The sequence below is a fragment of the Lygodium microphyllum genome, chromosome 5 (assembly GCF_053477565.2).
Source record: "Lygodium microphyllum isolate KBCC chromosome 5, Lygodium_microphyllum_v1.1.10, whole genome shotgun sequence".
Classification (NCBI taxonomy): Eukaryota; Viridiplantae; Streptophyta; class Polypodiopsida; order Schizaeales; family Lygodiaceae; genus Lygodium; species Lygodium microphyllum.
This window is the reverse complement of record NC_141139.1, coordinates 34262320-34334408: the sequence shown is the minus strand read 5'-3', so window position 1 is coordinate 34334408 and position 72089 is coordinate 34262320. Positions and strand designations below refer to the sequence as shown.

General features: G+C 40.2%; 1 protein-coding gene across 1 annotated transcript; it reads right to left on the bottom strand.

The window, feature by feature from the left end:
• Positions 1–17909: 17909 nt before the first annotated feature.
• LOC148035675 (F-box family protein) lies at positions 17910–55967 on the bottom strand. Its single transcript, XM_087677682.1, has 4 exons — positions 55680–55967; positions 55153–55326; positions 18360–18522; positions 17910–18201 (listed from the first exon to the last, which is right to left on the bottom strand). The coding sequence occupies exons 1-4, from the start codon at positions 55904–55906 to the stop codon at positions 18037–18039; spliced, it is 729 nt and encodes a 242-aa protein (XP_087533808.1). The 5' UTR covers positions 55907–55967; the 3' UTR covers positions 17910–18036.
• Between the last annotated feature and the right edge of the window lie 16122 nt (positions 55968–72089).

The window sequence follows — 72089 nt, the reverse complement described above, 5'->3', positions numbered from 1 at the left end:
CCTACATCAACCATATTTGGACAGTGTGAATAGTCTTGAATTGCATTTGATTGTGACAAGGGAAGATCAAGCACTCCTGCAACTGTTATAAATGCTCAGTGGTCATACTGAGCCATCATGAAATGCTTGGCAATGTATATGGCTTCAACCTCATGCTTTTGGGCATGATTAAGCAAAAGTGAATACCCATATCTGAGAGGTAATAGCAACTTGAAATCTATCCTTAAACTTGGACTAATTGTATTTGGAACTATGGAGCACGTTGAAGCTTGATTGATACTTGCAAATGCTTGGACTTGTGCCACATGAGTTGGGGATGCTTTCTAGATGCATCGAGCATTCACAGGTCATAGATGGTTATGACTAAGTGTTGGTTGGTTATAGCCTGTATGAAACTTGTCTAGTACTACTACTAGTTGTATGGACAACTATTGGTGCTCATATGCCATTGCATTGAACCCCAAGGATTATGGTACATGTCAAAGATGTTTTGAGGCTAGTTTGAGCTAAAGATACTCTTGCTTTAGTAGAGAATATATTACTAGTCATTCACAAACTATTGGTTTCATATTACTTGTCTATGTCTATAGTTAAACACCTTGTTTACACAAGGGCCATGCAAGAGATGGAGTCTACATGAACATGCTATTACTATTAGATTTTTTGCCACATGTTTGGAGAAGTTTCGGACAAGACTCGAGTTGAAATTTAGTGGTTATTGCAAATTTTTACTATCATAAAGTTAGTGGACTGAAATTGTCCTACTTTATTAGTGAGCTATCTATGCATCTAGAATGAAAGTTTTATAACTCCCATGTCTGCAATATGCTCAGATGGTTGAACTAAAAAGATTGCAAAGTACAAATAGATGTACTTGTGTTTCTTGGATGCTATACAAATATCTTGATTATTGAAAGGTTGACTTGGTTTGTAGGGAGTCAAGCAATGACTGTTAAGACTACAATGAATACATAGAGTTGTCATTATGGCAAATGCTGAAAGGTGTGACAATATTAATTAGATAGTGGGTGAGAAGCTGGTTAAAACAACTATGCTATTTGGAAATTTTGCATGGAAAAATTTCTCATCGAGAAAGGCTATATTGGGAATTAGTGATAGGTGCTAACAAGCTTCTTGAAAAGACTCAATCAACTGTTGAATAGCTAAGGGCACATCATGCTTGGATGGAAAGAGCCCACAGAGTTTTACACTGGCTGTCACTTTGTATTTTAGATACCATGATAATGTAGATCATGAACCACAAGACACTAGAAGATGCATGGAATATCTTGATGAGATATTATGGTACTACTAGAAGTGCAAGAAAGATACAATTGAAACAGAAATTCAATACCATGGACATGACAAGACGCTCTATTCAAGAGTATGTAATAGAGATCAAAACCATTGCAAATTAGTTGGAAACTATTGGAATTGAAGTAGAAGATGAGGATTTGGTTGCTGTGACCTTGAATGATTTAGGACCTGAATATAAGTCATTTGACACGTCCATTTTAGTGAGCTCTAAAATGCTTGATTTTAATGAGTTAGTCTTATTGCTTATTCATGAGGAAGTGAAACTAGATTTGTCTACTAGCTCAAGTAGCTCGAAAGGCAGATATGTAGTGTTCTAATCTAATCCAAGAGGCTATGGTAGTCATGGCAAGGGTTCCTTTTATGGTAGAGGGACTTAGCAAAATGCATCTTAGCATATGCAAAATTACTAAGGTCATAATGCTGAGCAAAACTTACAAGTACGCTTTAACATTTTATAGAGGAATATGGTAGAGGTTACAAGCTAATTGTAGAGGGCAAAAGATAGGGCTAAATGTTTACATTGGATGCAAACATTCCTAAACTAAAAGCTACACTTTTTGCTCATCCTTATGTAAGTGCCAAAGACATAGATATTTGGCATAAACGCATTGGACACATCAATGTTTGGAGCTAAAAAATATGCAACATAAGGAGATTGTTTTAGGATTGCCAAAATTCAAATATGTTGATTTGGGATAGGTATGTTCAGCATGTCAAGTTGGGAAACAAGCCTGGTTTCCCTTTGTTAGACACACATGGAACAATAGTAGACCCTTGCAACTTGTTCACTTGGATGTATGGGCTGCACATAATGTATCTCTTGGAGGGTCTCAGTATTATGTGACCTTTGTGGACGATTTCAACATGTATACTTGGGTATACATTTTGAAGCATAAAGATGAAAATTTGGACATCTTTATGGACTTCAAATGTCATGTAGAGAAAGAGTTCAACTATTATGGATCATGCTTACAGTTTGATGGTGGTGGTGAATATGTGTCAAAGGAGTTTGATAGTCTAAGCATGGGATTAGGAGATAGTTGACATGCAACTAGCTATACTCCACAGCAAAATGAAGTGGTTGAACAAAAAAATAGGGTCATTATAGAAGAAACTAGGGAAATGCTGAATGAGAAAGATATACCTCATTCTTACTGGATTGAAGCATAGTACTAACTATTGTTTATGTCATGAATCGGATACCTACAACTGGCATACGAGAGAAGACACCATATGAGCATGTTTATGGATATAAGCTTGATATTAGACACTTGAAAGTATTTGGAAGCATTACATACATGTATATGCCTGATGAAAAATAGAAGAAGCTTGATCCAAAAGTAGTGAAGGTTGTCTTTATTGGTTAATCAAAGGAACAGATGGCTTATAAGTGCTATGATCCATCTACTCACATAAGACTTTGATCAGCCATGATGTGATATTTGATGAGCTAGCATCCTGGTATAGTGCTAAGCAAGTAACAATTCATGATGACTCTTCACAAAGTACAAAGGCTGAAAATGGAATGCAAGATACTACTATTGCTAGTGGATCTATGCATGATGTGTCTCCTAGTGTGAATCCTTCGATAGCTAGACTACGTGGTCATGGATCTCAGTCTACTGACAATGGAGGGAGATTGGAAATGGATAAAGGAAAAGATAAGATATCATTGGATGATGTAACAAGTCCATTGACATCGGGATATGATTTCTCTGACAGCTTGGATAGTGAGCTTGGCATACCTACAGTTGTTACACCTAGTGTTAAGTAGAGGTATGTACCACCTCATGAGATAGTAGAATCGCATAGTGCACCATAGCTATGAATAACATAGAGAGAAAGAAAACATGTTGACAGATTTACTTACAGTGGATACTCAGTTAAACACTATGCATACATGACAGAACTAATGAAGTACAAAGAACCCATGTCATTTGCAGAAGTAGTTAAGGATGAGAATTGGTGCAAAGAAATGGACGAAGAGTATGATGCTTTGCTAAAAAATGAAACTTGGGATTTGGTCAAGTTTCCTGAAGGCAAGACAAGATGTCTATTGGATCTAAGTGGGTTTACAAAATCAAATGCAAATCAAATGGCTCACTTGAAAGATACAAAGCTAGGTTGGTTGTGAAAGGTTATGCTCAACAGTAAGGTTTGGACTATGAAGAGACTTTTAGTCATGTTGCAAAGATGGCAATTGTACAGATTGTTATTGCATTAGTGGCATCCAAAGGCAGGAACCTATATCAGATGGACATAAAGAATGCTTTTCTGAATGGTGACTTGATGGAAGAAGTCTATATGGATCAGCCTGAAGGATATGTAAATCCTAAATATCCATCTTATGTTTGCAAATTGAATAAATCATTGTATGATTTAAAACAGGCACCATGGGCATGGAATGCAAAAATCAAATCGTACTTACAGAGACTTGGTTTTCAAATGGGCAAAGCTGATCATAGCTTGTTTACTAAGAAGATAGAGAAAGGCTATGTGCTTTTGGTGATTTATGTAGATGATTTGATGATTATAGGTGATGATACACAAGGGATTGATGAGATCAAATCTATGTTGTAGAAAGAGCTTTAGATAAAGATTTGGGAGAGTTGAAAATTTTCCTTCGTATATTGAGGTCATATGGACACCTCAAGGAATCTAGATAATACAAAAGCATTATGCACATAATATGTTGGAAAGGTATGGTATGTTGGAGTGCAAGTCCATGGATACTCCATTAGAGCAGAATGTCAAGTTGACAATTGATATGGGACATGAGATTGAGAATGTGACTATGTACAGACAGATGGTCGATAGTTTGATCTATCTTACTATCACTAGACCTTATCTTAGTTACTCAGTTGGGTTGATTAGTCAGATCATGCAAAAGCCAAGGAAACCTCATTTAGATGATGTGAGAAGGATTATGAGGTATGTAAAGGCTACACTACACTATAGGCTGTTTTATGAGCATAGTAAGCCACTTGAGCTTACAGGATGCACATTGGACTGAATGTGCATATGACAAAAGATCAACAAGTGGGTATGCATTTGGTCTCGACAGTAGCTTGATTAGCTGGAGCAGTAAAAAGTAACCCACTATGGCTCTCTCGAATACTGAAGCCAAATATAGAGGTGTAGCCTTAGCTGCGTGTGAAGTTGTTTGGCTAGTTAAGATATTAGATGATTTGGGAGTACAAGTGGATAAACCCATCAAGTTGTATTGTGGCAACATGAGCATTGTGCTTCTGGCAAGTAATCGTGTTTATCATGCTAGATCAATTCACATAGAAGTGCATTACCATTTCATCACGGAAGTGGTACTTGGAGAGGCAGGATTGACCTTATCCATGTGAAGATAGAAGACCAAGTAGCAAACATATTTACCAAATCGCTTGGTAGAGATAAGTTTAATCATTTCATATTGTTGCTTGGGATATAGAAGATGACTTGAGCTTGAGGGGGAATGTGAAGAATCAAGCTCACCAACTCTCGACACAGCTAAAGGTTAGTTGTCAGTTGTGTGTGCTTCAATAAGTGAGTCGGGACCTAATGCATTGTGGTTAGGAGTTAGAACCAATGTGACCTATCCTTTGTTATGGCACTAGTGTAAGGTGTCTAAGTTAGATGAATGAATAATGAAGAAGAAACAAGAGGGTACTCTGCTCTCTATCACTCTATGTCTATGTCTATGTCCCTTTCTCCCTCTTTGAATTTGTAGCAATCAGAGGATTATCAATGCCATTTTGTAAGTCTTGATCAATTGCTACAATATTTCCATCCACATAATGCCATCTTATGTAATAGAATGTCAAATTAAAATTTTGTGATGCAATCATACATTTATAGATAATGGATTTTTGTAGGACTTTGGACATAATCCCACACACTTCTTTTGTGTCCTAACTTTGACTTGAGAAGTCCATGCATTTCTCTGATCTACAAATGAACATTGGCTATGTTTTTGAACTTCGTCATCATAAAAGAAGTCCACAAAAACATGTTATAGTATGAAGATTGTGATATTCACCTATCGATTCACTACATTAGGTCACAAATATCTTTAAACATCTACATGAATCTTTAATATAAAAGATTCACATGTTTATGTTTTCGAAGTTAGCCACTCTGCACTATCTAGAGTTGGGAGTGGAAGAGACTTGAGAGATCTCTATCCTATCATGAATGGTGCATTGTAAAATTTATCATAAAAGAAAACTCCATCCTGAACCAATGTCATGTTTGAGGTAGCTCTCCCCCTATTGATTGAGAGAATTTCTCTCTCTAAAACTAAAAGGCTCAAACTTGAGTCCAAATCTTCCCTAATGTGGCATCAAGATACAAATCAATGTCTTGCTCAATATCTCCTACATTGGAGGAAAGGTAAGTATAGAATATACTCACTGTCTTGTGATGAGGCTCACATGTCTACTTCCACTATCCTATGAAGTTTATTAGCTTTATATCCCTGAGTGAGATAGATTTATCTTGAATCCTTTTTTTCCTTTCCTAATTGCTTGGGAGAGATGTTATGTAACCTAATGCAACATAATCTTGTGTGGGTGATTTGTTGTTTGCTCTTGCTAAATCCAAATATTTTCCTTTCAATTCATTGTAAAATCATCCAATCATCCATGGTAATATATATTAGATTAATTGTGCAAGCATATTTAGGACTAAAATTAATGCATCTAAGGTACTCACTTCCACTGACCATTTTCCATCTTAACTTTCAACACATGATGCAATTCCTAGGGTGGAATATGATGGCATCCATTGACCTCTCATTAATTATATTCTTCTCCTAAAACTAGTTTAACTTAAGTCTATCTTGAGCTAGTCATAACTTAAGTCTATCTTGAGCTAGTCATGTAATCCACCAACACTTGACAAAAAATCCTAGAAAGTGTGGGTTGAAAATCTTATCATCAATGTAGAAAAAAGGCTACCACTTGGATCATAGGGATAACCATTACTCATCCATTCTTCTCCTACAATTAGTTTTCACTTAAGTCTATCTTGAGCTAGCCATGTAATCCACCAACACTTGACAAAAAATCCTAGAAAGTGTGGGTTGAAAAACTTATCGTCAATGTAGAAAAAAGGCGACCGCTTGGATCATAGGGATAACCATTACTCATCCATTTAGAAGACTACTTCAATTTGCAACCACCTACATCACATCTCCATCCTTAACCTACTTTTGTCTCCTTGTCCTCTGTAAATAATCATGTAATGGTGTTATGCTTTTGCAAATGCATCGTATGTGGAAACCACTAGGCATTTTCAAGAAAAGCACAAACCTTTCAATTGTGGCTCTTAAATCTTGGGCTACTAGTTGCCAACCCTCATGTGGTCATGTGGTCCTACTCAAGTGGCCCTAAATGAAGAAGTGTGATGTCTACTAAAATGTTCCCTTTTTGTTTTCCCTTAAAATAAAACACAAAAAATAATGGGTGAAGAAAGGAAAGGCATTTTAACATGCTTTCACTTACTTTGTACTGTAATATTATTTAATTTATCATTGAAGTAGGACTACATATTCTTCCTCACTATTTCCTTTTCATGTCAATTGATGCCATTGATCATGACCTAGATCATGAAAGTGGAAACAAAAGCTACCCAAAAGGCATTTTATGTGTATATCCAACCACCCTTCTAACATGTTACCACTATTTATGAGCATATCCATCCAATTGAAGATAGGTGATAAACTCTTCCTTTGAAGTCTCACAATTTTTCTAACTTAGGGAATTAATGAAACTAGCCTCTTGTTTAGAAAAGGTGGTGGAACCCTAAAATACTCTAATTTACAACAAAGTATAGCAAGCAACAAATTCATGAGACTATGAAAATTGAACACTTCACAATATTAGGCTGAAATGCATTAAAGAACCCAATTGGCCCCAAAATGTCGGTGCCCCTTGCAGCATTTCTTTTCACATTAATTCCAATCCATGTTGCACAATTGAGACTTAACTCAAATCCCAAAGAAGCCCTACCTTGAATTCACCACCAAGGAGACACAGATTGAACCAATTCCTATTGCATGCAAATGTACCCGTGTGTAGACCCAAAATCTCACCAATTTTGTTATCCACTAATAACCAAATTTGTGTCAAAAACCTTCATCATTCATCAAGGCATGCATGCATGCATCCCAATGTTGCCATGCCTATCCTTGCTAGAAACACATTAAGAATAGCACATCAACAATCCACAACAAATCAAGTTCAAATCTAAGGCTCAAGTCTCCAATTTCTAATGCTAGGTTCCACATGCATTTGGAATAGATGAGAAAGAAAAAGTGCCCCAACATATCCAAATCCAAGTGTTATTTAACAAAGCCTAAATCGAATCTATTCTCAGCAACCATCTCCCATAGTTTGAACTCTACACATATGATATAATTTTCAGGTCTATCATTACATCTCTTAAACAATGACTCTAATGGAAATTCTAAGGGCATTAACAACTTTGAAAGGGAGGATAAAGCCCAATGCAATTGGTAAGCCCTCCTCTTTGCCCATCCCCTGAAACTAAGGCAAATACAGAAATTGTTGCACATATCATGTCAGATGCATGATTGCCAACTTATCTAAGGGATCTAAATGTTGTCACCTCCTATTTTGGTGATCATTGAGTTGCTATCATTTGCTCCAGATTGACCCTCTATTGTTATTGTTGCATGTTCCAACCTTGTTAACTCAAAAAATCAAGTCAGTACACAACCATGGCTCTAAAATCGCCCTTAGAACATGTCACCCTATTATCATGGTGCTATGATATCTCTCTCTCAACCCAAAACTAAGATCTCTACCCTCAAATCCAACCCAAACAACCTCACATAGCCTTGCATGCCTCCCAAACTTGGCCAATTGTGAAGTGTCAAATCTACCCATGCAAAGTCAATCTCTAAACTTAATTCCCAATGAAGAATAATTAATATAAAATGGAAAATACACATCCACATCCAAAAATTTTCCATGCCCAATCTAAATTTTGAATTCCCAACCTCTTTGAACTTGAAAACATTGAAAATTTTCACAAAACTAGTCTATGACATTAAATCAATTGAATCTCTAACTCCCATGACACCAAAAGTCATTTCCAACAGGCTACTTGATATCCTTGACTAGAATCTAACACTAGCTACTAACAAGCACCTCTCCACAAAGACTTCTGCTCTGCTAATATCCCCCACTCCCCAATCTAAAATTATGTATGATCATGACACATTCAACTTGTCTCACATGTGCACCTCAATGTGCACAACTTAAGTATCCCCAACTCAAGTATCCAAAGATCATTAAGTTTAAAATTCACATCCTCATGACACCATCCTTGTATCTTATTTAACCACTCTTGAGAAGCTATGTTGTGCCATCACCGACCATCCATTTGTTAACATAATTAGCATGTTTCCCATTTCATGTTCAACAGTATTATGCTTCATGGACAAAGAACCTTTTATTAGATGTAAATCTTTCTTAGTGTTGCGCCACCAATAGGATGATAAGATGGGGTCAACTCATTTCCCACATTTGTTACCCAAGAGGAGGTATTTCACCATCATATGGCTGCCCATGCATTCCCTAAATTCAACCCTAATGTTTGCTCTTTTTGTATGTGTTTTTGAAGGGCCTGTCTAGATTTAGCCCCAATAATTGGCCTTTTGTATACATTTGGCAAGGGTGTTTCAAGTGTAAGCAACCACGTGCATGTCCTTATGCTTCACATCCATGACATAATATTATTGTCTTTTTCTTGGAAAAAAGAGGAATGGCCACCTTCTTCTAATCCCAAGATGCAATGTATTGATTATAGTATAAAAATCCAAAAAACTTACAGCATGCACTCAAAAGAATTATGGTATCCTATAGTATCTGGGGCTTTATTATTCTCAAATGAATCACCAACCATTTCTTAAATGGATCTTCATCAACTAGTATAGATTCATCATCTTCTTCCACAATGACTTCAAAAGTTGCCCCATCCATGTATGCCTACCCTTATAGATAGTGGAGGGTTCATTTGGTGGATGTTAAAACTCCTCCACAAGTCACTTTCCTTAACAATGGTTGTAAGAAACCTTCTACATTCCTTGGTTCTTGAGTGAACTAATGACATAATCAAGCTTAGATACTAGCGATATCAAGCTTAGATTCTAGAGGGGTTGATGGTCAAAACCATGATGAAATATCTCCTTGGACCCTTTGAAAACACATCAAATATGCTTTCAAGATGTATTATCTCTATTAGGGAAGGAGGTGCTCCTTGAGATAAAATCAGTCTCGATTATTATGATCCCTCACAAAATTACAACACTTAATTATAGGCTATAGTAAATGGAAAACACAACCAAATTATTGTTGCTTGTAGAGCACAATGAGTAGAGCCTACCTAATTTGGAATAATCTCTTGTATGCACAAGTGAGTCCTCAAATGGTGAGAAATATTTACATAAAAGGTCATCCAATAACAGGAGACAATAAGTACACCAACACTGTGAGAACTAGACCCATTTATCAATTACGTGTAAGAATCTTAGTCCCAATTAAGACAAATATGGCATCCTTCCTAGAGATCATTATGACAAGCAAAATTTGCCACTAGCAAGATTATGGCCAAATTTTTCCTCATGAAATTTTTGAAAAAATTTGTGAAATCTTAAGGGCTATTTATAACAATTTGTTGTGGGAAACTATTAAGTCTCTAAACAATCAACTTTGAGCCCAACCAATAAGATCTCCTATAGAGTCTATGTTTCTAGAAAGATTAAGGGTAAGATAAAAATACATATGTACATAAAATCTCACAGTGTAAATATTACATAAAAGGTGATTGTAAGATAAATGGTGAGAAATATTTACATAAAAGGTCATCCAATAACAGGAGACAATAAGTACGCCAATAAGATCTCCTATAGCTACAATTGAACATATTAACTAGATAAGTGCCTAATACATATGTTCCTTTGTGAAGATAAAGAAGAATGCCATAATTACACAATCACCTCTCAAATGGTAACTTTGATGGAGAATTTGATGGTGCCAATGGCTTCAACAGGGGGCGTAAAATCGCATTGTGCTTAGCAAGCCCTCCTCTTCTGCCACCAACTCTCACTAAGGTGGAGAAGTTAATTGATGCCCCTGTCCTATTGTGTGCACGATCACCAAATGATTTGAGGACTCCAGAAGCTACCACCCCTTGTTGAGGATCACCGAGCTATTCTCGATGCTCTAGATTGATCCTCTATTATTTCCATTGCTTGTTGTTCCAATCCTTGTTAATGTGAAAAATCAAGTCGCCCAAGAACCCCATGAACCAAAATCACTCTCAGGGTAGGTCTTTATACTGTCATGGTGCTACAGCAACTCTCCCCCAACCAAGAACTGAGGTCTCCACCCTCAAATCTGCCCCAAATAGCCTTGCATGGATCCCAAACTTAGCCCACTACCAAGTGTCACATCTGCTCGTGCAAACTTAACTTATAGACCTAGTTTTTATCCAAGAATATTTAATTTAAAATGGAAACCACATGTCCAAGCCCAAATATTAGCCATGCACAACCTCAATTTTAAATTTCTAACCTCTTTGAGCTTGATACTATGGAAAGTTTCCACAAACTTAGTCTAGGTCATTAAATCAATCAAATCTAATAGTGTGGAAAACTTAATCTAGCACATTAAATCAATTAAATCTCAAACCCACATGATAGGAAAATTCGTTTCTAAAAGGGGCTATTTAATATTGCTAACCAAAATCTAACACCACACATCCACTAGCATTTTCCCATAACTTCTGCCCATTGTCCCCCACTCTCCAAGTTAAAACATACCTATGCCATCATGACACACATTCAACTTAATCTCACTCATGTACCTTGCATGTTCCCAACTTAAGTATCAAAATTGCATGAAGTTAAAAATTTATGCTCTTGTGGTGGCAGGTTCCTAGTAGCTTATTTAATCACTCTTTAGAAGCTATATTTTGCAACCATTGACAATCCATTTGTTAACATAATTCGCATGTTTTCCATTTCATGCTCTAGTTGTATTATATTTCATGGGGAAAGAGCATCATTTCAACTAAATGTGCATCTTTCCTAGTGTTGTGACATCAATAGGATGATAAGGAGAGGTTAAATATGTACCCATTTGTTACCTAAGAACAAGTATTTTACTACATTTGGCTGCCCATACTTTCTCTAAGGGTTTGCCTAAATTCTACCCCAATGTTTGTCTCTTTTTGTATGTACTTCCCAAGGGCCTATCTAAATTTAGTCGCCCCAATGCTTGACCTTTTGTACATTTTTACCAACGGCATATAGAAAACTTGCCCCAATCTTTGCTCTTTTTGCATGAACTACCCCAAACATCCAAGTGTAAGCAACCTCATGCATCACTCCAAATCATTATAGTGTGTTGGAGTACCCAAGGCTTTATTATTTCTCAAAAGAATCATTGATATATTCCATAAATGGATCTACATCACCTAGTATAGTTTCACCATCTTCTTCAAGAATGACCTCAAACATTGCCCCATCCCTACATGCTTTGGAGACACCCTTATAAATAGTGAAAGGTTCATTTGTGGATGTTCAAACTCCTCCACAAGTCACTTGCCTCCACTTAGATCATAAGGAACCTCTTTATTTCTTGTTTCTCAAGTGAACTCGTGACGTGGGAAATTGGATACTAATGATATCAAGTATAAATTCTAGTGAGGCTACATGTGAGGGGTTATTGGTGAGAACCACGGTGAGGGATCTTGCTAAACTCTTTAAAAACACCTCAATTATGTTTTCAAGAGGTACAACCCGTTATGGAAGGAGGTTCTCCTTGAGACAAAGTTCAACCTGATGATAATAATCCCTCACATACTTATAAGGCTTAAAGGCTATTAACAAAAATCAAAGCCAAACTCTTCCTTAGTAGCAAAGAGTGAGTAGAGCCTACTTGTTTTGGAATAATCCCTTGTGTTCACAAGTCCTTAAATGATGGATGAGATTGACTTAGATAAAAGGCCATCCAATTGTTAAGATAAAAATGCATTACAAACTAATAATCTCTTTTAAACAGCCCCAAAGCTCAAATGTTACCAAACTTTCATAAAAAAGAAATACTTGTTTAGAGAGTTTATGAGTCCCATAAGCAAAACCCTGATTTGGGAGGATCCTTTTATATGTATAAATAGAGAGGCTACTCAACATTAAACCCATCCCATTTCTATCCTTGTTTTGTAGATCACATCAATCCACACTCTCTCCACTATTGTTCGCACCCATTTTTCAACCTTCAACCTACCTACATCAACTATCCAACCTCTTGATATATTGGATATATTGAAAATATTCACTATATAGGATATATTAGATATATTCATTAATCAAGCATGTATTTCCATCATAATCATCAGCATCAGTCCAACTTTTGTTTTCAGCCTAATCAAGCCACCCTACATCAGCCACACCTCCGATAGTTGTTGTTCCCCAACCTCCCACTACTACCAGTGATCAGTTGTTGCCATCACCTTCAGGTAGTTACATTGCTACATTTCTAGTACCAACCTTAGACATTGTTGCATTTTGATTTCCAATCTGATGCCCTTCCATTCTCAACATCCTTTCAACTCTGACTAGTGATTTACAAAACTTGGGATCCATCTCCGGTGGGCATCACACTTCGGCTACTCCCTGAGCATCTTTACATTCTTTTCATCATTTACAACATTGATCATTCACATTAGAGAATTCTCTTTCTTCTATGTTTGTTTTTTAGTTATATTTTGGATTTATTGCATTATTATTTGAGTTATAGTGTTTTGGTCATGTTTGCATATTTTGTGTTTTCTCAACACAAACCCTAGCATATCTTCACATGGTATCAAAGTCGGTGCTCTTTTAAAGAACTATATGAGGCTATTGTAGAGGCTTGGTTTGTGTGAGATACACGAATTACATGTAACCGATTCACAATGGCTCAAATGACTCCATCTTTGGATCTGCTAATGCTTTCTCAAGCTACTTCTTCAATGGAGGCTCTATTGAGGCATTATCGTCTCGATTTGGAGGATAGCGCTCCATCTAGTAAGCTTTCTTTTAGGGATAATTCACAATGGCCTAGCTCTTCTTTGTCTCATACTCCTTCACAAGGTACATCTCAATTGGAGCACTTTACTGATGATGATGAGAGTGATTGCCTCTCAGTTGAGGAGAGACTATCCACTCAAGAAACAACTGAAAGGTCAAATTCTTCAGAATCAAGGTCAGTGGCATGTTCTTACAATCCCTTTTTGTGTGTGTCATAGATTGGTACCAATATGGATTTGAAGAAAAATCTATGTTCAAAGATGTTCCACAAGGTAATCCTTCACCCTCTCTTTCATTTCAGTATGAGTTTGGTGCTTCCTATTCACCTTCACATTCCCTGCTCTTCCCTTCCACTCACTTTAGATTTAGATTCCTCTTCTTTTACTCTAGACCCTTACTTTAGACCTCCAATAGGCTATCTAGTCTTAACTCACATTTTCTTTGATGCACATTTAGGCTTTAGGCCATCACTATACCCTCAAAGGTATACCACTCTACACCTTGGTACATCATAAGCATGAAAGCCACCCTTTAACATTGTGCCTTGCATATCCCACAAGTGCATGACTTTTTGTCCTCTATCCCAATTGTGTGGGGAATTCCCCTCCTACACATTGTACCACCCTCCTTGGTCGCTCAAATGTACGAATCCCCATCTTCTACTAATGAGTCACCTCCTTCTTTGAAGGAAACACGGAGTGGAAAGGAATCACCTCCACATTTAGACCCAATCCCACCTTCCCCAATTTACCATTAGTAGCGGACCATGTTCCGCTACTAATGGTCAGTCTCCTTTAAAGGAAAATGAGAGAGAGATGCACACCCTCACAAAGATCCTCCTAAAGCTTATTGCCTAAAAAGAATAGGTTTTGTACATTTTTCTAGAAACCCAAACATGTAGATGACAATTGTCAATCAAAGGCAAAGAGACTTAAACCCACACCCGAAATCACCTCCTCCACAACTAAGGGTCTTCTACTTACACCAAAGCCGAATCCAAGCCCCATTCCCAAACCAACCTTAGCCTATTCTAGCAAGGTTAGTGCCACTCCAAGGAGGTTGAGAGGGGATCTTCCCTAAGGAGGTAGTGTAGTTTCTCCATCCCAAAAATCACCTTCTCCACAGTTAAGGGCCTTCTATCCACACCAAAGCTGAATCCAATCCTCATTCCTAAACCAACCTTAGCCTCTTCTAGCAGTGGTAGTGCCACTCCAAGGAGGTTTTTTCATAGGGGGTCTTCCCTAGGGAGGCAGCACAGTTTCTCCATCCCCTATTATTTGTGATCATCAATTTGACTAGCCACCAGTGTGGTGGGTCTTGGATCTCCCCCTCAATCAATGCCTCATAGCATCTCTTATCGATTCGGTCATTATCAATTTGATCATTACCTCCCACTAGGGTAGTCTCTTACATGTCCTGGGTCATCCTTAGGCACCTTAGGCTAGGTAGACTATATCTCATTTGAGCCTAGTCATATTTTTTCAAGTCTTCTGTTGCATTCTACACTCACTTAGCATTCTTTTTCATTTAGCGTAGCATCTAAAGCATCTCAATATGAAACATTTGGTATGCTAATTTCTTTATTGATATTTTCATGTCGGGCTTTGTATTTTAGTTTAGGATTCACATTGCAAGTCCTTCATGGGCTAAAGATTTGGTATTGTAGTCCTTGGTGGATCTTGGGCATCCCTTTTCTCTTCAGCGTGGACCACTACTTTAGGATTAACATTGCCTCCATCAACATGGAGACAGAGATAGCATCTTCTCTCCTAAGATCGGATCTTGGGCATTCCATTCCTCTTCACATCCATCTTCTTTCCTTTCGGTTGAGGTGTTTTTAATCATTTGATCATCATTTCCTACACACTTTTACTTTTCATGACAAGTGGACCACTACTTTGGTGATTGTGCCTTCGCATTCTTAGTTGGCATCAAAGCAATCTCCCAAGGTCGAGTTTTAGGCTTGCTTATGCTGCCTAGTCAACATTGGAGCCCTCTCCCGAGATTGAATAAGCACATCTCAACTATGATATCTAGTATGGGCATGTTCCACATACATGTCTTCGGCCTCCCTTATTATACCTCCCATTTACATTGCATCATCATCATCGTCTTTGTAAAAGGACATTTGGGCAAGTGAGCAATTTTCCCACGAGGGGCACTATCCAAGTGACATGTTACATGCACATTCTCATCATGTAGCATTGCTCTATGCATCTCATTGTGCATAGAATGAGGGATGCTTGAGTAAGTCAGTTGTTTCTTCCAACGGCTCTTTTACCACCTTGCCCTTACAATCTCCATAACTCTTCATCCTTATACTTCATCACTAACACCCACAAGTAGTCATGCTAACTCATCTGTTTTGTGATGTGTTAAATGTAACTATCCCTTTTCATTCTCCCCCAAGGCACAATTACTTAATAGAATGAAAACTTTAATTTAAACCCTACAGAAAAAAGTTCAATGTGGTTTTGTTTGCCTTTACAGGTTTCCACTGGCAAGCACCCTTTGTGCGATGCCTTGGTCTCTCTAGGGTGATCACTTGGGCTCCCTCGATAATATAATTATTGACTATGTAGTCCTGATAGGCCACTAGGCAACTGGCATGCACCCTTGGTCTGATGCCCTAGCTACTTTGGGATCAAACACCTTGGGATAGAAATGGGTGTTTTCTTACAATCCAATTTTGGTTCTAATTTTGAGCATAAGAAGCAACGTTCAAGTATTAATTCATTACAAACCAATTAGCTCTTTTAGACAATTCCAAAACTCAAATGTTACCAGACTTTCATAAAAAGAAATACATGCCTAGAGAGTTTTTATGTCCATAAATCAATACCTTGATTTAGGAGGATCCTTTTGTATCTATAAATAAACATGCTACCCACCATCCAACCCATCCCATTCCTATCCTTGTTTTGCAATAAGATCAATCTATACTCTCTCCACTATTGTTGGCACTTGGTTTTCAACCTTTAGCTTGCTTACATTAGTTGTCTAGCCTCCATCAACTACAACCCTCGCCCTTATAGAACTATAACCTCACATACATACTCTGCTCGCAAATTGAATATATGGGATATAATGTATACATCCAATATAATATATTGGATATATTAGCTAATCATACCTACTACCATCCTCATCACCATTGTCAATCCAACTTTCGCTATAGCCTAATCAAGTTGCCCTACGTCAACCACACTTATAATTGTGTTACCCAACCTCCCATTGCTATTGGTGATCAACTACCATCATCTTCATGTAGTTACAATGCTACATTTAGCAATTCCAACCCCAAAGACTTGCATTTTGGTTTTCAGTTTGCTACCCTTCCATTCTCATAATCCTTTCAGCTCTGACTTGTAGTTACAAACCTTAGGATTATACATTTATGGTGGACATCACACTCCGACTACTCCCTTAACCCAACCACATGTTGGACTACTCTACCTATCTTGTACATTCTTTCCTTTATTTGCTACATTAATTCATTCACTTTAGAGTACTCTTTCTTTGTTTGGGTTTGAGTTCTCATGTTTTGCATTTATTATGCTATTATGTGAGCTTGTGTTTTAGTCAAGTTTGTAAATTCAGTGTTTTCTCTATGCAAACCCTAATAGATCTTCACACCAATAACAAGAAACAATAAGTACACCACTAAGAGCCAAGACCTACTTTATTTATCAATAATGTGAAAGAATCTTAATCACTCAACACAAATATTGCATCCTTATTAGAGATCATTGCAACAAGCCAAATATGCCATTAACAACATTAGTATAGATTTCTCCTTATGCAAACATATTTTAAAAGTTGTGGAGTATGAAGGCTATTTATGACACTTTGTCATGGGAAACTTTTAAGTCTCTAAACAACCAACTTTTGAGCCCAACCAATAAGGTCTTTAGGACAATCCGAATACCTTTCTACATTGGTTTCACAATTGACTTCAATCCCTTTATTTGCAACTACTTTGATTGAAAAGCATGTATTTCTAGAAAGGAGTAAAAGCAATAATATCATCTTGAAAGGACAAGTGCCTGGTAGACCATGTCTTCCTATGTGAAGATGAAGGCAAAGGAAATTTCCCCAACCCTTCACGTTCCATTTCAAAAGGCAACCACATCCTTTCATTGATTCCCTCACTTGGCACAAAGGGCAAGAGATATATCCTATCCCCTATCATATAGCCTTTGCATGCCTTACCTTGAATGACCATCACAACAACAACAAACCCCTAAAAAAGAGCAATTTCAAACGTGACCATGTAGATAGACAAAGCAGCTTCAAATGTGACCACGTAGATAGACAAAGCAATCAGCTCTTTCAACATCAAATTCCACACCACACGAATATGGGTAGAAACTGCATATTCCAATAAAGACCTCTACAACAAGAAATGCTCCACTTGGCCATTAAAGCAACATACTAAGGACAAATGCCAATCACCAAAGATGAAATCAAGAAAGCAACACCAATTAAACTAGAACATAACTTATATCAAAGGCCCATGTGTCCATCATGCTAAACCATCATGAAATATATTTATCTATTTTACAGAGTTAGAAAATCCCAATTCTTGAGGGATGAAAACCTCATGATAGGATTACAAACTGTCATTAACTATGACAAGTATCAAGAGAATACTTAAAACAAGCCTTGTGTTTCTCCAACTTGGACAATTTGCGAGGTGGCAGCTTCTCTTCCTCAAGAACCCGCACTGGATTGTAAGTCAATGACTCCAGCTCTTGGTTTAATCTTGCAATTTCAGACCTTTTTTGTACCTTCATATTCCACAATTAATGGACAGTAAGCACAATGGAACAGCCAATACAAAAAACGTTGTCCTCAATTTAGAAGAAGACTCGGATATGCAGCTCCAAGCTCTTTCTAGAGTTCCACAGTTCAACCTCACTCTTGTAAAAGCAAAATCAAAACTTACAATGCTTGTGCTGTATTTTTTTACTTCCTCAATGCAGAGTTTGGCCTCCATTTCTAAGGTCTGTTGTCGGAACTTAGGATTTACTGGCTGTTGCTGAACTATTTGGTGCTGCCTTGATCGCACTGTTTCAGGCTGCCACAATCTTAAAGCTACTGTGGAGATACTGTCCAATTATACATAATCTTTTATAAATAACCAGGTTCAACCCTTATTACTCTCATGTATCATTTAGTAACAGACTGCAGAAAACAGCTTGACAAAAATCGAATCATCTTGTCAACAACATTTTTAAACCCTTCTTAAGCTATGCACACAGCATGCAGCAATGGCTCAATCGCAGTAACTCTATCAAACAACGGACCCTCCCAATACCAGATGGATTTTCCGGTGAAAAGTACTTAGATAAACAATCTAAGGCAAGATAATGAACTTTCTATCTGCCCCAACAGTGGATATCAGGAATCTCCATGCTTTGTTTGAGACCAAAAGCTACTATTTTTCCAGCATCAGCATGCAAGAATCCAAATACCAACAGGAAGTATGAACCAACATAAACCACTTGCTTGCATGCTGTAGAAGTGATCAACAAAATTTTCAGAAGCTTTAAAATGTGATACAAAATTGTTAAGACTTGATCAACATCCCAATTCTTGAGCCAAAGATTCTCATCACAGAGAGAGAATATTCTCCTTCTCCAGTCAAACCTTCTGCAGCCTCTGATTAGCTTGCCTCCAAATGGAAATCCACATGATCCTGATGCCCTACGTCATAACAGTTAGGCGAAGCTGCACTCGCTCAAAACTTTGGCAATGAAAACAGAAGTTGCTTGGTCATGGTCAGACAAGGTTAATGCCAACCACTCTGGAAGGCAGAAGATTGTGTGCAGCATCGTCTACAGGCTATGCCACAATAGGCAGATGGGTGAATCAAACAAAGTGAACTCACTTTTTACATGAGCATAAGGTGCAACAGTCTCCAATATTCACTCTGGATAAGAGAAGGGCCTTTTTTAGAATGGTATATTGCAGGAGAGAGTGTTACAATGAGATTCACACATGGTAGTTACGCGCGTGTGATATGCACAACAACAACTACCCCTTGAGGGGAGCTTGAACCTAAAGGACTTCCAAGACTCCATTGCCTTCCATATTGCAAGGTCTGACTATTTCAAGGCTTGTAACAACTAGCTCTCTCACTTCTAGAGATAGATGGTTATTCTAAGTAGCTGACAGTTCTCATTCAATTTACATGGAGTGGTGAAATTCTCTTCAATTATTCTTCAAGTATTATAATTAGGCATGTGTTACACAAAAGTACACCATCCTACCTTCAAGAGAGCATGTTTTTCTTTGTCTCGTCAAAGTTTGAACTATATTTCACTTACTTTTAACATGCCACCTCTTACTACCTACCCTTATTTCCTTAAGTATGAGTGTCTATAAAAAACAAAGACGTGGAAATGAATTGGATGTCTGAACAAGGAAGCTGTATAATAGTTTTCACTAATTAAAATTTCAAGGTTGACATTTGCCAACTGAGCTACGCAATACTGAACCCAATGGTCCTTTGCAGAGATGCATGGTACACATTTATCATTAAACTATCCCTCCAAAACCTTGTAGTCTAGAATGTGGGGATTATAGTGAGAACTTGGCTATTAAAACTTATTCTGCATGCACCTCTTGTTTTCCCTTGTTTCGAAAATTAGACAATGGTGATCTTGCCTCTAGGATATCTAGAAGTTTAGCATGATGTTGAATTTCAAGGAGCTCCTTCGATTTCCACCAAGAAACAATTTCTATCATATAAGCTACGGAAAGAGAAAGTTCCCTAAAGGGTGCTTCAAGAAGGGTTCTACTCCAAGAACAAGCCTGATGGTGAAAATCCTCCTGTCACAAAGGAGACAACGAGCTCTAGAGGCAACTCTGAGAATGAAAACTTTAGCCTCAAGATGGCTTCAGAGAGAAATTTGTAGAACAGACTCAAAAGGACTGGTAATGAAATTAAAACAGCATCACCTGGTGAAAAATGAAGTTTGAACAGACTTGCTTGGTCTGCCCACATCAGTGTGACTGTTAAAAAAAGATGAATGGGATCTTCACCAAGAAAAGAACTTCAGCAGCCTCCTATACAGAAAGCTTTAGTAAAAGTTTCATCCTTGGAAATCCAAGACAAGCACCTGCAGCATTGGCCACAGCCTTAGGTCACTTAGTGACTAGGTGTCACGTCTTGAACATCCAACAAACTGCCCACACCATTGTTCACAACCTTCAGTCACTTAGTAACTAGGTGTGTAACATGCCCTTATGCTAGGGCAGTTAAGATATCCTTTAAAAAGGACAAAGGCACTCATTTGTGCCCTATCTCGTGTGATCACCAAACTCTAGGACCATAGGCCATCAAGTCCACACATCAAGATGCCTCATTTGTGCCCTTTCTTGTGCAGTCACCACACTGTCCCATAGGCCATTGCATCCACACACTAGGATGACATGAGTTGGTGGTATACCCATAACCCATTCTACTCTATGGCTAGGCGGTGACATTCCTGTGTCTCATTCTATGTCAGTATGAACTGTATTGTGACTTATGTGTAGGTTGGATCCTACAAGGATGTTTGATTGGTATAAGAGTGGCAATCTAGTCTTTTACATGTGATACAATGATAGCACAAAACCACTAGAAGCTCATTAGACTATAATGGTCTACATCAAAGGAGCTCACCTTTCCTCCCAAATGGGTCCCAGGGAACAATACTAGCAAGAGAGGTTGACTTGGGTAGTACGTCCAAGCAAGTGGTCAAGTATGGCAAGACTTACCAGGTACTCATGCTCAAAATTATTAGCACTCCTTACAAATTTATAATGTCAATATCACCATGTCCAACCTCTTTATGGTCAAGGTGGCAAAAAGGGGCATAGGAAGCTATCTCTCCATGGCCAATGGCCATGATCAAGCACAACAATAGAGGATGACTACGCAAATAAATCAATGAATATTTTGAAATTTAACTTCTAATCCATTAAGAAGGAAGAAAGAAGAGAATAAAGCATGCAATTCATATGATTGTTTGTAATCAAATGCATATACCCAAATTGACACGCAACACGCAGCTCGATATAATTGCATCATCACAAACATGGCTCGTAGTTAGCCCTACAAGTATGTAGTTTGAGCATGTGCTGCTATAAGCACTTCAAGGGGGAGATCTTGCATGCTGGCCAAAGCAATGGAAAGCAACTCCAAGTGGTGACTTGACTAGCTGAGGCAGCAAACCAGACTAACTTGTAACAACCAGCTATGATACGTCCTACAAGAAAAGTGAACAAGCACAAGGAAATGGACATCGACCTCACCTCCCAACCATAGAGCTTGAGAGCCAATGGCAAATACAAAACATGCCTACTGCAAGGGTAGACATCCCATACTTTCAATCCCCACCAATATGATTGTATGGATAGGGCTACCTAGGGTCTCTTGTCCAACTATAGTGATCACACAAAAAAAGTGTGTAAATGAACAATGGGTGCTATTTTGTAGGACTTTACCACCCTAATCCTAAAGTTTCCCGAGCATATTCACATTGTGAACCCTTTGTCAAGCCATCCAACGATGTAACCCTTCTCCCCATGTGAATAATTATTGTCCTCAACAATATTAAAACAAGGACATGAAATTTTGATGCTCTTTTTAGCATTTGATTAAACATCTAATAAAATGGGCAAATGTGACTTGCACATGTGATGTGAATAACAAGGACATGAAATTTTTATGCTCTTCTTAGCGTTTGATTAAACAGCTAATCAAATGCGCAAATGTGACTTGCACCTGTGATGTGTAGGATAGTTATTTCACAATGTGGAACCCACGACCCCAAGATATCAATTGATACCAAAGGCAAAAGTTGTAACAAGTTATAAGTGATAAGTACTAGGCGGTACCTGGTGTCAAAACTTGGCCTAGAACATTTAATTAGCCATAAGTGTCAATGATGACACTAGGAAATTGGATTGAATTAATTAATTAATACCAATTCCGAGACTAATACTTAGGTGATAAATTGGCCTAGCCAATTTAATTGTTGATCAATTAGATTATTAATCTGAGTCATAAATAATTAATTAATTAGTTACAAAACTAATATTCTAAAATCAATTTAATAAAGTTGAATAATACTAAAAATTGGATTTGGAAGACGCCACTTGGCAAAACTTGCCATGGAAGTGAAAAAAGGCTCGTGAAAGAGAGAGAGAGAGTCTATTCTATGTGCAACCAGCAAGAGAAAAGAAGGCTAGAGCCATCGCCAAGCAATAGGGGAGGTTTCCAGCTAGCCAAAGCAACCCAAGCAGCAAGTGACAGCCTAGGGATGGCCTACACAAGCAAGTGACAACAACAAACAAGGGACAACTACATTTCAAGGCCTTCTTGGCAATAGCCAATAGCCTCAACAACTATCAAGACAAGGCAGCAATTGAATCCCTCCAGTTCCTCAACAAAGAAAATCATAATTTCCTCTCACCACAACATTCTCTCTCACATCCCCCAACTTGTTCTCATTCTTCCTCAGCAATTTCCAATAGACTCAGCCATTTGGAGGTGGAGATTTTGATGAATCTATGTTGTAAACCCTAATTTACAGTAGAAATTACGATTTCACAGCCGCCTCAAGAAAGCATGCTCAAATTTAGGTCCCAGAGACTTCAATTTCAATCACTCGAATTGGGGATTTCAATAGATTCAAGTGGCCATTCAACCAGCAAACATTTGGGGCAGAATTTGCACCCAATAAGCACAGTTGGAGGCCAATCTCCCAACAAACCAAGGGGCAGATCGGTTTGAAGGCTTACTGGTCATTTATGACAACAAGAGGCACTTGGATCAGCAAAGGAGATTAAAGAATCTCAATGTACTCCATCCATTTGCAATAAAAGATAGAGGAACATCACACACAACACCAATTTTGGGGCCAACAAGGTATCCATTGTCCAAGATTAAGTAGTAAATTGTGCATTTCAATTTATATGCTTTAATTGCCTGTTGTAATTATTGATTAATTAGGTTATTACCACCCCTCCTAGGAGAAAAGTTGGTTTTAAGGTTCTTTCCTTCTCAAGGGGTGGTAAATCTTGATCAAGCACTTAATTATAGCAATTACTAACTAAGCATAATTTGAAATGCACACATTACATTAGCAACCTTGGACAATAGACACCTGGTTAGCCCCAAAAGTGACACCCCTTTCGTTATTTCTTTAACTTTGATTACTAATGGACCGTGTGCAAGTTGCGATTCCACAATCTCCTTTGTTGATCCAAAAGCCCCTTGCTATACATATAATCAGCAAGCAATTTCGGCCAATTGCCCCTTGATTTTCACCCAAGACTTGCATGAATGGAACCCCCAACTAGCCAAATGTTGCCGCAATTTACAATGGATGGGCTAGCATCTAAAATCCCTATCAATTCCACAAATTTCAAGTGCTGATTTCAATGTACGATAACTTCTCTAATTGGCACGGGTCCCAAGGTGACTGTTAAACCCTAATTTTACAAAAAAGTAAGGTTTACAGCAAAAATCCTCTTGCTATCTACCAAATCTGACTGAGATCTAATGAGAACGGCTAAGAAGTGCTGAGATCTTTTGAGAAATTACTCGAGAAGGTAAGAGAAAGCCAAGATGAGATAAAGATCTGATTTTCTTTGCAAGAAAACCCTAAAATCTGCTTGTTGCCTGCTCTAGCTTGCATTCATTGCAATCACCTACTGCCAGTCATCTCCGAAATGTTGTCACCTGATCAACAATATTGTTGCCAACTCCTAGAATATGTCTCCCTACTATCCCCTACCTGCTAAGGCCCCCAAATGGCTGTCTTCTGTAGCAAATTGTTCTCTGATCAGAAAATGGACCAGCAACTCCCCCCCCTCTCTCTCTCTCTCTCTCCCCCCTCAGCTGTAAACTAACTGAATGGCTGAGACCCAACCCCCAAAAACGTTTCCTTAGTTTGTATGGGCATTTTTGCCAAATGGCAGCCTTCTAAACCAAATTTTCAACATTATCCAACCATTTTATTTCATTTCCAAAATCAAATAGTCCTGAAAATTAATTTTTGCCCTTTTGACCTTGCCCAAAATTAAATGTGCCCATCCATAATTGAAATGGCTTGGTCATTTGCAACCTAAAGTGGTCCCCAATCTCTATTGACCCTTAGACTAGTATTAATTAATTAATTAATTAATGCTAGTCCCTAGTGTCAACACTGACACTTATTGACCAAACAATTTGCAGCCCCAAAAAGAGGTGCCATCCTAGACTTATTGTGCCTATTTATAGGCCACTCTCTCATTCATTCCTTACGGCTGGTGCATTCAGTCCGTCACCTTTTCTCTCCAGCCTCTCCACTACCCTCACACCCCTTTAGGAGGACATTGCGGTTCGTGGTTCGTGGTTCGTGGCTGTCTTCATCATCTTCTGTGTGCTACGGCACCCTTGTTCCCTTGTACCACATTCACTCCATGATTCGAAACTTCATCATTCCATTCATCAGAGTTTCTTCTCTCTTCTCTTCTCTTGTCCATGTTTGCTAAGTTCACTCCGTGTTCCTCCCGCCAACCCTATTGTCTTGCTGGTACATCATCTTTGACCTCGAGATCCTTGGCCTATTACCATGAAATAACTGCCATATGCATCACATGTGCTAAACAACCTTGCACATTTGATTAATAACTTAATCAAATGTTATCGACAAGATTAAAGAATCTCAAACTTTCATATCCCTATAACATACCTCTCCCTTAGTAACCTTGCAATCATCCTAGATCGCACTATTTAGAAACCCTTCACATACAGTTTGTGTTCTGCGTTTTGCGTTTAGGGTTTCACATTTTGCGTCTAGGGTTTCACAGTGGACAGCCCCAAAAAGGCACTGTGGGCACCACCCTAGACAGCTGACACCCTCCCTCTGAGTGCCACCCTAGACAGTCTCTTACCTATTTTTAGGTTGCCTTTGTCACTCATTTGACACGGCCGATTCATTCAGTCCGTCACCTCTTCTCTCCAACCTCTCCGATTCATTCAGTCCATCACCTCTTCTCTCCAACCTCTCCACCACCCTCACACCCCTTCAGGAAAACATTGTGATTCGTGATTCGTGGTTGTCTTTATCATATTCCTTGTGCTACAACACCCTTGTTCCCTTGTATCACATTCACTACATGATTCGAAACTTCATCATTCCATTTCATCAAAGTTTCTTCTCTCTTCTCTTCTCTTCTTAGTGTTTAGTAAGTTCACTCCATGTTCCTTCCTGCAAACCCTACTGTCTCATTGATACGTCGTCTTTGACATGGTATCAGAGCTGGATCTGCTCAAACAATGGCAAAGATCCTCCACTCCAATGAAAGCAAAGATAGGTGGCATGTTTGGCATCCACTTCTCTTCTTCTTCCGCTGCATCAACATTCTAATTGGCGGCTTCTCCCTCTGGCATTTACTGTTTTCCAGCCTGCGTTCAAGGCTGCTCTGCCGACACCCTCCCTCTGAGTGCCACCCTAGACAGTCTCTTACCTATTTTTAGGTTGCCTTTGTCACTCATTTGACACGGACGATTCATTCAGTCCGTCACCTCTTCTCTCCAACCTCTCCGATTCATTCAGTCCATCACCTCTTCTCTCCAACCTCTCCACCACCCTCACACCCCTTCAGGAAAACATTGCGATTCGTGATTCGTGGTTGTCTTTATCATCTTCCTTGTGCTACAACACCCTTGTTCCCTTGTATCACATTCACTACATGATTCGAAACTTCATCATTCCATTTCATCAAAGTTTCTTCTCTCTTCTCTTCTCTTCTTAGTGTTTAGTAAGTTCACTCCATGTTCCTTCCTGCAAACCCTACTGTCTCATTGATACGTCGTCTTTTGACATGGTATCAGAGCTGGATCTGCTCAAACAATGGCAAAGATCCTCCACTCCAATGAAAGCAAAGATAGGTGGCATGTTTGGCATCCACTTCTCTTCTTCTTCCGCTGCATCAACATTCTAATTGGCGGCTTCTCCCTCTAGCATTTACTGTTTTCCAGCCTGTGTTCAAGGCTGCTCTGCTGCCGCCTCCACCTCCAAGTCTGTTGGCACCACCCTAGACAGCTGACACCCTCCCTCTGAGTGCCACCCTAGACAGTCTCTTACCTATTTTTAGGTTGCCTTTGTCACTCATTTGACACGGCCGATTCATTCAGTCCGTCACCTCTTCTCTCCAACCTCTCCGATTCATTCAGTCCATCACCTCTTCTCTCCAACCTCTCCACCACCCTTACACCCCTTCAGGAAAACATTGCGATTCGTGATTCGTGGTTGTCTTTATCATCTTCCTTGTGCTACAACACCCTTGTTCCCTTGTATCACATTCACTACATGATTCGAAACTTCATCATTCCATTTCATCAAAGTTTCTTCTCTCTTCTCTTCTCTTCTCTTCTTAGTGTTTAGTAAGTTCACTCCATGTTCCTTCCTGCAAACCCTACTGTCTCATTGATACGTCGTCTTTGACATGGTATCAGAGCTGGATCTGCTCAAACAATGGCAAAGATCCTCCACTCCAATGAAAGCAAAGATAGGTGGCATGTTTGGCATCCACTTCTCTTCTTCTTCTGCTGCATCAACATTCTAATTGGCGGCTTCTCCCTCTGGCATTTACTGTTTTCCAGCCTGCGTTCAAGGCTGCTCTGCTGCCGCCTCCACCTCCAAGTCTGTTGGCAGCCATTCTCTGCTGCTAGTGACTCCTCTCTGCTACTAGCAACTCAGCCAGACTGCTGGCAGCTGTTCCCTGCCTGTTGGTGGCTCAGCCAGACTGCTGCCAGCTCATTGCTGCTGGTGGCTCAGTTAGACTGCTGGCGGCTCATCCAAACTGCTAACCGCCGCTCCTTGCTGCTGGCGGCTCAATCAGACTGCTGGCTGTTGCTCCCTACTGCTGGTGGCTCAGCCAAGCTGCTGGCGGCTCAGCTAGACTGCTGGTTGCTTCTCCCAGCTGCTGGCGGCTGTTCTTTGCAACCTGGCGGCTCAACCAATCTGCTGGCGGCTATTCTCTACAACCCAACAGCTCCACCATACTATTGTACCCTGCGTTTTTCTACTGGTTGCAATCTCAACTGCTAGTAGCGTCCTTCTCCCACTGGCAGTTCACTTCCAGCCCTTCCACTACCCTCCCACCCCTTGAGGCAAACATTGTAGTCCATGGTTCGTGGCTGACCTCTTCCTTTTTCAGCAAGGCAGACTGATACCCATGGTCCCTACCCCCCCCAGAGTATATGTGTCTCCCACCCGACACTACCTTTGCCACCTCTCCTTTCTGGGCCACAGAGATTGTTCTCCATCGGCTATCAGAGTACTATGCTCACAGCAATAAGACGCATTCGATGCACACTAAGTCCTTTCGAGCACAAGGAAGATCGATTCGCGCTACGACCTCCTGGAGATCATCGCAATGTCAGTGGTAGTCTTCTCCTACCTATATTCAAGTACAGTGGCTACCACAGCCCGTGGTTTTGCAAACCACTTCATCGAGAGACAGTGATTGTTTGATACCACTCCTTCCTCTTCTTCGGCTTCCCAGTCTGCTCCATTGAGACGCAACGATTGTTGCCCACTCATTGCTCAACCTAAGCCCCACCTTTCACCCTCACCTACTCAGGTTCGAGAGGCCACCTCTGGGAGTACTTCACCACCCCAAATACCTTCTTAGGCACAACAAGCAACACTTCCTTCATCCTCAAACATTTCAGAGTCTATGATCCATGAGTTTTTGAATTCCCTGTCTACCTCAGAGGGGGATTCAGAAGAGGATGATCTTTCTTTGCCCTCTGAGGGGGCATCTACAGCTATTGCAACTTCAAAGGGAGCTCCTATTCCTCCAATTTCAAAGGGAATCCCCACCCACCACTCAATCCTTCGCACACCCTGGCGGAGGCCTTTTACTTTCTTCTACCCTTGGATGGAGTGTCTTCCTTCCAACGATCATCTCACCTATCGATAGCCAGGGTCTTGAGGATCTACCTAGATCGGGGCCTTGGAGGTTCAACCGCAACTTGGTGATGAGGCCTTCGTATTCCTTCCCACATGGATGCACGGTGCTAGTGGCTTCTCTCCCAAGGTTGAGTTTCGGGTTCTCCAATTCACTTTGTCTACTGTTTTTTATTACAAGCATAGAAACAGGGAACGGCCGTTCCGGCCTGTAGGAACAATTTAACGCATTCCAAATCCTTGGAGGAGGTGAATTGGCCAGGGAACGTTCCCTGCCCTTCCGTGGGCCGTTCCTTACCATTCCCTCCCGTTCCCCTTGCTGTTCCCGGCCTATTGACCAAAAATTTACATTTTTCCACGTTTTTTCTTTTTGCTTGTATCACACTCCTACCACATGTTCACCTATCTCCATTGCCTAATGTGCACACACTAATCTCTCTCTCTCTCTCTCTCTCTCTCTCTCTCTCTCTCTCTCTCTCTCTCTCTCATTGAATATTCAAAGTGTCAAGACAACCCACAAGCCAATTAGGAGTCCATGCAAAGCTCAAATTTGATGCATTATGAACTCTTGCAATGAAAATCAAATTTCAGCCTATTCTCAATTCCAAGGTAATCATCCATTTATATTGTCCAATTTCAAGGGAAACTAGAATAATTGAGGCAATTCATAGCAATTTGGAGCTGTGGGGGTAATCAAGTCAATTTTGGAACATTCGGGTCAATTTGGAGCATTGAGGGATATTGGGGCAATTAGAGGGACATGCTTTGGGGCTACTTGGTCATGCAGCGCATATTTGGGGCACTTAAGACATGTGTCGTTCCCCCTGTTCCCGTTCCCCCACCTTGGACATTTCCCTCGTTCCAAGGGATCTCATTCCTGTTCCCATTCTCCATTCCAGACAACTATGATTGCAAGTTACCTTTCAGGTGGAAATCTTGGATATTAGGGATCCTCTACATCTTCTTCCTCCTCTTCTTCTTGCCTTGGTTACTTGGTCAGCATAGAGTCAACTCCCGAGATTGAGTACGGGCAAATATCCTTATGGTTCTCGACACCACACAAAGTCCAACATTCCTCCTATGCATTGGATTTTTCTTGCCTATTTATAGGCTGCCTCTGTCACTCATTTGACACGGTTGATTCATTGAGTCCATCACCTCTTCTCTCCAACCTCTCCACCACCTTCACACCCCTTCAAGAGGACATTGCAGTTCGTGGTTCATGGCTATCTTCATCATCTTCCTTGTGCTATGGCACCCTTGTTCCCTTGTATCACATTCATTCCATGACTCAAAACTTCATCATTCCATTTATCAAAGTCTCTTCTCTCTTCTCTTCTCTTCTAAGTATTTACCGAGTTTACTCTGTGTTCCTCCCCGCAAACCCTACTGTCTGACCGGTACGTCATCTTTTAACATGCACTACATTGTGCTAAAGGAAAAGCATATTGTACTGGAAGTTCCATAAGGCATCATAGTCACAACATTAGCCACTATCGTCCAACCATACCATATGTGTCCCAAACCTTGCTGAAAATTTTCAAGAAACATAAACATCAGATAATACTGAGAATTAGCCTAGAACTATTGCTAGAAATCCATTGGATGCATCAATAACTAATGTTTCTCAACTATTTTAACTCCACAACCATAGTAAAGCACATTCTCGACATAAATCATGGCTGAAATTGTCAATTGCATTTACTAACATGCTATTATCCATGGAAGCTGTAAGCCATTGAAAACCGAGCATATTCTGATCATAAACTAATCATTTGCTGATCTAAGAACTGATCACAAACTGTTGCAAATGTAACCTCAAACTTATCACAAACTGATTGCAAAAACTAATGCAAAACTGATCCCAAAAGTGACCATAAACGGTTCTCAAATTGATCAGAACTTGATATCAAAACTAAGGCAAAAACTCATGCCCAACTAATCATGAATTGATCCCAAACTGACGCAAAAGTACTAAGAGCCGCAGTAACAACCATACCCATCTACATACATCTCATAGTGACTAGTACACTTAGTAGTGACCTCATACCAAACATACTATTAGTACAATACCTTAGATACATGCTTAATACATCCAAGATCCACTACATACGAGAGTTGTCCACAACTGAAGAAGTGGAAGTGTTACCTCCCCCCCTGAATATCAAGCAATACTCCGAACCCTTGCTCTATAAATCTAACTGAGCCCAAACCAAAGGCATCTAGGTAAAGTTGCAACAATTGAGAATAGTCTACCAAGTCATCCTCTTCCATCTATTTTGTATCCATTGGTAAATAATTATGAAACTTCGCCAAATATCTCTTGGAAACTCTACCTCTAACCTTTCTTTCCTTATGTGCCAAGATCTGCTTAGCCACCAACCAACTCCTCAACCTTAGCCTAAATTTCAACAAACATATCCTTAGGCACATCACCATGAAAAAGGCCTCAACAAACTAACATGAAAGGCATTGTGTATCTGTCAATGTGAAGATAATTTCAGCCGATATGCCACATTGTTGATCTTCTTTAACTCTTGAAAGAGCCCATAGTATCTCATACTCAACTTCAGATACAATCTCTCTTCCTTTCATCTTTTTCAACCTTGCCTTTTCAAAATATAGCAATACATAATCGTCCTCTACAAACTACAAAGCATATCTATGGCAATCAGCTGTCTTCTTTTCCTTTTCTTGTAATCTCAGAAGTGTATATCTTTTTATCTTTGCATAGGCTGCATCCAAATTTTCCACATAATGAAAAGCCTCAAAGATCTTACCCTAAGTCTGCAAGATAGGTGATACTTTCTTGCCACCCTCAACCACCTCAAATGGAGCTTTGCCAGTGGAAATATGCATTGTATTGTTATAAGCAAACTCAACCAATGGCAAATACTGCTCCCACTGTGTCTTGTGGTCTAGAACATAGCACCTCAAAAGATCTAACACTATGGAATTTTCTTCCTCAGACTGACCATCTGTTTACAGATGGAAGGATGATGAGAATTTCAATGTGGTACCCATATTCTCAAACAACCCCTTCCAAAATAAACTCCTTATCCAAGAGTTTCGTTCACTAACGATTGACTCCGGCATACCATGATATCTAAAGATATGCTACAGAAATAAGTATGTAATATGATCAGCCTTTATTTCCTTCCTCACCGGAATAAAATGGGCCTATTTGCTAAACCTACAAACGATATTCCATATCTCATCATCCCTTGTAGGTGTCCTAGAAAGCTCAAAAACAAAGTCCATTGCAATGCTCTGCCAAGGCCTATTTGGAATAGGCAAAGGCTGCAACAAGCTCGACATCTTTTGCCTATCATGCTTTATCTTTTGATGTACAATGCATTACCTGACAAGCTACTCTATATCATGCCTCAAAGCTCGCCAATAAAAGAAATGCTCCACTACCTTGACTATGGCATCAATACTTATATATCATGCATACAGAGGAGCATGTCTTTCAGTGATAACTTTAAATCTGAAAATGAAACATACAGAAAAAATTTGTCAATCTTATATGTTTCTCTAACAACTTTGTCCGCGTCAGAAAGTACCTCAAAGTCTGATGGTTTGTCTGCATTGTTAAATCAGACCCCAACAAATGATGTTTCCACTTAAACAATGCATGAATTACAGCCAAGAGTTGCTTCTTACAGACCTGCAAATTTTTCTCTACACTGTGGAGAATTCGACACTCATAAGCCACAACACGGCCATCCTGCATAAGAATAGGCCCAATGTTGTTGCCACATGTATCACACTGAATGACGAATAACTTCCTTAGATCCAGCAACACAAGCACAAGATCCAAAGTCATCTTTCCCTTTAACTTTTCAAATGCCAAAATTTCCATTGTTATCCATCTAAACGGCACATTCTTCTTTTGTAAAGCATGCAATGAAAATACAATTTCAGCAAATCCACTTATATACTTCCTATAATAAGAACACAAACCCAAGAAGCTGATATAATATGCCCCAAAAAGTGGATTTCATGCAAAAAAATTTCGCTTTTCTTATCATTGATGATCGGCCTATGCTTATACAGTTCATTAAACACAATGTCCAAGTATTTTCTATGCTCTGCCTCATTCTTTGAGTAGACAATCATGTGATCAAAGAAAGAGCCCACAAATCCTCTAGATGGCTTGAAAATGTGGTCCATCATCTGATTAAAAGTAGCAGAAGCATTTGTAAGCCCAAAAGGCATGACTAGAAACTCATATGACCCAAAAGATGTCCTAAAAGTTGTCTTAGGCGCATCCTCCGATCTAATGCATATCTAATGATACCCACTTTTCAAATCTATACAACTAAATATAGCTGCCCTTGCAATCTATCCAAAAGATCATCGATTCGAGGGATCGGAAATCAATTCTTTGTCATGATCTTGTTCAAAGCATAATAATCAATACACATATGCCATGAACCATCATTTTTCTATTAGTAGTCATGTGTGTCTTATGTAGCCATCTCTTACTTGTGAGCCTAGGTCTCAATCAGATGAGAACATTAGGAGCTTTGACATTGTATTTATCTATCATTTTATGTGTTTTAGACACTTTCCATATTTTGATGTCTTTTTCTATTATTACAAATAATATTATCATGGATAATGGACCATGATGCATATAAATATTAATGCTATGTTAAATCTTCATTTGCATTGTATAGGATCATGGATTATAATAAATTACATTACATGAGTTATACTATATATGTAGAAAGTCTAATAGTTTTCTTCCATCTTGAATGAAACTTGTTTCTAACATTTTAGAAAACTCATATGAAACCTATGAAACATGTTTCATACTTCTTGTTTCAAAAACCCCTTGTAACTATGAGCAAGAAACTCCCAAAAGGCAAGCACCACAGCCCAAAGATGCACCAAAGATTGGTGATGAGCAAAAGCAACTAGTACCAATAGGATTGAATACGCAAACGCAAGGCCATCTTAGTAGTGCCAATTCAATGGGTTTTGTGCTACCAATCATGTTTGTCAAGCACTGTCATCTCCTAGCTATGGGCCTCAATTTGAGTTAGAGAGGGACATTAGCAGCTCTAACATATCAATGACAAAGAAGGCAGCTCTATTCATAGCATGTATTTCTTTTCTTAGGCAAATTAGTGTGCATTTCCAAGGATCAATCAACTTGTACAACCCTTGTAGACTACGATTTGCCTTGTTTGCCCTTGTTAGCATTTTCTTCCTACCATGCTAGTATTTTCTGCATTTTTTATTGTTGATCAGCCAAATTTAGCTGGCCAAGTGCCATGGTTCAAATGGCTGGTCGGCCAATCTAGGGCCATTTCAAGTATATATAGCTGGTCCCACTTTGGGGCAAAGCATTCATTCTTCTTCCTCTTCTGCAAGTGCATACTTGAAGTTTGTTATTCTTCTCTATCTTTGGCAAGGGCTGTTGGCTGCACACTCCGTCTCTTTCGCCATAAATGTCTCCATCACCATCACCATCTTCAGTGCTGTCATCATTTTCCAGCCTGACCTTGTGCCCTCACTCATGCTTTGGGCTGCATGCAAGGACTGATCAGTCCATCACTATATTCAACATCCTTTCCAAATTCAGTGCAGATTTCTCTTTCATTTCTACCATCTTCTCTCTTCTTCTCCTTTTCTCTCCGTGTTCAAGTTCCTCATCCATTGTGCAGTCTCACATTTTGAACAAGTGAGCATTCCTTAACGTATGTAGCAACCAATACATGGTATGCAAAGCCCAATGTATTTGTATATGGCTAGTAGTACGCATAAAGCCATATATTGCAACATCGGTATGGTATGTGGAGCACAAAGTGGCATGTATAGTAATGCATCTACATCCCCTAGTGTTTATGGGTCTGAAGGAATGAGTGCTAGTCATGATATAAATACAACAAATGTATCCTTTTTACAATAGCCAATGTATGATAACTTTACTCCCCAAGAGGCAACAAAGGACTATGATGAGGTGGCAAAGAGGTGAAGTTTGAGGCCTTCAATGGGGCACAAGATAGGCTGAAAGCTTTAACTTTTATTCAGCAATTTAATGCAATCTATTCAGAAGGCAACTTCACTGAATCCTCTAAGATCCACTTCAAGGGGAATGAATTACAATGGTGATCCATGCTCTTGGTACAAGGTAGAGCACCATCAACATGGGTATAATTTAAGCAAATATTTGCTTCAAATTGGTTGACTGGCATATTTAAGGTGGAGATTAAGACAACTTGGAATAAGCTTGATGCAACACAATGCAAGAATCTACAGCAGTACAATAAGAAATTTTGGGATGCCTTGTTGCTAGTAACTTCTTATTATCCACCTTCTCCTCATGAGCAAGAGAAAGAGTATGTATGTGGGCTGCCTAAGGAATCAAGGATTTTTGCATTGAATCCACCATATCTAGCATGTCTCAAGACTCAGCTCATATAAACAACTAGTACAATTCATGCATTGCTATGTGCAAAAGATTCAAGTTTCCAAGACATGGATGGAAAATTGAATAAGTTTTCAAGGGCTGAGAAAAGGGGAAGATATAAAAATCAAGCTGAAAAGAGGCCAAAACAACAAGAAAATAGCTAAAAAACAATTCCATAATGTAAGCAAGGGCTACTAATAAATGCTTTGTTTGTAAATAGGAGGATCACATGGCTAAGGACTGTCCTAGCAGGCAAGCTGGAAAATCAAAAAATCAAAGAGATCCAAAGGGCAAAAAGCCCAAAACATCCATTGGTTTTATGCTAGATATTGTTAGTGATCAACCCAATGATGACGCTACTAAGTTATGCAGAGCATGGGACAAATTCAAAGATCAGCATACATTAATCTTCTTTGATAATGGGACATGAGCCAACTTTATCTCCACGGACATATCAGCACGTTTAGGGATCAAAGAGGATGAGATGGGGCCCATGGAAGAAGTTAGTATGGTATACAAGGGCCATGCAAAGCTTGTCACATCGCTCCTTGGGAAGCTTCACCTACACATTCAAGGATATGTGGACTACAAAGACTTTTCATTACACCACTTGAGGGTTATGATGTCTTGCTTGGTATGCCTTGGTTCCATCGTGTGCATGCAATGATTGATTCACATGCTAAAGTGATCACTATTTAGCATAAGGACAAGTCTCATACTTTGGAAGTAAAATTAAAAGGGATATTTGTCCCTATTGTTGAGCTAAAAATGCATTAGTTTCACTTAAATAGCCCCAAAACATGCTTAATTAAGGAAGAAACCTTGTTTATTTTAAAAAAAAGGCGTTCCTAGAGAGTGTTTGTATCCCATAAGCACAAACCCACTTGGGAGGACCTAAACTTTCTATAAATAGGTATGCTGCCCTCCATTCAGCACTGATCTCGTTTTTGCAGGTTTCAAGTTTTTTCAGCTTGCTGCTCACGCCCGGTTCATTGAGGACATCACAGTCCAAGCTGTCCGTTGCAGTTTTCACTCATCTGGTGCCTGTTTTTAGCCCTCCGTAATCAGTTTGCTGCTGTTTCCAGCAAGGCGACCGCTGTTGTCCGTCATCCAATTGTTATACAGTCTGCCACGTCAGCATACTATTGCATTTGCAAGCCCTAGTTGCCGCCCTACAGATTTTCTCTCTCCTCTAGCTGTCGCTAATATCCTTAAGAGATATAAGTTCGAGGTATAGTATTCATTCACTACATAGTGTGTTTTCTGCATGAGCATTGTATATTCAATAGTCATATCATTTCGTTCAGTCTCTGTGTTCATTGTCTCTAAGTTACCCTAACCCTAACTGTGTTCTTCTATCATTTTGTGCTTTGTTATATGGTGTTAATTGTTTTTCTATGTTAGGGTATTTTCTTCACATGGTATCAGACTTGAGTTCTTTGAGAGAAACCTAGGCCTTGATCTGAAAGCTCTATACAAGAAGCAAGAACAACAGAAGGGTAGATGACTTCGAACACTACTTCCACACCACTTCTCACATCCGAGCTAAATCCATTAAGGAACAAGTCAGAGTGGGCCTCACAACTTCCTTCACAAGAATCCAACATGGCCGGATAGACATTGGACTACCATGGAGTTGCATAACCTTACGAGATTACTGCAGTTGAGCACGATCTCATTTTGATGCATAGAGCCCAATAGCAGATAGAAGGTAAGTCTGAATTTCACCCTTTAGATTCGATGCACAGATCTACTAACTATGCAAGAAGAGCAGAATCTCCACTTAGGATTGGCCATCCACAAGTGGAAACTCGCATAAAGTACATTCCATTGCCTTCATACTTATTCTCTCTAGTGCCAGGTATATCTACCATTTCAAATTCTATTAATGATGATTCCCCTTCTCCTATTGGTATGGATGATTTTCATGATGAAGGACGTATGCAAAACAATTTCTGGTTTATGAGTAATGATGACAACAAATATTTCTTTATGAACTCAAAACTAAGTAAGCAGTTGAAACAAGAAACTGTGAGTACCCATTCCCCTTCTTTTCCTTCAAACAATTTTGATTTCAAAGGTCAAAATGAAGTAGGTGCATCTTCATCATCATCATTTCAATTTAATACATTTAATGGACAAAAGGAACCCACATTATTTCCCACATCTACACCTATCACAAATCCATTTAATCTCCCTCCTATCCCACCCTCTTGTTCCACTATCACATCCTTTTAGCCTCCATTAAGTACACTGCATGTTGCCTCTCATGTAAGATCACATGTGTTTTCATTCACCACCTTTCCCTTCTTTTTCTTCAAACAATTTTGTTTTCAAAGGTTAAAATGAAGTAGATACATAGCCCACATCATCTCAATAGAGATGTGCGATGCGAGTCTCATCCACATCTGTGAGTTGCCTCATGGTGAGGTTACCACACAGGCCCACTCATCACAACCGAGCACATCAATACCTATTTGGATTGTGAACAATGGAGCTACACATCACATGACTCCTATACATGACATCTTCCGTACCCAAGCCCCTGTAGCCGGACGGATCCGCATAGAAAACAATTCCTCCATCAAGATCAAGATTGCGTCAATTTTGCCACTGACAAGTGTCCGGATTTGACTTCATTGAACAATGTATATCATGTTCCTCAGCTTAGGATGAACTTGTTACCTGTTCAATAGGTTTACAGTTGGGACGAGCAGTTTACTTTACAGGGACCACACTCCAGGTCCTTGACTCTCGACCTGGTTTAGTAATTGCTCACAATGAGGCACAGCCTAACAGTCTATACCACATGACTCATTTTCTTACCAAGCTGACAGCAGAGGGCTTCGAGTTCCATAGCTTCCAGACATTAGCCACATCTCGAGAGCCTACAAACAATGAGCTTCTTTGGCCTTTCCACCTAGGGTATCTTGGCTATGACTCTCTTTATGAGTTGTCTCACCGTGAGATGGTTTAGGACCTTCCTCGCCTGAAGCTAGCTCAAGATGTCTATAAAACATGTCAGCTCGAGAGGCAGTACCATAACCCATTCCCTCAACAATCTACAAACAAAGTTGAGGCACCTCTTAGATTGATTCACGTTGATCTTTGAGGGCCCACATCCATTGCCGCCTTGAACAGCACATTGTACTTCTTTTTTATAGTGGATGATCATTCAAAACACATATGGGTGTACTTCCTCAAGCATAAGTCCAATGCTTTCATATATTTCTCTACTTGGGTGCTGCTGGTTCATAACCAAACGGATCGTCGTGTTGGTTGCATGAGGAGTGATAGCGGTGGTGAGTTCATCTCCCACGAGTTTTACAACAGCATGGCATCTCTCACCTCTACCAACTCATCTCTATGAACTCCCCTCTCAGAATGGAGTCATAGAGCATAGAAAACAAACAATCGTGAAAATGGCACGCGGGTAACTTATTTGGTTAATTCATACTAGGTAAAACTTAGCTTACTCAATTAGCATTCTCAGTCAGTATTTCACAAAACCTAGAATGTCACATTGTATTGCATGTCTTCACGTGTTGCATTATTTACAGTGCACTTATTCTTATGGTCTCACTTATGATTCTGGTTTATATTTACAAGGGTACACTGATTCTGATTAGACAGGAGATCTTGACACCCGACATTCCCATGGCGGCTATCCCTTCACCTTGGGCACGGCTCCCATTTCTTGGTCCAACCACCGTAAGTGAGAAATGGTGGCGACTTCCATGGTCGAGGCTGAGTATAGGGCTCTCTTCCATGGCACCACCGAGGCCATCTACCTCACGAGCTTACTGGTGGAGCTTCACTTCCCTTTTGACTCTTCCACCGTTGTCTACTGCGACAACCAAAGTGCCATTGCCCTTGCGAGCAATCTGATCATCACACCATAGACACAGCATGTGAAAGTCCACTTCCACTTTTCTAGAGAGCAGGTTGAGCTAGGCACTATCCGCCTAGAGTTTGTGCCTTCATCGTACAATTTTGCAAACATTTTGACCAAAGTGATCAACCGGCCAGTCCTTCAATACCTTCTACCCAAGATCGCCTTGGATACATCCTCCCCTGCTTCAAATTGACAAGGAGAGGGTGCTTCCCTTTTGCTTTCCCTTCCAATTTGAGAGGGAATAGCTACTTCTCTTGATAATGACTGTGATGATGCTTACAGTTTTTAGACATTCATTCATTCATATATTCTTTTAAATTGTACTTATGGACATTTGTAACTTCATCCGCACTATCAAGATGACATGATTGTAAAAGGACAATCGGGTAAGTGAATAATTCCCCTACGAGGGGATTGTCCAAGTGGCACAATTGCATTGCATGTGCATTAGCATGATATCTTGCATCGCCCTTTGCATTACTCCATGCATTGGCATTTTGTTCATATAAACATGCATCTATGCGCATTTATCCTTTTTCGGTCTTTTGGAGTGGTCGACTCCAGATCCACCATATTCGTGGCATTACGCATGGCAATCTCCAAGGCAATTCTCTCTAGCTTACTTGCTTGCTTTGCTTGTCTTGCTTACTTTACATCTTTAATATATTTGTGTCAACCACACCTTCGCCATTTTTCTTCTTCACTGACACCCACTAATAGTAGGGATAGTATGCTTCTTTTGTGAAGGTCTTGGGTCTGTCCATCCCTTATCACTCTCTTATTTGGGGACATGAATACTCAATAGGACGAAAAGTGATTTGAAACCATACTCGTGGCATTGCACATGGCAATCTCCAAGGCAATTCTCCTTAGCTTGCTCGCTTTGCTTGTCTTACTTACTTCACATATTTAATATATTTGTGTCAACCACACCTTTGTCATTTTTCTTCTTCACCGACACCCAGTAATAGTAGGGATAGTATGCTTGTTTTGTGAAGATCTTGGGTCTGACCATCCCTTATCACTCTCTCGTTTGGAGGCACGAATACTCAATAGAACAAAAATGATTTGAAACCCTCACGTAATGCTAACTCTATCAAAACTACAAAGCCCTCCAAAAAAAAAAATCCATAGTTGTTTCCATCCGCCTTTGCAGGACTTCATAGGCCATTGGACAGCCGACATGCACCCTTTGTTTGAGACTCTGGCCTCTCAGGGGTTGATCACTTAGGCTCCCTTGGTAAATTTACGATCGCCTCTCTAGTTTTAGTAAGCCATTGGGCAGCCAACACGCACCCTTTGTCCGATACTCTGGCTACTTTGGGGTGGGACACCTTAGGATAAAAGATAAACAAAAAAGGGGAGCTTGGTTGGCCTTCTTCTCGGAGCACCGTTACTAGGTCTAAGAGGGGATATTGAGCTAAAAATGCATTAGTTTCACTTCAACAACCCTAAAACATGCTTAATTAAGAAAGAAACCTTGTTTATTTAAAAAGAAATGCGTCGCGTTCTTGGAGAGTGTCTATATCCCATAAGTGCAAATCCACTTGGGAGGGCCCAAACTTTCTATAAATAGGTATGCTGTCCTCCATTCAGCCCTAATCTTGTTTTTGCAAGTTTCAAGTGTTTTCAGCTTGCTGCCCTGTCCATTGCGGTCTTCACTCATCTAGCGCCTGTTTTCAGCCCTCCGTCATCAATTTGTTGATGTGTCCAACCAAGCAACTGATGTTGTCTGTCATCCAACTGTCGTACAACCTGCCATGTCAACATACTGCTCCGTTTGCAAGCCCCAACTACCGCCCTACAGATTTTCTCTCTCCTCCTACTATCGCCATCATCTCCTCAGGCTATCCCTACTATTATCTCTCTACCGCAGCCTACGTTTGCTATTTTCTCTCTCCTCCCAACTGTGTTCATTGTTTTCACTCCTCACCTGCATTTTTAGAATTTCTCTCTCCTCGCGTTTTTAGTCTCTCTCTCTCTTGCACTACCGTTTGCATCACATTCAACCTTCCTTAGCTGCATTTGCTAGTGTTCAACATCCAGAGGTTGCCTTGCTCTGATTCAGGAGCCATTCGGAGTAGACACTCTCCAGCACATTACCCCCGCCTTGATCCTTGAAATACAAGAGTTCAAGGTATAGTATTCATTCACTGCATAATGTGTTTGATGCATGAGCATTGTCTATTCAATAGTCATATCATTTTATTCATTCTCTATATTCATTGTCTCTGAGTTACCCTAACCCTAGCTGTGTTCTTCTATCAATCGGTGCTCTGTCATACGGTGTTATTTGTGTTTCTGTGTTAGGGTATTCTCTTTACGCCTATTGTGTCGATTGTTGCCATTTCTAAAGTAATGAAAAATCACCTTTCAATGTACTTCGTTTTCACTAAGGATAAGGTTGATAATAAAAAAATTGAAAACATGTCTAAGTTAGAAAAGAATCGCATATCATTTCTAAAAATGTATGCTGATTACTTTTCTCAATCACTTTCGGGCAACTATCACCTAAAATGTCGGAATATCATGGCATAGATTTTATCCATGAAAGTAACCCACCTAATAAGCCACCCTATAGGTAAGTGCCACCCAAAAAGAGGAGATAACGAGTCAAGTGAATGAGCTGTTAAAAGAAGGGCTGATTCAATCCAGCTCATCTCCAATTTGTTCTCTAGTGTATTCAGTTCAGAAAAAGAATCCATCATGGCACATGTACATTGATTATTGTGCTTTGAATAAAATCACAATTAAAAACTAATTTCCAAGATGTTCATAAGACAACTTTCAAGACATCTTTTAGGTTGTATGAGTTTCTTCTCATGCCTTTTAGACTTATAAATACTCCTACCACATTCAATCAGATGATCAATCGAATCTTTAGACCACATATGGAGATTTTGTGGACACTTTCTATAATGGCATGATTGTCTACTCAAAGAATGAGACAAAGCATAGGCAGCATTTGAACATTCTGTTCAATAAGTTATATAAGCACATGTTGGTAATAAATGACAAGAAAAGTAAGTTCTTCTTGCATAAGATACACTTTTTGGGGCACATTGTGTGGCTTGATGTTATTCGTATGGATTCTCCAAAGGTTGAGGCAATATGCTCACTATGGATATCTTTGAAGAATGTGTACAAGATCCACAGTTTTGTTGGGTCTATGTTTCTATTATTCGAAGTATGTGTGCTTAAATCGCATCTCCATTCCATGTGTTGTAGAAGAAGAGTGTGCCTTTTAACTAGAAATTGCAACATTTGAGAAGTTAAAAGAAAAAAACCTATAAAGGAGAATCCAAAAGCAAGGAACGGGGACGAGATGTGGGATGGGAGAGGGAACAATATAGATAGATAGCACTTTAAAATGTACGCATGTGATGTGGTACACCACCAAAAAACACATTCATGTGCATGTATGCATATATGTATTTCCATTGTAGAAAGATTAAATGTGTTGTTAAGAAATACCCTAACACAAAACCATACAACAAAGCACAGACTGATAAAAGAACACAGCTAAGGTTAGGGTAATTCACAGACAATGAACACAGTGAATAAATGAAGTGATATAACTACTGAATAATACGATGCTTATGCAACAAACACACTATGCAGTGAATGAATACTGAACCTCGAACTCCAGTATCTCAAGGATCATGGCAAGGATAATGAGCTAGAGAGTGTGTCGTACTCCGAACAGATCTCGAATCGCAGCAAGGCAGCCTCCGAATGTCGAACACCAGCAAACGCAACAGTGAGAAGCTGGATTTGATACAGACAGCAGTGAGGAGAGAGAAAGACTAAAAACGCAAGCAGGACAACTTACAGGAGAGAGAAAGACTAAAAACGCAGGCATCCGGACTGTGATGACGTGGCAGGCTGTACGGCAGCAGGTCTGCACAAGAACAGCAGTCGACTGACTGAAATCAGCTCCAAACTGTGTGAAGAGAACTGAAAATTAGGCGCCAACTAATGGAGATAGCAATGGACAACTTCAGCTGAGATGTCCTCCGCGAACGGGGTGTGGGCAACAAGCTGAAACACCTAAAATCTGCAAAAACGAGATTGAGAAAAGTAAGCCAATCTAAATTTTGATTTACCCCAAGGCGTCCCACCCCAAAGTAGCCAAAGCATCGGACAAAGGGTGCGCGTCGGCTGCCCACTGGCCTACCAAGACTACAGAGGCGATGGTTATCTTACCAAGGGAGCCCAAGTGATCACCCCAGAGAGGCCAGGGCATCGGACCAAGGGTGCACGTCGCCTACCCAAGGGCCTACCAAGTCCTACAAAGGCGGATGGATACAACAATGGATTGTGTTGGTTATATGTTGGGTTTCTTTTTTTAAGTGTTTTGAAAATACATAAGGAATATAGAAAAAGCGGCCGATTAAGTGACAAATAGAAAGGATAAAGAGAGTTTTAAACCCAAGTCATTCACAAAACTAGCAAGCCAATCTCTCGCATTGACTAGGATAAGTGCCTAAGGATGATAAATGTGTGTATGTGTGAATGCCAATCATGAGATTAATATATATAGAGGCAAAAAAAATGATGGTGGGCTTAGCAAGACAAGCAAGCAAGGGTAGGAAAACTGCCTTTTAGGAGAACTACCATGTGTTATGCCACGAATATGGTGGATCCTAGAGTCGACCACTCCAAAAGACCGAAGAGGGATAAATGCGCATAGATACATGTTTACATGAACAAAATGCCAATGCATGGGGTGATGCAAAAGGGAGATACAAGATGACATGCTCATGCAATATGCTATATAAAAGTGGCACTTGGACAATGCCCTCACAGAAAAATTGTTCACTTATCCAAGTATCATTTTACAATTATGTCATCCTGACAGTGCGGATGAAATTATAAATGTTCATAATACAATGCAAAAGAATAAATGAATTTAAAGTCTAAAAAATGTAAGCATCATCATTGTCACTATCAAGAGTAGAAGCCGCCCCCTCTCACACTCAAAGGGAAAGCAAGAGAGAAGCACCCTCTCCCCGTCAAGCTGAAAAGGTAGGGGAGGGTGTACCCAAGCCAATCCTGTGTAGCAGGTACTGAAGAACCGGCCGGTTGACTACTTTGGTCAAAATGTCTGCAAAATTATATGATGAAGGCACAAACTCTAGGCGAATAATACTTAGCTCAACCTACTCTCTGGAAAAGTGAAAGTAGACTCCCACATGCCGTGTCCATGGTGTAATGATCGGATTGTCCGCAAGGGCAATGGCACTCTGATTATCGCAATAGACAACTGTGGAAGAGTCACATGATAAACGAAGTGCTGCCAGTAGACTCCTCAGATAGATGGCCTCGGTGGTGCCATCAAAGAAAGCCCCATACTCAGCCTCGGCCGTGGAAGCCGCCACCGTCTCCTGCTTACGGCTGGACCAAGAAATGGGAGCCATGCCCAAGGTAAAGAGGTAGCCACCACGAAAACGCCGGGTGTCAGGATTTCCTGTCCAATCAAAATCAGTGTACCCCCGCAAACATAAACCAAAACCATATATTAGGCCATAAGAAAAAGTACACCGCAAATAACGCAACACACGAAGACATGCAATCCAATGTGACATCCTAGGTGCTTTGAAATACTGACTGAGTATACTAACTAAGTAAGCTAAATATGGCATAGTGTGAATTAACCAAAGAAGTTTTCCTACAACAAAGCAATAGGTATGGTCATCGAAGGGTTGTCCTAGGGTATCCTTCGACAAGTGAACAATAGGATCAAGAGGCATGGCCACTGGCCGTGTCTGATCTGTAGTGTACTGGTCCACGAGCTGAAGTGTGTACTTCTACTGTGACACAAAAATACAGCCCCCTGAACGAACTACCTCCATCTCCAAAAAATAGGACAACAAACCAAGGTCTGTCATTTCAAATGTAGCTTGAAGCTTAGCCTTAATTTCTGCTAAGGCAGAAGAATCCGAACTTGTGATGAGTAAGTCATCAATGTATAGCAAGATATAGCTAACCCCCTCTACAATAGATTGAACATATAAGTTCAAGTCATAAGGGGTAGAATGGTATCCATGAGTCTGTAAAAACTCATCCATCCTATGGAACCAAGACCAAGCGCTTGCTTCAACCCATAAAGAGCTTTATGCAAGCGGAATACCTTATTCCTCGGGTTGCCAGAAGGAAAGCCTGATGTGGCTACTCCACATAGACCTCCTCCTCGAGAAAACCATTTAGGTTGGAAAGCGCAAGTAGCAACCAAAAGGAAGTCAACCGCACAGTAGGGGCAAAGGTATCTTCATAATCAATGCCATGGTTTTGTCGAAACCCTTGCACTACAAGGCGAGCCTTGTACTTTATCTAAAGTCCCGTCAGCTTTTAGCTTAGTCCTAAAAATCCACTTTGTCCCGATTGACTTTCTTATGGCTCGGATGATCTTTCAATGTCCAAGTCACATTTCGGTCAATACTCTCGAGCTTCTTCTCCATGGCCGCTTGCCATTGAAGGTACTGAAGAGGCTCCTACCATATATTCGACTCAGAATGCCCTACATAATCAGCTGTAAACAGTGATGCAAATGATGCTTGAGGAGCAAGCCGGACAGATCTTCTAGGTCTCTCCGTAGTGGAATCTAGTGGTAGAATCCCCAAATCCCGCAAGGTCTGCTGATACCAGCGAGGTAACGGGTCTCACGAAGGGGACCTAGGAACTTAAGAATCTGCAAGAGGTCAAGAGCGAGAAGTAGACCGGGCTCAGTAGGTACAATCTCTGATGATGTGGAAAAAGGAATCGGATCAGAATCCGGTGTAGAAGATTGCACAATATCCCTCTCGTCAAAGACGACATCCTGCCTAACGATCACCTTGTTTATCCGAGAATCGAATAAACAATAGGCTTTCACCTCATAGGAATATCCCACAACAATAACAAGATCAGCTCAAGGAGTAAGCTTTCCAATCTCGTCATCAGGTGTGTGTGTGTGTGTGTACACACGACACCCGAAGACTCTGAAATGGGAAATAACTCGAGAGCCAAAGAATGCCTCATACGGGGTCTTCTGAGAAAAAGCAGTAGTCGGGCACCGGTTAAGGATGTATACCAAAGTGTTAACAGCCTCAACCCAAAGGCGCTTAGGAAGCTCTACTGAGAACAGCATAGAGCATGCCATTTTCATGACTGTCCGGTTCCTGCACTCTACAACTCCATTCTAAGAAGGGGAGTTGGTAGAGGTGAGCTCACCTTCTCATGCAACCGACATGACGACCAGTTTGGTTGTGAACCAGCAACACCCAAGTTAAAAAGTATGTGAAAGCATCGGATTTATGCTTGAGAAAGTACACCCACAAGTATCTAGAATGATCATCCACTATCAAAAAGAAGTACAATGCGCCATTCAAGGCAGCAATGGATGTCAGCCCACAAAGATCAATATGAATGAGACACCTCAACTCTATGAGAGGACTGCTGAGGAAATGGAGTACAATGCTACTTCCTGAGCTGGTAAGCTTTACAGACAATCCCTTTTGATATTCTAACTCCCCTTGCTGTCCAAAATGATTGGCAAGTCTTCAATCTGATTTGCCCCTTGATTCGGGCAGACAATTGGCCTTCACCCACTTTGATGGAGATGGAAAATGCCCTAAATTCATTGATATGCTAGTTCCTTCACTATAGATTAGGGTTTATAGCAGAGAAATCTAAAATTTCTCAGCCTTTGGTGATCTCAATGCTGTAATCTTCAAAACAAGGCTGTAGAAAGGCTAGGAGATGAGAGAGAATGATGAGTAGAGAGAAAATTTAGACTTTCTTCACGAAGAACTAAAAAAAATCAAACATTTATTGCTGCCACGCTATCTCAACAGTCTGTAGATGCTGCCACCTATTGTTGATTGTTCTTCTCTTGCCCCTACCTGCCTCAGAAAGTTCTCCAATGGCTGCAAATCGGAGTAATTGCATCTCCTCCCTCTCTCTTGCAAGTTGAATACACTAAAAATGCCTCTCCAACCTCTAAAGACATTTTTCAATCTTGCAAGGGTATTTTTGACAAGTATTAGCCTTTCTAAATGGTTTTTTAATACTATATATAATTAATATTAATTTTCAGTCTTTAAATATTGAAAATTAATCTAATAATTATTTCAATGCCCAAAAAAATGACTGGCCAATAATTAAATTGGCTAGGCAAGTTTCATTCCCGAGTGGCTTTGCGCCATCTTTGATCATCATATTGATATTAGGTACCATTAAACGCCACTTCTCTAGTATCACCAACTGACATTTATGGCCAAATGGATGACCTAGGCCAACAACTGACACCAGATACCACCAAGTATCTGTGTGGCATAACTTATAGCAACTTTTGCCTTTGACATCTCGTAATTTCTCGGGTCTCGAGCTCGTAAATTTACTCTAACCCTAGTTACACCTCACATGTATAACAGTTACTTAACCATGTGATTAAAAATTAATCCACATGTTAAGTGAGGTTTCAAAAATACATGTCCTCATGACACCTACCATCGTTGGCCTATTTATCAAATAGACGTAAAGTCTACCTCTTGATAGTATTCTTGAGGAGGAGATTTATGTTTCATAGTCTCCAAGTTTTCTTGTGCAAGGAAAGGAGGACCATGTCTATCATATTTCTCCTCCATTGCACTCTCTCACACAATGGACTAGCAAAACACTTCTTGCTGCAAATACCCTTTAACAAGCATACAAGAAGCTCTACAATCTTGATGTAATCATTTATAAACTTTAGGAAAAACTCAATGAACCCTAGAAAAGATTTTAGTTGGCATATTTTGTATAGAATAGGCCATTTAAGCACAACACATACCTTTTTGGAATTAATTCAAATATCATTAACAAAGATGACATGGCCAAAGTACAATAGCTCCATGCAAAGAAATTCAGTTGGATTACTTAGCATATAAAATGAAACACAATTTTCAAGCGTCCCATATATTATCCATATGTGTTGGTATCCGGACCTAAGTTCAATCTTTGTAAACACAGTGCACCTAAGAATCGATACATAAGGTTATCTATAGTTGGCAATGGATATTTACTCTTTTATGATGACTTTATTGAGGACCTTGTGATCTCCACAAAAACACATTCCTTTGTTGTCTTTTTACAAGAAAAACAAGACCCCCCATTGAAGATTTATTGGGTTAATAAATCCCTTTGAAAGATAGAGCTACAACTACCTAGCAATCCCATCTTCTTTTCTCAAACAGAACGATATGGTATTAGGGAGAGAGAATGGTTACCAAGCACAAGTTCTATATTGTAAGTAAGATCTAGACCACAAGTCAATGGCAATCAGTCCAAGAAATCCGATGGAAATACATTAACAAATTCGATTAAATTTGTCTAAATGTTGCTTAATAGTTTCAGCATACTCAATTAGAACCTCATTATGTTTACACAAAAATAAATCAGCATTGAAACATACAGAATGATCATAAGAGCTAAAGATATATTAGGATTTTTTATAAAACACATGAAATATTAGGTAGTGAGAAATAAATCGATAAATTCAGTTATTGCTATAAGGTTTATATCAAAATCAACAATTGCAAAGAGTAGAGCCCTCAACTGCACAGTACACACGATCGAGCTCAAAAAACACGTGTATTATAGACTATAGATAGTGAGACTATCTTACTATGAAACCATGGCATGTCTAGAACCATGTGTACGTGATTTAGACTCATTAACCAGGAGTCCCAAGATTCATGATAGAGCTGAATATGAAGATCCAATTGCAGCACCACCTAACTCCACCATTCCCAACTGTGACTCGCCACTCTCCACAAAACAAACTACAAAATCATGATCTGCAAGAGCTGCCCAAAGCTTAAGATTCGACACCACATGAGAGGAAATGAAATTATGAGTAAAATCATCATCAAACAATATCCTTACGAATTTGCCATTGATTTCCCATGTTACACAAAGGAGATCATGCAAGCCAGATGAGGTTTTGTTGATGTGACAGCCTAGGCATTCACTTGCATTAATATAGAAAACCTTTGTAGCAAATAAATACAAAGTAGTTGGTGATTCGAGATTGTTTACTGAACTGATTGTCGCAAAGCCTGAAGGTATTTTCCTTCTCGTAGAAGGGCACACCCATGTAGAGTGCAGCGATGCAGAAGCATAAGACAAAGACTGAGAGTGAACACAAAGAGGAGAGAGAGAGAGAAAAGGAGACAGTGTAAACGCAGAAAATCTGCGGTGTAGTATGCTGTATAAGAGTGCAGAAATACACAAGGGGACAAAGGAAATATCCGCGTATGTCTCCGACTTGATGACCTCGATCTCCATCAGCCCGAGCACAGTCTGTCTCAGCCAACAGATCTCAAGATCAGAATCTGAAATCACTGAATAATGTGCCAACAATGTGCTGGAGGACTGCTATATAAAGCAAAAATAAAAAACATAAAATAAACAGGTTTAATTCAGCTGACTGCAATAAAATAATACCAAAAAGACTGTCCGACTGCACTGCAGGCTGCCACGTGGCACCTGCGCAGTCTGCTGACGTGGCTGGCTGCTGACATGGCACTGTACTCTGTCTGCTGCTGCTGATGTGGCTCTGTAATCTGTCTGCTGTACCAAACCCTAACTGTGCAAAAACCCTAACACAGCCTGTCCAGGGGATGAGTTCCATGCATGCGGAGCTTGCTTGAGGCCATACAAGGTCTTCTTCAACCTGTAAACTTTCCCATCCGAGGATCCCCAAGCCAGGAGGCTGCTCAACATAGATCTTCTCATGCAAGTCACCATTCAAAAAGGCCGACTTCACATCCAACTAATAAACAGGCCATCTCCTATGGCCAACCAAGGCAAGAACAGCTCGAATAGTCGCCATACAAGTAGTGGGGGCAAAAGTATGATGGAAATCAATGCCTGGGCGCTGAACAAAACCTTTAGCTACAAGGCGAGCCTTGTGCTTGTCCAAAGAACCATCACTAAGGTACTTGGTCTTGAAGACCCACTTGACACCAATCACCTTCTTGTGAGAGGGACGAGGCACAAGAGACCAAGTGTCATTCCTCTCAATAGCCTCCAACTCGACTTCCATGGCCTTACGCCAATGATCAGACTACAAAGCCTCCTTCATTGAAGTGGGCTCTCGATCCTGCATAACACGGGTCAGTAAACAATAGTTGGAGCAGACAAGCTCCGAAGAATGTGCCTGGTTCCTCCATGACCTCCGCGGTCCATCCTGCGGTTTCCACTCCTCAGGGACCCCCTCTGTCCCTGAATCTTGGAGGGTGTCACGGGCCCAACGAGGAGGAGGACGAACCTCTCCCCGTCACTCTCCATCTGCTGAAGACTCAAGAGCATCCACTGACGGAAGCTCCTCGGAGGTGGCCGGTGGAAGAGAAGACTTTGAATCAGAAGAAAAATCTCCATCAAGAGGCTTTGGCTCCAAAGGAACTGTCTCAGGAACCCAACTCTCGCCTGGATCTCCAAGAACGGGGTGCTCCTCACCCCCTTCTGTGGCCGGAACTTCCACGAACCGCACATCTCAACTCATGTAGACATCCCGCTTAACGGGATCAAACAAACGATGACCGTGGGACTAGGAGCTATAGCCAACAAAAAACTGTTCGTCGGGAAGCCGCCTCAAACTTATCACGCTGCGTCTTTGGAATGTGCACATAGACGTCACACCCAAAGATCTTGAAATAAGAGACATCAGGCTTATACCCGAAGTAAGCCTCAAAAGGTGTCATCATGTCAACGGCCGAAGTGGGAGATCGATTAAGGATGTGAACTATGGTAGCCACTGCCTCAGCCCACAGAAACTGAGGTGTCTATCGATGCTCCATCATGGTGCGTGCCATCTCGATCGCACTTCGGTTCTTCCGCTCCAAAATGCCATTCTCTTGGGGAGTGTTGGTGTTAGCAAACTCCTAGTGAATGCCCCTATCTGCACAAAAACGAGCAAACTCATTAGACATAATACCGCCCTTGTTTGAACGCAAGGTCTTCAGTCGCCAGCCAGAATGGTTCTCCTCAAAGAGAAGCCAATCCTTGAAATGAGAGAAAGCCTTCGACTTCAAAGTCAAGAAATAGGCCCAAGTCATCCTGCTGTAGTCATCTACGATCAATATGAAGTACAAGCTCCCCTTCAGAGACTCGGTCCTCATCGGGCCACAAAGATCCGTAGATACAAGCTCCATGGGTAAAGTAGACCTCATAGAAGCTTTATTGGGAATCGCATCCCAATGCAGTTTCCCACGAATGCAGGAGACACATGGCTGATGGCTCACCCCTATGTCTGGCAAGCCGCGGACAAATGACCCTCACAACGCCTTCTGAAGGTACTTGTAGTTCAAGTGGCCAAACCGAACATGCCATAGCTCGGACTGCATCTGAGAAGTAAAAAGAAGAGAAGTAAGAGCTGAAGAAGACTTCAATTTGTAGACTCCATTCTCCTCATACCCTACAGAGAGAACCTTCCTCGATCCACGATCAAGGACTCGAACAGTATCACTGTCAAACTCCACCAAGAGACCAAGAGCACAAATCTTATGAACCAAAAGTAAATAATATCCCAATCCTGGCACATGCAACACCTCAGAGGTGTGGGTAGTACCACGTCCATCTGGAATAAGCTACATCTCACCCCGCGCAGCAATAGACACAGAAGAGCTGTCTCCAATGAGAATCTGCCCACATGAAGGTCGCAAATGGGCAACACCAACGGAAGAAGGAGTCATGTGCCGTGAGGCACCACTGTCCACAATCCACTCTTGAGCCTAGGGAGCTGTCATCTCAGCATCACAAGTTGTCAGTGTAGAGTCCTCAATGACAGCTAAGTGTAGAAAAGCAGCTGATGAGCGTGCAGCCACCGCTCCAGAGTCCTTCATGTCCTTCTTCTTGGTATCCTTCTTGTCTTTGTCAAGGCAATCCTTCTTCCAGTGACCGGTCTTTCCACAAATATGGCAAGTCGATTCTTTCTTCTTTCTCCTTGTCCTTCTTGGATTTGTTGTCCTTCTTCTTCTTTTGGTCATTCCCCTTCTTCTAAGAGGCTTAACCAACCAATGCCTCTGATTTGGAAACATCCTGTCCCTTCAATTGTTCCTCCTGGTCCAAGACCATAGGAACCAACTCTTCCCACCGAAGAGTCGACTCCCGCCCTAAAGCAATAAGAGCGGAATAAAAAGTACCGAATCGTGGCGGCAACTGGGATAGTAAAGTGATCACCATGTCTTCAGAGGAAATAGGCTTCCCTACATTTTGAACCTGCATCTGAAGTTGCCAAAGCTTATTAATGTGTTCTTGAAGCGAATAAGACTTATTCACGGACAAAGTCCACATCTACACATCCAAAGAAACCCTCTTCATCAGGGTCATCCGGTTGTATATCTAGTCAAGCTCCAGCCATATCTCACGAGCCACCATCAAGTGCTCAATGTGAGCTATCACGGCTGTGGTGCAAGACAAACAGAAAAGATCGAATCTTGGCATTCAGTTTATCCCAATGAGACTGGGCCTTGGTCAACTCCGTACAAGCATTGAAAGAGAGTTTGGACTCGTCCCTCACCAAGGGCCTGTTAATCTCCTCCATCACCAATTCCGCCAAATCATAAGACTCTAAAATGGCCAACATCATCACCCGCCACATGCGGTAATTGTCACCATCAAGCGTTTGATCCCTTGGAAGAGCTGATAGGACAAGCACCTTCCTATCCATGATCGCCTGGAACTCCAAATCAGTCTTTGTAGACATGTTAACCTGCAATACCTGCACACGCGAAGTAGAGCATCCGTAGACATCAAATATATCCCAAATACAACTTTGGCAAGCCAAGAAATATTCCAAGTAAGTTTTGAGAAGCCAGATGCAAGCCAAGACAAGGCACTTATAGCAATCGGCTCCAAACAATGTAACTAGCACTTTTGGGAAGTTCTAGTCATTCCCACAAAAATCAACCTGAGTCTTTGTAATATCCCCCGTGCCCCCCCGTGCTAAACCCCCCCCATGAGAATCCCCCCTTAAATTTATTTTTTTTAATAGACAATTTTTTTTTTACTCTCTCTCTCCCCCCCCCCTGCCGACCACCTCCCCTCCCCCTTATAAGGGAAGCCCTCCCTCCTCCCTAGTGGACAGAGCCTGCACCCTGGTCAGTCCGTAGTCCCCTCCTCCCTGGTCATCATCACACCCCCCCTCTCGTTGAACAGAACCCCCTTGTGGTCTCCAGCAGGAGCGCCCCCCGAGAGAAAAGGAGAAAAAGAGGAGAAGAAAAAGAGGGGCATGCAGGAAAGGAGTCTAATCGATGAATTTGCTGCAAGTTATTGCTGTTTGAAGGGGAGGAAGGCTGCGTTTAAGGCTTTCCATTGCAGATTTTACCTTTTCATCACCTCCGGCGGGTGAAGAAGGTTTGGGCAGCAGAGGAATCAGTCCTAGAAGGCTGCGTTTTCACAGTCAGAGGGGGGCCCACACTCGCTTCAGCCTTGATCCGATGCGTAGCCCTCCCGCTCACCCTCGAATCCTAGAAACACAGTCTTGTGTCGCGCTGAAATCTCCTCTTCACATAGGTTCAGCCCTCAGTTAGTCCATCTTCACCGCTCTGATACCATATCAGAGTGCAACGATACGGAAGCGTAGGACAAAGACTGAGAGAGAGTGAACATAGAGAGAAGAGAGAGAGAGAGAGAGAGAAAAGGAGACAGTGTAAACGCAAAAAATCTGCGGTGTAGTATGCTATATAAGAGTGCAGAAATACACGAAGGGACAGAGGAAATATCTACGTATGTCTCCGACTTGATGACCTCAATCTCCGTCAGCCCGAGCACAATCTGTCTCAGCCAATAAATCTCAAGATCAAAATCTGAAATCACTGAATAATGTGCCAACAATGTGCTGGAGGGCTACTATATAAAGCAGAAATAAAAGGCATAAAATGAACAGGTCGGCTACATTCAACTGCAGTAAAATAATGCCAAAAATTTTGTTCGACTACACTGCAAGATGCCACGTGGCACCTGCGCAATCTACTGACATGGTTGGCTGTTGGTGTGGCACTATACTCTGTCTACTGCCTGCTGACATGGCTCTGTAATCTGTCTATTGTACCAAACCCTAACTATGCAGAAACCCTAACACAGCCTGTCCAAGGGATGACACAAATGCTAACCACCCAATGGTGGTCCTAGACCTTAGAGACCCAACTAGAGATAGCAACATGGAATTGTGATAAACCACTATAGACAGATGCAAGGCTCTTTGAGGATAAATACTGAGCTAGAGAAGCAACATGGAATTGTAATAAACCATTATAGACATATGCAATGCTCTTTTAAGAGGAACACTATGGTAATGAATGGCTAGAAGTGTCAATAAAAAGATGGGAGTTCACGCACTAGCCCTAGCCACATACAATATGAAGCACCGGGGAGCTAGGAGGAGTTGCCATATGATACAGAGAGAAATTAGAGCATGTAGGGTAAAGGGGCTAGTAGGGTGTCATCTAATAGTTCCCCATTACAATTTCTTTTCCCAAGTGATTTACATAAATGTTTTCTAATAGTCACATTATATATATCATATACAACTTCTTTTTTTAAACTTTTGAGGCATTTTGATATTTTTATCTCGTAGACTTAGTCATAAGTGTTATAAGCGAAGGATTCACAAAAGAGTGACAATGAGGAAACAATAGAGTGACACTCAAAGATGCATTGCTTTAGATTTTACAAAATCCAAACCATAAAAAATTTTACATGTTTCGATTGTTTGACTCACATTAAGCATATATGTAATATGAAAAAACTTGTATCATAACTTTAAGTGGCTGAAAGGGCTGCAGCACTTTTGCAAAACTGCCACTAAATTGGGGTGGGTTGCGCTTTGGTTTCTGGGGTGTCACTTTATTGACCCCTTTACCCTAGTCCAAGTTGTTGGACAAGATGAGGAGACACACTTTACTTAGATCTGCATCCAGACATGGGGATTGAGCAGCATCTAGCTAGCAAATATGCTATTTTGCACCAGCCACCTCATCACATGCTACACTTTACTTAGATCTGCATCCAGACATGGAGATTGAGGGGTATCTAGCATCGCATGCTACACAAGAGAGTCAACACACATGCCACGTTCCACCAACATCATCGAGTTCTCTTGTAAGAGATGTGAGAATCCATATACTGTTTTAGAAGGGATTTTGTGTGTGGCAAGAGAAGTACTAGCTAAAATGCAGATTGCTAACGTCAGATGGTGTAAATCTTCTAAATTAGGTATGCATGTGAAACTACTTGTTAGTTATCAGAGGCTGATAAATACGTCTTACATCTTTTCACGTCTGACACCTAATGAGCATTGAAAATTCCAAAGACACAAAACAAATGGCAATCATGGGCCTCAATCTGCCCTAAAGATTCTTGGTTTTCTCACGGATAGACTAAATATATTTGGAAACAGGAGTAAATCGATGGAACTATCAGATGAAACTTTCCATACCTAGCTTGTTCCAAGTTTTTCAATTCTGTTAAAATGCCAGAAAGTTTTTTTCTTTCCAATAAAACCTGTCTTTCTGAATCCTTGCAGATTTTTTCTAGTGCTGCAACTTGACTCTGAAGCCTGAGCACCCGCCTCTTATGTGCAGCAAGCTTAGCAGCCTTAACTTTTTGGTACCTTTTCATACATGAAGACGACAGTGAGAAAGCAGAGAATACATAGAAGACGCTAATCATGACAATGCAAAGAATACAAGATATTCGAATCAGAGTAGGGGAAGAAAATGGGCCACGAATTGAATAAATCAAGCGCTTTCTTTTGTTCATCCCATGGATCAATAAGTTTTCCTCCTCAAGGTTTAGCAGTCATACAGACGTTTTGGCAATACAGTTATATTACACAAACAGACACACAGGCATTTTTGTAATACAATTATATCAGACAAACAAAAACCCTCTCCCCCTTCCCCTCCCTCCCTCTGTGTGTGTGTGTGTGTGTGTGTGTGTGTGTGTGTGTGTGAATAATCAAACCTCTCTCTGTACGTAGCCTTGATATCGCCAGGTGATGCTACGACCGAGCTGGAAAATTGCGAGAAATCTCTGTTGAAGAGAGGACCCCAGAGGCTGTCGAGGGAGGCAAGGCAGTGAAGGGCGGCGCTGGCGATGGAGAGGGAGCAGAGGTCCCTGTGATCTAAGATGCCCCTGTTCACTCCCACTTGCAAAACATGACTCCACAACTCGCAAGGCAAACCCCCCATCTATCTAGACACCTCCCCCTGCTCATATAATCGCTCATTCTCCATGCAACGCATCAGTTCAGCAACATTACGACCCACATAAATAATAACGGGGCCTTGTGACACATCAACCTAAATTCATGAAATCCAAAATAAAAAAGGAAATTTTATGAAAATGACCTTGCAGTGTCGTGTCGCCAAATTCTCAAAATAACATTTCATCTTATGATGAATATGGTCGTGCCTTTATATTTACTAGCGGAACCATAGGCCGCTTCGACTTCATCTTGTGATGAATATGGTCCCTAGGCCGCTTCGTGACAACTTCGCTACCTCAAAGCGACAAGTGAAGTCTAACTTCACTCAACAATCTATTTTTCATCTTTTTCTCTCTCTCTCTTTCTCTCTTCAGCCTTTTATTTTAGTTTATTTTTTCTTCTCTCTTGGTTCTCTCTCTCTCTTTTTCTCTCCCTGCTTTCTCTCTCTCTCTCTCTTTTTATTATCCCCCTCTCTCCTCTCTTTTCCTTCTCTCTCCCTCTTCTCTTTTTTCCTTTTTTTTCTTCTTCTTCTCTCTCTCTCTTCATTCTCTCTCTCTCTCTCTCTTTCTCTCTCTCTCTCTCTCTTTTATATTTTCTCTCTCTATAATTCTCTTTACATATTCTCTCTCTTCTTATTCTTCTTTCACTTTCTTCATCCCCCCTCAGTCTCTCTTAAAGTATGTAAATTTTATATTTTCCCTATATATAATTCTCTCTTTATGTTTATATTCTCTCTCTTTTTCTCCTCTCTCTCCGTCCCCTTTTCTTCTTCTCCCCTTTCTTCTAATTTTCCTTTTTTTCTTCACTCTCTCTCCCTTTTAAATTTTATCTTTTTCTTCTCTCCTTCTCTCTCTTTTAAATTATCTCTCTCTCTTTCTCTCTCTTCCCCCCTCTCTCCTTTTCTCTCCCTTCCTCTCTCTCAAAAAAACTATTTAAATTTTGAAAAGAATTTTCTATTTTCTCTTTTTCCCCATCTCTCTTCCTCTTTTCCTCTTTCTTCTTATTCTTTTTCTCTCTCCCCTCTCCTCTCATTTCCTTCTCTCTTTTTTCCATTTTTTTCTTCTCTTTAATTTTTTCCTTTTCTCTTTCTTTTAAATTTTATCTTTTCTCTCTCTATAATTCTCTCTGTGTTTAAATTCTCTCTCTTCTTCTTATTATTTTCTCTCTCTCATTTTCTTCTCTATCTTTGTCCCCTCTCTCTTTTCTTTTTTTCTTTTCCTCTCTCTCTCTTAAATTTTATATTTCCTCTCTCTATAATTCGCTTTCTCTCTGTTCCCTCTCTCTTTGCCTCCCTCCCTCCCTCTCTTCTTTTTTTGCTCTCTCTCTCTCCCTCTCTCTCTTTTAATTAAACAAAACGTTTATAGAGAGAGAGAGAGAGAGAAAACCTAGGCCCTATGCATGAGAGAGGGGGGAGAGGGAGATGAAAAATATTTAATTAAAAAAGACTATTCTATTTCCTCTTTCTCCCCCTTCTCTCTCCGTCTTCTTCTTCTTCTCTCTCTCTCTTTCTCTTTTATTCTATCTCCTTCTCAAAGTGTGTGAAAAATTATGTTTGAAAAACTTTAAATTAAAAAAACGTTTAAAATATTTAATTAAAGAAAAGTTTAATCTAGCTGTAAGAGAGAGAGAGAGAGAGAGAGAGAGAGAGTTTTGATTTAAAAAGAAGTTTGATTTAATTAAAGGAGAGAGAGAGAGAGAGAGAGAGAGAGAGAGAGAGAGAGAGAACCTAGGCCCTACACACAAGAGAGAGAGAGAGAGAGAGAGAGAGGGGGAGGGGGGAAGAATTTAATTAAAAAGGGGATGGGAAAAAGAAAGAGAGAGATTATAAGTGAGAGAGAGGGGAAGGGGTTTTAATTTAAAAAAATGAAGTGAAGGGGGGAAGGCTTTACTGGAAAAAGGGAAGGGGAAGAGAAAATGAGATGTTGCATGTGAGAAAGAGAGGAGGGGAGGGGATTTTGATTGAAAAATGGAAGTTTGGAAAAGGGGGTAGGTTCGGGAAGCCCTCTGGAGGTTCGGGGCTTTCCAAACCTATAGCTAAAATAATATAGTAGTAAGATTAAGTCACAATTTAGGTTATAATATTCATTATTAAGAAGTTTAAATCATTATCAATTTTTGGATTTCAAAGTATACTAATAATATTACATAATTCATCTACATAGCACCATCATAAATTTTAATACAACTATATTAAAAATCATATTTAAAAAAATAAGTGCTTTGTATTAATGCTATACAAATAGTTAGTATGTAATTTCATTGGTCTAATAACCAAGGATGATGCAATTGATATGTTCATGTCAAGATTGTGGGAGAGAAGAAAGGAGTCTCACTTGTAGCTTTCTTGATTGCACAATGGGGGAATACACACAAAGGTGGAGGCTAAAAACAGTTTTCCTCTTCTTAGTTATATAAGCAAAAAGAACTCAAGTACATAGAAATAGAATAACCCTATATATGGGTCTCAAACCAAACTCAACTAACTAAGGTGGCATACTAACTGAGCCACGAACTAGAGTAGATAAGGATAGCTGTTATCTAGCTATTATTCATGGGCGGTGTACCAACCGCATCTGCAACAACTGACAAGTTGGTGACATAAATGCACAACGGTCACCCTGGCATATCATGAGTGGAGCTTGATATCTCAATAGTTCATATGCATTTCCAAGGGCCAAGGATGATGACATAGTTGTTTCACACTTCAATGACATGACCACCATGCTTGCTTACAATGTTGCTATATGGGGGACTAGCTTGATTCAAATGAAATTAGAATACACATTATTTATCAATATAAAATTGTGTTATGCATGCTCATATGTTTTTCTCACATGTTAGAAACTCAAATGACTCAACATCATGATCCTAAGAGAAAATGTGGTTTCTCACTATTTAAAATTTGAATGCATAAAATAAATTCAAAATGACAAACCACCACCACTTTTAACTAAATAGGATTAATATTTTTTAATACATGAGAAAATGTGATTTCTCACTCTTAAAAATATGAATACATAGATTAATTTTAAAATAACAACCCACCATCGCTTTTATCTAAACATGATTGATATTTTTGAATAATTGCACATTGATATAATGGATCCAAACCTCTTAGTGTTTTGGTAGTCTAATCTAATATGTTATTATAAAATCATGTTGGCTTGGGTTTTGACATTTTCAACCATTAATTCACATAGATGCAATACCAACAATAAGCTAGTAAATATTTAGGCTTTGACATACTTACACCCCGATTTGAAAAGGACACCTTATTAGATTTTTCTTTTTCTTGAAATACATAAAGTTTCTCTACCATTAGTTAAGGGGGTGTGGAGGGCAAGTGCCACGTGGCAAACCCCCCCCATGCTCCCCCGTTAAAAAAGAAAAAAGGGGGTGGGTGCCACGCATCAGTTACTTGCCCTCTCGCTAAAATTGTAGCACATCACACAATCCATGACACCATGTGATTCGACCTACACAATTGTCTACCTGCCCACTTATCGCCTGGCTTAAGGGTCGCAACCGGACCTTGTGCCCATGCAACCCTGATCTTGCACCCATGCAGGAGTGGACAACCATGATCCCAACTTTGTGCCCACGACAATGCCCACCCTGCGACTTGCCCTTGACCTGCATGCACCTACCCGGCTAACCCGCCCTCAACGCAAATCCCCCTTCAAGCCACAATAATAAATGTTTTATTATATATATATATATATATATATATATATATATATATATATATGTATGTATGTATGTATGTATGTATGTATGTATGTATGTATGTATATGTATATACATATACATATACATATACATATACATATATAGATATACATATACATATACATATAGATATACATACATACATACATACATACATACATACATACATACATACATACATACATACATACATATATACATACATATATATATATATATATATATATATATATAAAACTCAACACCTTAGATCCCATGTCAACAAAACTATGCCTTAGCAAAGCTATCTAGGTCTATAGACCCAAAATATTAAATGGCTACAGCATTGGTTCAAATTATCAACATCCCTATCATCGATTGTTTCATTCAACTTGACACCACATTGGAGATGCTCATTTATGCAAATGAGATGATGGATTTGGGAATTGCCAACAAACAAATGATAGAGCTTACCTCTTGTTGGAAGACTACTCAAGAGAATAGTGAACACATCTTTTTGGTAAAGTGAAGTAGCTTAAAAATATGTACTAACAATGCTTCTAGAGAAGAGCACTAAAGCCGTGCACCTTGTCTCAAAATTGGGCTCAAGTCACAAAAGAAACTAGCCCTATTGTAAAGTATAATAAATATATTCTATTATATATATTTAATGACATGTCATATTCATATATTGATTATTAACATATTATTATCTCTACTATTAGTTAAGGGGGAGTGTAAGGCATGTGCCATGTGGCAGCCCCTCATGCTCCCCCCACAAAAAAGAAAAAGATGAGGAAAAAGGAGGTGGGTGCCATGCGTCAATTACTAATCCCCTTATGAAAATTGCCACCTGTCACTTGAACCATGCAACTATGCAACCTGACATGTGCAATCAATCTACATGACCTTAGACCCACACTACCCCGACCTTGCACCCACGCATGAGCGGATGACCACGACCCCAAACTTTGTGCCCATGACCATGCCCGCCCTACGACTTACCCTTGAACTATGTATGCCACCCTCAACCAACCCTCCACCTTCGAGCCACAATAGCAAATGTAATATATTATAAACATTATATTTATACATATATACATAATGAATGTAATATTAAATATAAACTTAGTACATATTTAATGATGCATTATATGTTTATTATTAACAACGTCCACTCAAATTGTAGGCTCATCCACATGTTGCTTTCCCAAAGTGTAAATCCCATGCAAGCTTGCATACACGTCACGCTGAAGCTAGTTATGTATAATACGGTTACATGTCCCCTTACAATGCATGATCTTTTTCAATCATTTCACCAAAGGTATGTTGTGATGCACATTGAGTTGTATGCATAGTTTAGTTTTTAATAAATGTATATATACACGAACAAAGAGTTATATGTGATTTTTTAATATATTCAATGAGTTATGTGTGATGCCATATGCTTGGGTATGGATTAACATACTTTCTTTTGGACTCAAGCTCCAATATATGCTTTATTACTAATGTAGTATTCTCTTAAGCTTTCCACCCAACCAAACCCAAATTTCTCTAGATAAAAATTTGTACAATTGCATCTAATCATTTTACTAAAGATGTGAGACATTTTTGTAGCATGACTCTCTCTCTCTCTCTCTCTCTCTCTCTCTCTCTCTCTCTCTCTCTCTCTCTCTCTCTCTCTCTCTCTCTCTCTCTCTCTCTCTCTCTCTCTCTCTCTCTCTCTCTCTCTCTCTCTCTCTCTCTCTCTCTCTCTCTCTCTCTCTATAAAAAGACTCTTGAGACTCCCACCAAACTTCAACTCCCAATCTAAAAAGGCTAATCTCCTTAAGTCTTAATTTGTGACACCAAAACTCAAGTCGTGATTGCCTAGCCCTCAAAATGCCACACTCGAACCCAAACCCTAGCTCCTCCCAAAACGCTAAGCCCCTCCCTTCTAAACTTAGTTGCCCCATTTAACAACCCTAGTTGCCCTCCCCCATCAATTCTAACCCCTCGGCCATATGACTACTCCACTATTGCATGTTCCACATGCTACATCCGCTATCGATAACTCTACTAAGAAGAGAAATCTTTATTTTCAATAAATGATTTAGGACACTATATACTTTCTTTTTCGTTTAGCTTTTTGTTATGGTTGGGATACTACAAATACATCTGAAAACCACTTTTTCTTCATTCATCTTTCATATTCATATGGTTGGGATACACAATGTTATTGATTTCTTTCTTTTGTATGTTGAATCATTGCGAGGTACAAGTGTATTTTTGAAAATTAAGTTCTTGTTTTAATAATTGACATGGAAGTGCAATACATTAACTATTAACAATATAAGTGCTTCACAATGGTTTTGGGGTCTCTCATGATTTAATTTTCAAGGATTCAATTGGCCATGAATCATATTGCCATGTAAGACATGAATCAAGACATGAAACTTGTTAACCAATAGTAATAGTGGTGTTTCAAAATTTGGTACAAAGTACCAAAATTAAGCTAGCGTGTAGTGCCAATCCCTGCACAAAGCATCAAGAGAAAACTAGTTGTGGGGCACTTAGTGTACATAATTTAGAGATGGGTGTCAAACTCTTGACCCTTAGTGTAATATCTTGAAATATTTATGGTTCATACTATATTGAAAACCACTAAGTGAACCAAGTAGTGTACGGTGATAAATGAACTATAGGACTCCAAAATTTTATAAAATAAAATGAATTATAACACTTTCATACATGGATTCATGCAAAAAAGAGCAAGAGAAGAAAAGCTTGTTCTCATCAAACTAATTGAATATCTAACTTTTGATATAACATACATACATAATATATGTATGTATGTATGTATGTATGTATGTATGTATTATATTATCAATGCTTTTTTATTGATCTTCCTCTCTCACTTTTTTGCCCCTCTTTCGTTCAAGATTGCCTTAGAGAATAGAGTAACCAACACCTTTGAGAGTCCTTCAATCTCTCTTCCTTTCTTTCAATGTGAATCTCAAGATTGTAAATACTTTGATAGTCGAACTCTCTATGCACACACACTTGCCCCACTATAGGCGGTCTTCCAAAGACTCAAAAACTATGTTGTTGGTGTATGGAGAGAGTGATAGGTATAGGTGACATTTGCATCACTGATTTCTTCATCTCACACACCCCTCTCCCTATTGCCCAACTATCTCTCACTCCAACTTGTTCCTCTCGCCCACTTGCCTACCTCTTTGTTGCCTCTCTCAATTCAACCTCTCATTATGTACATTGATGGCGATGTAAGCCACGTTGGCAAGGTGAGCTATTGTGATGGGCATCCATGATGGGGAGGTTGCTGTAGATGGTGATTGTGTAGAGAGGCAACTTGAGGAGGGAGGAATAAAAGAAGTCGTGTTGATGGCTTTGACATGCGTGCGGAGCACGCAAAAAATCTCCCTCTCACCCTCCCTCCCGACCTACCATCTACTCTCTCTCTCTCTCTCTCTCTCTCTCTCTCTCTCTCTCTCTCTCTCTCTCTCTCTCTCTCTCTCTCTCTCTCTCTCTCTCTCTCTCTCTCTCTCTCTCTCTCTCTCTCTCATTGTGTGCTCTCATTACCTTCACAAACTAAACCTAAAATAACAAAAAAGGATATTAGGTATAATTTTAAAACTTTCTAAATTGATACAATTAGAAAAGCAACTGGTGTCCTTCTAAATTTTGACACGCTCCCATACGTTCTACACCATTTAATGGATTTTGAATTTTAAAAGTGAAATTATATATATTTCTAAAAAGTAATTTGAATTTTATTCATTATATATGAACTTGCACTTGAGCACTAAACTCATGTATCCCAGATATTTTGGTGGAGTTCCACTACTAGCATTTGTCACTTGGCAACATGTTTCCCTCATTTCTAGACATGCATTTAATGCCTTGGATAGAGCGGACATTATGTTGGGCACAAACAACATTTAGTATATTGCATCTAGCATTTTTAGCATTTTATGCCACTTTGGCATGCATTAAATGTTGGTCAACTAGTTTTAGCATTTAGGTTGATTTATAGTTATCGTCCCTCTCCATCAGTCATTCATTCAATCGCACTTTGCATGTCAACCCTCATCAGCATCTTCTTCATCTACTACCTCTGTTTGACACACTTTTGCTATGTGTAGGAGCTAACTAACCCTAATCTTGTATCGTTCATATTTCCATCAATTTTGTTCCTCCATTCCATGTTTCTCGTCTCCTTCTATATTCACTTTGTGTTCATTGTTCCTTTTTAGTACACACTCTCCCATTGTACCATTTGCCTTAGTGGGAGCCAAAGCTCACTAAAGAGGAGCCTTCTCCTTCATTGCATTTTGTTGGGCTATACCTTTAATGTGTTGGATGACCGTTTGAAGCTATCTGGGACATCCACTAATTCATGTCACGATCTTCATTAATGCTTATCACGGACATGGCTATGATGCTAGATGTTATGACAAGGATTGGACATGCTTTGAGCTTCATGTTGGGCTAACATATGTTAGTTTATGTAGAGATTTCTACTATTGGTCATTGCTTCCAACCTATAACTTACTTGGGCATCTCTATGTATTGAAGCACTTATACCATTTGGGGATTACATTGGATGCCATTGATGCCACATATTTGACTATGCTATGGCAAAGATTTGAGCTTCATATTTGGGCTACATTTGCACTTTTGGGGCTGGAATACATTATTGCCTTAGATGCCATGGGGACTATCACTTACTGTGTGGGTTATGTTTAATGTTGTATTGGTTTACACCTACGAGCCTGAGGTTACCTTGAGATCTATGCTCCTATCACATGCTACATGATCTTGAATGTATGGATGCCTTCCCCATGATGCTTTGAGCGTTGTTTGCTCTTTTGGAATTCAAATTTTGTTCCAATGGGAGTTGCTACTTGACACTTGGATATTACATTGAGCATTTGGTTAGGGAGTTGAGCTTGAGGGTCTTACAGTGAGACCATGGGACTTGGTGACATGTACATGCTCTTGTCATGCTTTATGTACACAGTTTATACTCAGTGGGTTGATCTAACATTACTTTTGGGCCGACACCTATCCCTATCACAATGTTGTCAGTGATGTATGCATCTTCATTGGTTATGTATCGAGCTTCCATTACATTGCTTAGTTTGTTGTGCTTTTGGTTGATCTCTTTTATTACTCATGAGACCCATTCTATGCACGATGGTTATGTCTAAGGGATGTATCTCAGTTTGACACACTAATTCTTAGACAGTTCTCGATGCTAGTCACAAATTCACTCATTACTAGTTGGAGCTATTCCTTGGTAGTTACCGTTTGTCTTATATCAATGATTGCCCCTCTTTGGCATTGATTTCTTACTATTGTACTTCATTTGCAGCATGCTATAATTGTTGTTTATTGAACTGTTTATGCGAGCAATCACCTCCATTTGACAGCCCTTTGCATTGAGTTTGTGGACAGTTCATTACTTGGTCAGTGCCCCTTGTTTTCAGCTTGATCTGGTAGTGGTTTTGGGGCTGATTTGAAAGTTATTACAACAATCTGTTTTGCCCTTCTATGCATTTCCTTGGTCATAGTATGTCTACTGGTTCCAATGATAGTGATATCTTTAATATTGACAAGTTGGATGGCACCAACTCAGTTATTGAAAGGCCCAAATTTGGCAAGTTTTAGTTTAAAAATTTGAGACTAAGCCTTTGAAACATGAGGGTGTCAAGCCTGAACATATTGATGTAGAGGATTGGGCTGAATTAGATGAGCTATGTAAGTCCACCATCATATTGTCCCTATCTAAGAAAGTGTTCTATAATGTTGTCTTTGAAAGGAAAGCTCGCATGGGACTTATGGGATAAGATTCACAATGTCTATGACAAGCAGAGCCCTGCTTCTCAAATGTTTCGCAGGGAATTGAATTAAAAAACAATCTCCCCCCTTTGTTCCTCTTGGTTACACTACCTGAATCACGAGATATATTTCATACTACTATGTGTATAAACATGTCTATTGATGGGCTAGAGTTACAATGAGGGTGCACTTTTGAATGAAGAGGTTAACAGAAAGAATATTGATGCTTCCCGCACCTCTCATGCTTTGATAGTTAAAACCAATTATGGTAGGAGCAGTAATGATTGCTATGGGAGAGACTCTCAGCAGTCTCATTCTCAATTACATGGACAGAAGTCGCCTAGCCATAAGTCTTCATTGACTTGTCATTACTGTGGGAAAGCAAGGCATATTCGGCCATAGTGCCATAAAATGTGCAAGGACAAGTGCAAGGAAAAGGGCACAGGTAAAGTATATGACAAAAATGATAATCACAATATTGTTCCTAGCAAGTCAAATCATTAAGATTGAAGAGATTAATGTTGTGCAAACTGATTATGATAATGATTTCATGCTTGTAACTTCTTCTCTTGATACTTCACAACTGACTTTTATTTGTCAAGGTATACTTAGTGCTACCTAATAGATTAAGGGGTTTCCTTTCATGTGATACCTCATATAAAGTGGTTCCAATCCTATCACAATTTGATCGGATCTATCCATTTGGGTAATAACTAGGCACTAGAGATGGTTGGTATTGGTGATGTCCTAGCTGTAGTTTGGTTCTGGTTGCATGTTTACTCTCGATATACATCATGTACCATCTCTCACAAAGAACCTTATCTCTATTGGCACTTTGGATGATGCAAGTTATGTAGTTTCTTTTGGTGAATCCTCATGGGAGATTACCCGTGGGAATCTTGTCATTGCACGTGGTGCTAAGTGCAATAATCTCTACCCCTTGCTTGTATATGGGTTAGTTGACCATGTTCTAGCAGTGGATGCAATTTCACATATTTCTCTTTGGCATCGTCACCTTGGGCATATGTCCTTAAAAGGAATGAAAAATGCTTTCCCATTTGTAGTATCTTCCACCCCTTAACTATTAGTGCTTTGAGTCTTGTGATCATTGTTTATATGGCAAGTAGACACGCAATATGCATAAAAAGTCTAGTATGGCATGCATGGGTGAGCCACTAGCTCTTGTTCATTCAGATGTATATGGTCCCATGCCTTACAAGTCATTAGGACAAGAACTATTTTGTTACCTTCATTGATGACTATACACATAAGATTTGGGGATATCCTATTAAGTAGAAATCGGAAGGCCTGGGCACATTACAACATTGGATTTCTTTGGTTGAGAAGAACCAGTTTGGGTATAGGGTAAAATGCTTAAAGTCAGGTAATGGAGGCGAGTATGTATTTAAATCCTTTGAGTAGATTTGTGACGAGAGGGGTATCAAGTGTCAATTGATCGCCCCATACACCCCACCTCAAAATGACATGGCTGAGAGTATGAATAGGAAAATTCAGGAACGAGTTCACAGTATGCTGAGCACAACATTTTTGAGTTGAGGTAATTGCTACTACTGTACACTTGATAAATCAATCCTAATGTACTGCTCTTGACTATTAGGTTGTAGAGGAGGCATGGTCTGGAAAACCTCACTTATATGCTCATTTGTGTGTCTCTAGTTGTGAGGCTTTCTCCCATGTTTCCAAAGACAAGTGCAATAAGTTGGACCCTAAGTCTAGGAAATGCATATTTCTTGGTTATGGAGATGTAGGTGATATGGACTATCTCTTATGGGATCCGCAAGCTCAAAAGGTTATATGTAGCCATGATGTTGTTTTCCATGAGGAGAAAATGCATAAGCAGCTTGAGCATGTCATTGACATATGCAAGGTGATATTTCAGGAGGAGCCTCTTGCTATCATACAACCAACTAGATAGCTTCCAATAGCAGGCTAATGCTCTAGTGGCCTAGATCCTTGATGCTCCATAGGATGTCCAGGCTCCCACACATGTTTTGAGGCAGTCTACTAGAGATAGATGACAGCCTACGTGGTTTGAGCCCTGTATGGATTATGTTATGGTGACAAATGGTGGTGAGTCTCTTACCTATGATGAGGCCATGAATAGAGGTGATAGTTACTCTTGGAAGAGGACCATGTAGTCAGAGTATGACTCACTACAAAAAAATTATATGTGAGACTTGGTTCCTTTGCCTAGTGAAAAGCATGCTTTGCCATGCAAGTGGGTATACAAGTTGAAAAGTATCCCTGGAAGCCCCAAGTTGGCATACAAGGCCATATTGGTTGCTAAGGATTTTAAGCCAGAGCATGGTGTGGACTTTGATGAAGTCTTTTCTTTTGTTGTGAAGATAACTACCCTATGTTTGGTACTGGCCTGGGTTGCTCAACTTGACTTGGATCTTTATCAAATGGATGTCAAGATGGCTTTTTTTAATGGGGACTTGGATGATGAGATTTACATAGAGCAACCTAAGGGCTTTGTAGAATGTGGCAGGGACCACCTAGTGTGCAAATTGAGGAAGAGCCTTTATGGCCTTAAGTAGACACCTAGGGAATGGTACCGCAAGTTTGGTGCTTTTATGCATTCAGGAGGATATTCCTGCAAAGATATGGATCCGTGTTTATACATAAAGAAGGCTTGTGATGGCAGCCTTATGATTTTGATTCTCTATGTGGATGATATGTTGCTTATTGGGAGTGCTCATGACGATCTGGATGCCTAAAAAGGTCAGCTCAAGAAGAGCTTTAAGATTAAGGACATGAGATAGGCCTCACATATTCTTGGGATGCACATTACGGGAGATCGCTCTAAGGGGCTCTTTTACTTGTCACAAAAGGAGTACATCTCAAAGGTCCTTGAGCAATTTCATCTACAGGATGTTAAGCCTATTGGCTGTCCTTTGCATTCTCATGCAAAGGTTAGTTAGACTGGTTGTCTATAGTTTGATGAGCAGAAGGTCGAGATGACCAAGATTCCTTATGCATCTGCAATGGGTAATTTGATGTATGCCATGATAGCCACTCGCCTTGACACAGCATTTGCAGTGGGAGTTGTGGCATGCTATATGGCTACACTTGGGAGATGGAATTGGGATGCTGCCAAGGATATCATGTGGTACCTGAAGGGCATGACATCTACGTGCAAATGTTATGGTGGCCAGGATATAGGAGTCATTGAATACACTAACTTTGATTATACAGGGCATGCAGACAATAGGAAGTCCAACTCTAGCTATGTATTCACCTTTGCTGGATGTGTTATTTCTTGGATGTCTAAGGTGCAGAAATGCAAGGCCCTATCTATTATAGAGACAGAGTATGTTGCAACCATTGAGGCTTGCAAGGAGGCTCTCTGGCTAGGTCATCTGGTGGCAGACCTTGGCATTATTGATGTGGTCCCTACATTGCATTCTGATTCTATGAGTGCTATTCAGTTGGCCAAGAATCTGGTCTTCCATGTGAACACAAAGCACATCGAGGTGTGTTATTACTTTATTCGAGATGTCATTGAGGACAAGTCCATTGAGCATGTCAAGATCTCTATTAATCCCAATTCAAGACGGAAGAAAAAGAAGTCAAGAATGCAGATGCGATAGAAGAAGTAGGATGGAGAACAGATAAAAGCGCAAGGGCGGCCTCAAAAGTCAAGTCAAAGGCAAAAGCACATTTTTAAATGCAAGGCGCCCCTAAAACTGTTGTAAAAGAGCATCGGGCTCCCTCCTGTGCAAATTGTAAAAGGTAGGCGGGCATAAGTAAAGAGATAAGGCAAATAAAAGGAAGTGGAAACGAGAACCTTGCCACAATGGTTGGTTATGTAAAAAAAAGGATGGGTGCCCAAGGGATTTAGGGTTTTGCATATAAAGTTGAAAAGTGAATGAAGAGCTCATTCTTTGGTGTGTGGTAAAAGTAGACTCGTCTTCTTCTCTTCCTCTCTTTTCTTTGCTTGCTTGTGTGTACTTGAGAGAGGGAGTGTGAGGGAGAGAGGGAGTGAGCGTGTGCGGGTGAGGGATCTTGGAGGTGAAACTCTCTTCTTCTTCTCTTCTCTTGTCTTGCCTGCGGCTATGGAGGATGGAGCAAGGCCGAGGATTGAGGATGATTGAGCTTGCATCTCAAATCGTGGACCTATCAGAGGGCTTGAGAGAGGAGGCTACTCTATCAAGCATCAAGGTAAGCTCACTACACTCGTAGAATCGAAGGCACATCAGCTAGGTGAGAGATAGCCATAGGTGCTCGCTTGAAATGCTTGAAGGGATAAGTGGTTTGTGGGTCTTGGTGGTTTAGTGGTAAGCTCCCTCTACATTTTGGTTCCATTGCCAGGATGATGGATTCAAGCTTGAGACCTTGCACGCCTCAACTTGAGTATCAAAGTAAGGGTTCATCCCCGAGCTAGAGCTTGAGATAGATAGGAGGTTGCAACAAGTAAGTATTTTTGGTTTTTGATGATTAGGCAAGTAGGAGAAATAATTTCAGTACTTTACTTTTGATTTTTTTTGCATTTAGAGTAGGTAGGATTGAGAACTTGAAGCGGAAAGCTTTAGGGTTGCTGTTGTAAAACAAACCCAAATGTGACACAAATTAAGAAAAATGGGGAAAAGAAGAGTGCTTGAATGGATTTATGTCGTTAAGAGAGTGATTGGAAGACGTCAAAGGGTTTATAACTCAAGAGGCCAAGGGAGAGCTCATTTGCAACTGTGGCATTGAGAGAGAGAGAGAGAGAGAGAGAGAGAGAGAGAGAGAGAGAGAGAGAGAGAGAGAGAGACCCATTGTCTGCGTTGGATCGATCGCTTCACCTAGGAGTCTTTTGTGCATTGCACGTATATACAACTCTTCTCCTCTATCCATAGCTTTGATCTGGAGGTGCGTGCTATATGTCGTGTCCTAAATCATATGATTTGATCGATTCGTCGTCATGTCTGCCAAAATTGCGTCGCATTCGACCTGCCCGAGTGATGGAGATTCTGAGCCGAACCCTCGAATCGGCCCTCAATTCTCTTGTATTTGGCCATTCGGCCCACCACCATTTAGATGCTTAGGACTCGACTCAACCGAATCAACCATTCGAACCAACTTTGCATTTGGCCCACCTAACTCGGCCCTCAGCTGTTCAGCCCGAACCCATTCAAGTGAACTACTCAGCCCTCGGCCCTTGGCCCATTACCGTTCGACCATTCGGCCCTTGAACAACCACATTCGTACTTTGACTGAATTTGACATTTAGACTAGTTGCATTTGGCCCTCGGCCAATTGGACGGACCGAATCTGACTTTCGGCCCCTGTAATGCAAACTTGTTGGGCCGAATTTGGCTTTTTTCAAAATTTTAACATGTAGACCTTGATTGACCTAGACCACTGCCATGCGAACCCTCGAAGGCCATACAAATGCTTAAAATACATTTTTGGTGCGAGAAATAGAAAAATCAATGAAACATAGATTTAGAACTCTAGCTGACCAGCTAGCAATCCAAGTTGCTAGCAGCACCTGACTAAGTCATAGATCCCCAAACAAATCTCGATCTAGCTGAATGACGCAGCATAGACCCTAGAACTAGTGAGAACGACCAGAAAATGAACTTACAGCCTATCAAGTCAAATCCGTAAATGAGAGTGTGAGAGCCGCATAATCACTTTACCTTTGCACTCATACTATTTTCCATTACTTGAAGTACACCTAAGAAAAGTGAAAGCCTGACTATGCACAATACACGGAAGAGAGTACACATACACACACTCACTCATTCACTCACTCACTCACTCACACTAAGTGATTGTAAATTGAGGATTTTTTGTAATTAACAAGGAACATACTCAAGTGTAACTATAGAATGAACCCACCAGTAGGAGAAGACCCTGGAACATAGTCGGGTGATCAAAACCCCAAGTGTAGGACCAAAGCGAAAGACACAACAGAGAAGCCAGGCAGTAAGGACACACACCATTAGAGGAGTGGATCTACCCTATTTAATTAATCTCATTGAAAACCTGGTGGAGAGAGAGACTGCTAACATGGCAGAGACAAGTACTAATCGCAGACGAAACGAACAACTTGATCTGGGAGATTTCCCAGAGGTGATCTAGGAAATGGTGAATAAATACGACACTCAAACCCAGTTGGACCACCACAGTAGGCCAACCGAAGATATTATAGTGGATCTCAAGGAGGAAAGAAAGCTAGCACGCAAAGCCTTGCAAGGCATAGCTGCATACAATCATGAACAACAAACCAGAAGCTTATGGTAGAACATAGAAATGCAAGAGATCCAATGAGTGTTAGCTTTGGCAAGTAGAAATTGGACACGACTAGATGCAAAGAGAGAGAGAGCACTAAAAGAGAACCTCACATTGAGCGAGCTTCTAACAAAGCTACTACTAGATAATACGACAGTAGAGCAAAGTGCAGTAGCTCTAGTGAATTCACTACTTGCACAATTAGGAGTTACCCAGGGCTCCAAGAGCCAATCTAAAATCTCTGTAGTTGCAAAGCAGCTAGATAAATATCAGTCAGACAACAATCCCTATAGCTTCTTAGAGCAGTTCGAGCAGGTCTGTGAAGCCAATGGCCTTACCGATCTTGCTCAACGAGATCACAAGCTTTCAGC

Bases quoted from the DNA above. Each gene is read 5' to 3' on its own strand.
- LOC148035675 (XM_087677682.1), bottom strand. From the start codon at position 55,906: ATGGGGGGTTTGCCTTGCGAGTTGTGGAGTCATGTTTTGCAAGTGGGA. The intron at 18,523-55,152 runs GTATGGAAAGTT...ATAATTGGACAG, and splicing joins AAAAACTTGGAACAAGCTAG to TATCTCCACAGTAGCTTTAA. The intron at 18,202-18,359 runs GTAAGTTTTGAT...TGGAATATGAAG, and splicing joins AAAAATACAGCACAAGCATT to GTACAAAAAAGGTCTGAAAT.